The sequence below is a fragment of the Amborella trichopoda genome, chromosome 3, assembly GCF_054954075.1.
Source record: "Amborella trichopoda isolate Santa Cruz 75 chromosome 3, AtrichopodaSantaCruz75HAP2 v2.0, whole genome shotgun sequence".
NCBI lineage: Eukaryota > Viridiplantae > Streptophyta > Magnoliopsida > Amborellales > Amborellaceae > Amborella > Amborella trichopoda.
The window spans coordinates 49,892,933-49,965,021 of record NC_142338.1 but is presented as its reverse complement, the minus strand read 5'-3'; the positions used below and the strand labels follow the sequence as shown (position 1 = coordinate 49,965,021).

General features: G+C 35.3%; 4 protein-coding genes across 4 annotated transcripts; 2 read left to right on the top strand and 2 right to left on the bottom strand.

Annotated features, from left to right (window-relative positions):
- Positions 1–14,057: 14,057 nt before the first annotated feature.
- Positions 14,058–17,082, bottom strand: LOC18429121 (G-type lectin S-receptor-like serine/threonine-protein kinase LECRK1). The gene has a single exon (XM_006838413.4). The coding sequence runs from the start codon at positions 16,849–16,851 to the stop codon at positions 14,383–14,385; it is 2,469 nt and encodes an 822-aa protein (XP_006838476.3). The 5' UTR covers positions 16,852–17,082; the 3' UTR covers positions 14,058–14,382.
- A 21,020-nt stretch (positions 17,083–38,102) lies between these two features.
- LOC18429120 (large ribosomal subunit protein eL43z) lies at positions 38,103–53,601 on the top strand. The gene is made up of 5 exons (XM_006838412.4): positions 38,103–38,225; positions 52,665–52,704; positions 52,951–53,039; positions 53,123–53,205; positions 53,339–53,601. The coding sequence occupies exons 1-5, from the start codon at positions 38,223–38,225 to the stop codon at positions 53,400–53,402; spliced, it is 279 nt and encodes a 92-aa protein (XP_006838475.2). The 5' UTR covers positions 38,103–38,222; the 3' UTR covers positions 53,403–53,601.
- A 4,837-nt stretch (positions 53,602–58,438) lies between these two features.
- CT-BMY (chloroplast beta-amylase) lies at positions 58,439–66,576 on the top strand. Its single transcript, XM_011623185.3, has 4 exons — positions 58,439–59,094; positions 64,048–64,258; positions 64,481–64,591; positions 65,377–66,576. The coding sequence occupies exons 1-4, from the start codon at positions 58,550–58,552 to the stop codon at positions 66,166–66,168; spliced, it is 1,659 nt and encodes a 552-aa protein (XP_011621487.1). The 5' UTR covers positions 58,439–58,549; the 3' UTR covers positions 66,169–66,576.
- Positions 66,577–67,995: 1,419 nt separating this feature from the next.
- Positions 67,996–71,448, bottom strand: LOC18429118 (uncharacterized). Its single transcript, XM_006838410.4, has one exon. The coding sequence runs from the start codon at positions 71,423–71,425 to the stop codon at positions 68,558–68,560; it is 2,868 nt and encodes a 955-aa protein (XP_006838473.3). The 5' UTR covers positions 71,426–71,448; the 3' UTR covers positions 67,996–68,557.
- Positions 71,449–72,089: the final 641 nt, after the last annotated feature.

The window sequence follows — 72,089 nt, the reverse complement described above, 5'->3', positions numbered from 1 at the left end:
AAAAAAACAAAAAATTCAATCGTGGATTACAAAAAAAGAAAAAAGTAGTTCGATCATGGATTACAAAAAATTCAATCATGGATTACAAAAAACTCTATCATGGGTTACAAAAAAAGTAAAAAACAAAAAATTCAATCATGGATTAAAAAAAACAAACAAACATTTCGATCATGGATTACAAAAAAAAAACAAACATTTCAATCATATATTACAAAACATTCGATCATGGATTACAAAAAATTCTATCATGGGTTACAAAAAAAAAAAAAAAAACAAAAAAATCGATCATGGATTACAAGAAAAGAAAACAAACATTTCGATCATGGATTACAAAAAATTCTATTATGGGTTACAAAAAACCAAAAAATTCGATCATGGATTACAAAAAAATCTATCATGGATTACCAAAAAAAAAAAAATTCCGTACGGAATCGCCGATTCACTGTTCGGACTCGCCGATTCTGTACAGTGAATCGGCGATTCACTGTACAGAATCGTCCGGTTCTCTCTAGAACCGGACGATTTCCGATTTTTGGGCGATCCGGTTCCTTTTTCACTATTCCCGAGTCGAACCGGGCGAGTCCGGTTCGACTCGGCGTTTTTTAAAACGCTGGTTTGGATTCTATAATTTAAATATGTGTATCATTTAAGGAGAATCCTCAAAGAAATATTGTGCTACTTCAAAGGCATAAAGAAAGATAAATTTACACACATATCCCTCTATGTTCTCGTCATTTGAAATTTGTTTGAAATTCCTTTTTTACATTCTTAGCCTATTTTTTATTTTTTAACCAAATTGCTATTTATTTCAAACCCTCAAAGTATGAATTTTTTCTAAAGAATTAAAGTTGTTGCAAAAAATCAATTTTGAATATTCGCATGCTCTCACCCCTGTTAAAGATAACGAAGGTAAATGTTAGAGAAAGAAATTTGGAAGGAATATATCACGTAAAGAAATGAAGGGTTTTGAATGAGCATGTCTTTTTTATATTTTTTAAGGTTGAATCTTTGGATGTATTGAGATATGAAAACAAAAAATATATATTTCCTCTAAAAAATACTCAAATTGTCACTATATGGCGTTGGAAGGCCCAAATAAATAAGTTACTTTGGTAATTTTAGCCCCAAAGAGGCATCAATAAACAATGTTCGCAAAATCAAATCGAAACGGTTAACCGGACATAGGCTCGGAAGCGGTTTAACCGACCTAACCGAAAAATCTGCTGATTCAATCGTTCTAATCAAGCAAGTCTGGGCAGTCAAAAAATAGTTAAAAAATACAAAAAAACATTACTAAAATATGAAAAAGCATATAAATAATGATTAAAACAAAATACATTCAAATGAAGTTGAAAAATAATGAAAAAATGGATTTAACGAATCGATTATTGAATTAAAGTAAATGTTAATGACCTAAACAATTTTTAACCTTTACCATAATGTAAAGAATATTACAAAATGTATTACAAGACAAATTCTTTATCTTCGAGAATTTAAATACATTTTTTTAAAAAAAAAATTTACCGATTGATCACCAAAATCGCCCAAAGCCGGAACCAACCAGTGGCCGGTTCTGACCTAACCTGGCGGTTAGCAGTTAGATCGCCGTTTTTCCAACAGTGTTAATAGAACAACAAAAGTACACATGCTTGTTTCAAGGTCATAAATAATGAAATACTCGTTCAATGTTTTAAAATAAAAAGTTAATATGAGGTTGCCAAACTTAAACTTTACAATTAAGGTGCACTTCAAATATCCATCAAAAATAGTTGTTTTGATGTTGAAAAATCCTCTAATTATTCATCTTAACATCAAGATGTATAGGTATGAAAAATAAAAAGATATCAAGTCCCAAAAATAATATATCTTGTAATACACTATCTAGACCGTCTATTTTTTAGATTTTCATATGTTTAAAGATCCACTTTATTTGAACCATATTTGGAGCTTAAATATTTATAAGTTGAGATGGAAATAAATTTGCACGCCATCATAAGAATTTTGTATACTATAATTAAATGTTATGATAAGATTTAGAGGTGTGCTTTATTTTAATTGTTTAAGGTTGGAAGCTTATGCAACCCACACTATTTGAAATGATGAACGATAAGGGTATTTACGTTAATGCGGAAACAATTATACTTTTTTAAGGACCCCTATAGTTCGAAAGTGCCCCTAATTGGTCAATTTGAAGACTTTCTAAGGTTTCTTTTGAGGATGTACATGATTTAAATATAAATTTAAAATCACAATGCATGAATTGTGTGATGTTCATGTCATATAATAATACATGATACAAAGATTAAATCCACTTTCAACCTTTAAGGTCCATCAATGTCTAAAGTTGATTTGAGATAGATTTAGGTCGTAAAAGAAACAATTACAGGCTTTGAACCTTCGACATCGTACCTCCAAGATCTAAAGTATATTTATTGTAACAAAAACTTAAAAATTTCATACCTTCAACATCCGAAGTACGAGTAATTAGGTTTTTTTTTTAACAATTTAAGCTATGCGATATGGGAAAAACAAAACCACAACATAAAACCGCCATATTACTCAAATATACAACAAATTCTGACCAAAATATGTTATACTTTCTCAATAGTTGATGTCCATTTATTCCCTCTGGATAAATCCTACTTAGGATTAACTTTAGGCCTTCAAAATTTAGAAATATAAAATTGACCTTAATAAATATATATATATTAAAAAAAAAACTAATATCACCTTCTACGCACTTGAAAAAATTAGGCCACACATATTACACTTGATAATATTTCCCTTTTTACGTGAAAAAAGTTCCCTCGTGTAGTTAGGTGTCAGAATATTTTCAATCGTACCGCATCTTTTCACACCAATAGAGCATTAGTGTGAAAAGATACACTGTGACCAATTGGTTTGAAAATATTCTCACACCTAACTATAGGAAGGAATATTTTAATATTAAAATATTTTCTCGAAAATATTTTCACATGGGCCAAATGTACCCTTAATGTCTCAAGATTGGAGGGAGATCGTTGAATATTTAGAGAATGATATCTAGATATTAGAAAACTCAAATTTCAGTTTCTTTATTTAGAGAGTGATTGTTTAGTGATTCTCAAGTGGTTTTGAAATTTTTAAATTGAAAATATCCTCCAAATAATGCAAACTATGCGAGGCCTAAACTCTATACGGCGGTTCAACAAAAATACTAAAATAGTCAATGCTCATCATCTGTGGGTTTCCCTTAACAACGGGACAACTTCTGCACCTCACCAATTCCTGTGACTTTGCTGATTTATTTTGATCGAAGGTTAATGACATTTGATTGGATTAAATTGAAATTTCACATATACATGTTAACATTTTCTAACTCAGTGTTAACAAAATCGAATCGGAACGGTTAATCGGATATGGGCTCGAAAGCAGTTTAAACCGCTTAATTGGTAAACCGGTAAATTCAACCGTTCTAAGCGAGCAAGTTCTCGGCGGTCAAAAAAGTGTTAAAAAAATAAACAAGATACCAAAAAAATCTACTAAAATATGAAAAGCATTTAAAGAATGATTAAAACAAAACACATTAAAATGAAGTTAAAAATTAATAAAAAAAATCGATTTTAACAAATCGATTTTTGAATTAAAATGAGTGTTAATGACCAAAACATTTTTTAATCTTTACCATAATGTAAACAATATTAAAAAATGCAATACAAACTAAATTCCTTATTTTTGAGAATTATATACATTTTTTTTATTTTTTTTAAATATGGATCGATCACCAAAACCGGAACCAGCCAATGGCTAGTTCCGATCTAACCGAACGATTAGCCGTTAGGTCACCCGGTTTTTCCTACGGTATTCTAACTTGGCTATGTTCTTGCAAGAATATATTGTCTACTTATTCCCTCTAGTAAAAGGCAACACTTTACTGTCGCTTATAAGAGTAATTTCAACTAAAAAACACAAATTTTAAGTTTCCAAGGTTTGGTCACACCTCTCCATGCCAAAAAAACAAGGCACCAGATGAAAACAAATCTGAGAAATTCACACGTGCATTGACTTGTATATCATATATTCCAAGTAAATTTTGTGTGGGCTATGCATGTTTCATACTTTGATTTATTTGAATGGAAACAATTATTGAAGATCTAAAGCATCCAATCAGAGCTATATATGCTCTAAACCGGGCATGTCAATATCAATTGTTATTTGCAGTAATTCAAAAAACACCAGGTCGACACGAATAGCCTTGTCTGACCCGGAAATCAGTTTCCATGCTCTAGTTTTGTTTATATATATATAGGTGAGTCTAGAAGGGAATCGACGATACCGCACAGTAAAATGACAATTCTCTACAGTAAAACGACAATTTAGACTGCTGATTCATCGATCTGAACTGTTGATTCACCGATCTGGACTGTTGATTCATCGATATGGATCGGTTTTTTGCCAGTCCACTGCCTTTTCACGTGTTTTTTTGCCGGTTCACTGTTTTTTTTGTACAGTAAAATGATGACCTAGACCACCGATTCACCAATCCGAACTGGGTTTTTGAGTGCTCGATCTATGCTACCGATCTATTTTTTAAATCATTGGTTATTTGAAAATCTAAAATTCGAAACCTAAAAACAAAACAGGGCTAAATCTGGCCTTCATGCTCGATTATTCTTTTCAACTAATGTGGCATGAAGGCATTATTTTCAAGTGCACTAAGAGTTTATTTTCAAAATTTAATTGCTTCATCTTCATATTTTAAGTTTGCAACATGTGAAAACAAACCTCCTCAACCCCCTCCCATTGCTTCGTAAGTTCACATATAAGTGCTTCATAAGTCCACATGTAATTGCTTCGTAAGTCCACATTTAGCCAAATTTTTTCAAACCACATTATGACTCCCTTGAACCCCAATGTGTATCTTGGACTATTATGGCGAGGATGCTTGGCATTTTCTATGGTCCATAAAAGAACACAAAGTCCAACGTATTGGACCGACAATTATTCACCCAAATAAAGTAACAATTAGTATTAATCTCATGCAAACAAACGTTGATTCCATTAGTATTATGTTGTTTGGCTGGCGTCACAGGTGCGGATATCTTAACCCTCAATTAGACAAAGCCATCGCCTCCAAAGAATTTGCAAACGTATTTTGAGGTTCTTCCAATTACTATACGGGTGTGGTTGAATTTTAGTTGTTAACAAGCCAAGCTGGCTCGGCTAGGCTTGTAATGAGCCAAGTTCGACCAACAGTTTTTTTTTGGCTCGAGCAAGTCAAGCTGAGCATGATGGTTGTTTAGTAAGAAATGCTTAAGTGTGGCAATAGGCCAAGTGGCTCGGCCCGGACCTGAAAAATTAGGCCCTGGCCTACAAAATGTAGCCTGAGGGTCAGGTCGGTCGCGGCTGGGCCTGGGCTGGCCCGGTCCTGCCCTAATAGGGCCAGGGTCAGGCCTAGGCTAGGGCCCCCTTGGCTCGGATTGGGAGCAGAGCTGGGCCTGGCCAAGGCTGGCCCTACTCGTTGCCAGCCCAAAAGCTAAAACAACCTAGCTGGAGTTCTTCCTAAGCTTGTTTAACTGATGCATGCTTGATTATAATGTGGATCGTATATCATGACATCATTTGTTTTTGGAACAACAAGGTCACAATCACTTTTAACATTAAAAGATATCCTTTTTTTAAAGTTTTCTCTCAAGCTAGGTTGTAGTCTTCTCTCAAGCTAAGTTGTTCACACCAGGGTCAAGTGCAAGCCATATTTTAATATGGAATTCCAGCCGTACCACCTATGCTTGATCCTTCCCAAGCTCGAATTACTTGACCTATTGATAACCCTAAGTAAAAAGGAATGCATACAATGAGACCATTTACATTTGATACAAGGAGGTCACCATTACTTACAACCATCCGATGTGAAATTGATAACTTGAGTGTGTACACAGTTCAATAAAATTTCTTTTGAAATTTGAGCTTGGTCAATAGAAAAAATGCAGCCATCTAATTTCACGTCCAATGGTCAAGATCAAATTGTAACCACCTTGTACCAAAAATAAATAGTCTCAATGTATATTTTTCCTAAGTAAAAAGATAACTCTTTCATACATTATTAGAGGGCAAACTTTGGAAATGCCCCCAAGTACCTTCTAAGATGAAATCATCCCTAAAAAGTATATTTTATCAGAGTGTTCATATATGCCAAGCTTCTCCTTAAATGGCCTATTCATGTTGAGGATCTCTAAACATGAAAGGGAAATTAAAGAAACCCGGAACACTGAAATTATATCATTAGACTCCTTCAAAATCACTTTCTTTGTGGTTTGACTTGGTTTGGAGCTTTGGTTTGGAGCTCTAAATAATCTCCAAATGTCCCATATCCACCACCCCTCATAACATACCACCTATATTTAATTTTATGGTCAAAGTGAATTTGAGGCATTTTTTTAGCTCCAAATCCTCTTTTCATCTAGAGGAAACTATTATGGGGTTTGAGAGGAATGAACATTCTATCAAAGGTTGGGAATGTGTTTCAGGCCTGAATGTTTGGTGGGGGCAGGAGCCTCAATGTAACGTCTCACCCTCCATTCTCACTGTTAAATAATAAAAAAAAAAAAGATCTCCAAGGTTATGCATCATAATGGCTTTTAATCCATTTCAAAACTGGATCACATATAAAGGCTAATTTGGGAGGTTTTCGGCTTTATTTTGATGAGCAAGGGCTTCCCTTGTTTTGAATGCCATTAGGCTCTATTTAGCTGTTTATTATCTATTTTTGAACTAAAGAGACATTTAAAAAGTATTGCTTCATAGTTTACACTCACATAGCTAGGACTAATATACTACATAATTTAGGTTGTTACAGTTTGGAGCAAATATGGACTGTGGTTCCGAATCTTCCGACTCGTGCACGTGGGAGCATCATAAGATGAAAATGATAAAAATAAATGTTAGAATAATCAAAATTAGCATTCCACGTTCATGATTGACTATTTTGCTAATGCGGCATTGTTATGACCTGTAATTTATATGCATGTATTAAGAAGTACATGTGTCATAGTTTAGACTTTAAGAGTCGTCTGACTGGGAGTATTACATGTTTGGGATGAACGATACTGCCACTTGAAGAGACGGTCCTTGATAGCGACCATGAGAATTTCTCAATAGCTTCCTGCGAGATGGTAAAAACCACTTGAGTAGGCCCTCTTGATGATGCATGGACCTTTCCCATTTGATACCTGTCTAACGCACAGACTTGGTAGGCATTCAAATTCTATTAAGCTCGAAAACATTTCTTATCCGATGCTTGCAGCTCAATAGCCAAATGCAATCTCAATATTCTTTGCAGATTTTGTGATGAATAGCGACCTTGAGGAACAAGAGTTCCCATTCCGGAGGTCACTGTCTCCCTCTCCAACATGACCGAGTAGGGTGAGGCTTCAGTTGACGGCCAAAAGGTTATGCGGTAGGGCCATAAGCTCTCAAGCAATCTCTCATGCCAGTCTTTTTCAACTTATTAAGACTAAGTTCGAGGCTTGCATAAAATCTTAATGAAAGCCTTTGCTAATCCATTAGCCTATGGGCTCTACATAGATAGCTGCCTCCAATCTATGTGGAACTTCACTTGAAGCCTGTATGTGATATTATTCTCATAGGAGAAGCCATTATTTGATACTATTCTGTCAGGACCACCATATTTGCATATATATATATGGGTTTGGACAATGCCAGCTACAACTTTCTTGGTAACACTCAATAGACGTACTGTCTCGGCTCATTTGGAGAAATAGTTATTGGCAACCAAAAGAAGACTATAACCTCTTAAAGATGGTGGTCAGTAAGGGCCACTAATTTCCATTTCCCATTCTTCAAAAGGCAATGAGTGAGGCTATGTGGGATGTAACGGCTATGATGCTTAGCAAATGAAACCTCCATGTTATTTGCCATATGCAACATTGCCTTGCGTTGTTCATTTTGTTAAACACCATAGTTTTCCATTGATAGAAGACATGCTTAAACCTCATATGCAACACAGGTCCTGCTTGATGCATACGATGTATACCAGCATGGACTTTTTCCATGCCTTGTCCTGCTTTCTCATGACACCAGCATCAAAACAGGAATCCATCAAAATGCATCATATGTATCATTGAAGTATATATACCATTTACCTGCCTTCTGAAAGCACCTTTTTCCTTCTTATCATGTGATAGTTGGCATGTTAGACAAAATCAAATAATGGTTGATAGCAAACATGGATTGTCACTTCCACACAAGTGACAACATGAGTATATTCAGCATAAGTGTGGAGCAGGTTCTTCAAGGTGTTATTCCTTTATTGGCCTTTGCTCCAAAACTAGAGGTAGAACATGCATTTGTTGAACTAATATTTTCATTGCCTGATTTTGGTGGTAGTATCATAGATGCCCCCAATCTCGCCAACACATCGGTCTAATTGTTGAGTCATCGATGTATGTGATTCATTCTTACCTTGTGATACAGGGACATCTGATGCTTGGCCATGTTTACAAAGGGGATCAGTTCGATTTTTCTAACTTCATAATTCCCTAACAATTTTTTATTGCTAACATAGGTCACCAGTCAATGCAAAGGTAGCAATTTGCATTTCGATGGCCATCTCAAAGCTAATAATGAGGGCTTGATATTCTACTTCATTATTCAGCAATATCTTCTTGAGGGAAATTGGAACAAGGAAATTCCTTGGCTGGGAGCTACAAAAAGAACTACCATTCATGCTCCCTGACCATGGCAAGCTCCAATGAAGTACTTTTACAAATATATTGAGATTAGATGATATACCTTACCATCTAGGAGATCCTCATTCAGAGGAGCGCCTTCTGGTGGTGTGTATGCCATGAAGAAGTCAATAAGCCTTGTACCTTGGTTGTTTTTTACAAGATATGTGCCATGTCAAATTCCAAATAGACCCCCATTTCATGAGACTAGCTAATATATATATATATATACAGGGTGTGTCATGAGATACTTAATGGTTAAACCCTGTATATCAATTGTACTTGACATGCGAAGGGTAATAGCATAGGTATCAGATAAAAATTGAAAGCATCAGACACATTTCTCAATAGGCGAGTAACTGTGTTATGTACCCACCATAGGGGGGCTCAAATACAATAGTGACATTTCTCTGCCTCCTCTTATTTGTGTTGGTTCAACAATGCTCTGGATGATCTATATTTAGTGTTCAACATATAATACAAATGACTTCCTTTAATTGAAACAGATAAAATTGCAAGCTTAAAAAGATGGACCTCAATGCTAACAAAAGCACTTTGGCAGTCTCATCTCACTCGAGGGGCACCTCTTTTTTAGCTGGTCTTGAAAATAGTTATGAGGTTTGTTATAAATCTTCGAATATATGTAGCCATCATTTAGAGATACTTCAACTCTCATCAAATTTCTCAAGAGTGACATCTCTTACATTGCGTTGATCGTGATAGAATCCATCGCTACCATTTCAGATGATGAATCCTATGAATTTTCCCGATCTGATGCCAAAGATTCATCTCCATTAGTCGGCCAAAAGCTTCTGAAGACGGTGCTCTGATTCCTGATATGGTTTCTCCGAGCTTTTAATTTGACAACTAGATCATCTAGGTAACACTATGCCACATTGTGCAGGAGCTCATCAAAGATGATAGTTGTCTGGTATAAGGTATCGAAAAGTCCAAAAGCCAGCCCAAATCTGTCCATTCTTCTTCATAACCAGGACTGTTTTCAATCAACCGCAAAAGGTAAAAGGTACCACTGTTATGAATTCAACTTTTGTGAATTGTCACTATTGGCTTTTACCCGAGCCACCGGTTTTGGGCGATGCTACCGTTCACCTTGCTTAACTTGCTTGGTGTTCGAGTCCATTGCTAGCTTATGTGTTGGCACATCAATGTCAAATTCTGGCATCTCCCGATGTGCCCAACATAAATCATTCTCAATGAAAGATTTATATCACTCCCTCGTATAGGTTGCACTTGAAAATGTGGGTTTTTGAAATGGTTCTCATTGTTGAAGTTGATTTTTACCATCCCATTAACTATGTTTTACAGACATAGTTGGAAGTAGTGAAAAAATATATGGGAGTTATGGCTGAGGAGATGGCTCTTGATAGGAAAAATGGCAGATTACGATTCGTGTAGCCAACCCCAATTAGGTGGAAAAAAGTTTTGACGATGATGATTAAAGGGTCGTTTGGATCCTAAGGTAAACAAAACGTGGTTTTGTAAAACCATGTTATCACACAAAAAACATTGTTCGGCAAGTTTTTGGATACATAAATCATCGTTTATGTAACTAAGAAAGAGGGCCAAAATATGGGTATACAAAACTAAAAACAAAATTGAGTTATCTAAAACATTATTTTGTGTAAGCATGAAAGAAGGAATACAATTTGCGACAGTATTATTTTCATACACCAGAGCTGCTCACTTTATTAAATACGATTAATTATGCCAAAACATCCACATAAATTAGAGAGAGGAACCACCTCAAATTTTAAGTTTTAGAGAGAGAAAGTATCTTAAAAATTTTAAAAAGATAAACTATATCAAAAAAATTTGAGTGAGAAACTATTAAAAAAATTTAAAGAGAGAAATTATCTCATAAATTTTAGAGAGATAAACTATCTCAAATTTTAAGTTTTAGAGAGATAAAATGTCTTAAAATTTTAGAGAGAGAAACCATATCACATTTTAGAGAGATAAATTGAATAAAAAATTTAGAGAGAGAACCCTTCTAAAAAACTTTAGATAGAAAAATTATATCAGATTATAAATTTTAGATGAATAAAATATCTTAAAATTTTAGAGATACAAAATATATCAAATCCTAAATAGAGAAACTACTCCGATTTTTTTGAAAAATTTAAATTGTGTAAAATTCCCAAAAAAAATTGTATAAATTTGTAAAAAAAAAGTTTAAAATTGTGTCTATTATTATTTTTATATTGTCACATAAAATTAGCAAAAAATAAAATATATTATAGGCATAATTATGTTTCGAAAAAAAATTATATACTTGAAGCAATACTTTTTCAATGAACTAATAATTGAAGGAGATTACATAATATTACACAAGTTTGCTGCATGCCACTGAACTACCCAAGAGAAAAGAAAATGGATTGACCTATTTATTCAGCCAAAAAAAAAAGCAAGACAACTTCAAAACACCGGCCCCGCTTTGGTCGTATACTAGTAGAAATTGAATCTCAGATGGAGATACCAACAATTGAATTGATAAAATAAATCTAATAAAATTGATAAAATAAATCTAATAAAATGATTGACACAAGCTAAAATGTATGTCTTGGATATGAGAATATTATCATCATGCCTAGCTGTTAGACGAGTGATCGATAGGCTAAGGGCATGCCGTAATTTTAAAGGAACTTTTTGTTTTTTTTTTTTACTTTAAAGGTACGCCTTCTAGTCACCCAAATTTGCATGTAACCATACTTTACAAAAAGTATACACTTTTATTGTATACTTAAATAAAAAAAATGTTTATATAAGGGTGAGGCCCTAAACAATCAAACTAAGGTATAACTCAAAAGTTCACAAAAAAATGTTGTTTTGATGCTAAAAAATCTTCAAATCGATCATCTCGACCTCAAGATATATAAACATGAGAAAAATTGGATTTTTTGTCTCAGAAATAGTGCATCATGTAATGCATTTTTTGGATCATTAATTTCAATATTTTCAAGTGTTCATAGATCTGCTAGATCTACATTATTTTTCAGGCTTTAAATTTATTATTAAATATAAAAATAAATTTTCAGGCCATCACAAAGATTTCCGGTACTAAACCAGCTTCTTTAGACACTATTTGAAAGTATGTCTTACTTTGATTGTTTAGGACCTCAGCCTTATATAATCCACACCCCTTAAAACCCATAAAGAAAAAAGTTTATTTAAAGGTGAGGGCCTTAACAATTAAATTAAGGCACCTAAAACATCCAATGGAAAAGGTTATTTTTGATGCCTCAAAATCCTCAAATAGATCATTTCGATCTCAACATGTATAGACATGAGACAAAATGGATTCTAAGTCTTGAAAATAGTCAAGTAATGTACTTTTAGACCGTCAATTTTTAATATTTTTCAAGTGTTTATAAATTTTTCACTGTAACAGTGCACAAATTGGGCGATCTTTACAACAAATCGGCCGATTTGTGCCGATTAGTGCACTATATGAAATTTTCATATTCATAACCTTTGATATCGGGCCAACCCTTTAGTCGGTCAATTTTTAAAAACTCGGTCGATCGTTTGATCACTGGTTTTCACCACAATAAGCAAAAAAAAAAAACTTTTTTTTCTTGTATGCATAAATTAGACAAATTCACAAACCTTATCATAAATCTTGGAACCCTAAATTTCTCTAAAAATTTGAAAATTAGTGCCAAAAACACTAATAACATAACCACAATCAAGTACTCTGAACTGGCCAATGTTATTCATAATAAACCCCACTAATTGAAACCGTATCACGGATATCATAAAGAGCAATGATCCAAATGCATATGTTGTAGCATAGTCTAATGCAACGACAACTCTAGTAAACTATGTTTGTGGTATCTGTATGACCTCAAATTTTACACACACACTCTCTTCATCTCAATAATCAATCCCACCGAAAAAAAAAATTCAATTTGAAGCCTAGATATGGTCAAAATGAGTCCCTTCCATAAATGAATATAGACCATTCATTTTGTGAATTTCAATATCTTAGCCTTTATAAACTCAAAATCATTATTTTCTTTTTTAATATTGTTCATCTAATGATAATAAAGCCATAAAAAAATATTGGAAATGAAAAAATTCTTCTAAGTCCTAAATCTAAGCATCTCACCAAAATGAACGATCTATATTAATTGGGCTAAAAAAATACTTTCTAGATTGTGTTTTTAATTTTTTCTTTTTTTGTAATTGTTCATTAAAATGAAAATACTATACATTTCAAAATTTAGATCAAACAAATAGCAATAACATAGTCTTTTAACGTTATTGTGTCATATTACTATACAACGATTGTATGATGTTATTGCTCAATCAGAAAACCCATTAAATATTTCACATAAATCATAGGACCCATTGTAGAGGGAGAAAATAAAAGAAAGAGAGACTAACCGGGCGGGGCACAATATGGACTGGTTAATGGGTCGTCGTCTCTGAACACCAAATGGCTGATGGTTAATGGGTTGTCGTCTCTGAACACCAAATGGCTGAAACAAAGGCTTGGCAACCCAGAGGTACTAAACTACCAAGAGGCCATGAATTAATGAGGTCTTTACTCAAAACCACATATTGAACCAGTGTGCCTTTTTTTTCGATTTTAGATAGGTTTTTCTCCTCCTCCTTTGGTTTGATCGAATTCATGGCACTTATGGTGAAAACACTTGAAAATTTCTGTGGAGAACAATAGAAGATCACCTTTTTACGCCTGCAAATGGGGAGAGAATTACGGGAAAAAAAAGAAAAGAAATAACATTGGATTGAGGAAGAGAGACAGGAGGGTTTGGCATTTGGGATGAGAAGAGCAAATGAAGGTGTGGATCTAAATTAGACACAATCGGTCGGATCTGGATCGAGATTGACCCACACTGGATTTACAGCCTCGGATACTTTTTTAACCCCTAAAAAAAAAAAGGAGGGACTTTTGTGGGATTTACTAAGCCGGGATTTGCTGATCCTCTGCCATAAAAGTATTTATTACTTGTAATTATAATCGAAGTTAGAAGTGAATAATCAGGTGAAAGCCATGCCTTCCCTCATCTTTTTCTCCTTCCATTCCGAGCTTAAATAGCTAGGAGGTAGCATTAGAAGTCCTTGCCATATATTTATCCTCATACAAATTGATCACAACTTAAAAGAAATAGCTCAATACATTGAGTCGGAAAAGAGGTTGGGGTCGTGGTACCTCCACACCCTAATCACCACATTGTAGTTCTTAGATTTTCATTTCCAGTGGCTTTGCCCCACTAACACCTTAAGAAAAAACTAACTCCTAAACTATTTGAAAAAATGGGTAGAGACGTGTTTTTCCCACTGAACTATCCAAAAAAACAAAAATTCAATATATTGAGTAAAATACAAAGTAATCATTACATATCATTCTCTATCAAACCTCAACAATTAAGCCAGGATTTCTCAAAAACCATTAAGTGAAGTTTACAAAGAGACTACAGAATTCTAAGGAATTATACCATACGCCATTTTCTGGTATTACAAAATCCACCACAAGAGCATCTACCATCTATTCCAGTGACAAATGGTGGATATCAATAATATGGAATTCATGGGCTATTACAGCTGACCACAGTTGATCTCCACCATTCATTGGTAAAATTCACGAGGTCACAGATTGGGCTGAATGGGGTCAAGGGTGAGGAGGAACTTCCACCTCCACTGTGCCCTCTAACATCAAGACCACCGTCTTCATGGATGGCCTCAATGCGGGTTCTTCCTGAATACACCATACCCCCACCATGATCATCCTTTCCAGACTCTTCTTCTCCTCTCCAACCTGCAATTCGTTTGGAGCTATCAGTTTCTCCAAGCAACCATCTTGAAAGCATTTGTAAACCCAATCTGAAAGTATTAATTCATCCTCAGGGCCATCCACCATTAAGCCGTTTCTGCAACAAATGATCTCCAGTAGCATTGCACCATAGCTATACACGTCCACCTTAGCAGTGACGGGAACATTCCTGAACCATTCTGGTGCCACATACCCTCTAGTTCCTCGAGCACCCGTTGAGGTACTTGTTTGATCAGGCTCCAGAAGCTCTGCCAACTCAAAATTTGATATTTTAGCCGTTTGAAACTCATCCAAGAGTATATTTTGAGGCTTTATATCACAATGTATAATTTGGGTCACACACTCTTCGTGCAAGTATAGGAGTCCACGAGCGATGTCAAGAGCCATCTTTACTCTGCCCTCCCAATTGGGTCGCTTTTCTTCATTGAATAAGAGCTTTGCAAGAGATCCATTACTCATGAACTCATAGACTAAGAGCCTGTGAGAACCCTCGTCACAAAACCCAAATAATTGAACCAGGTTCTTGTGATGGGTTCGACCACTCACATTCATCTCGGTTCGAAACTCCTTCTCTCCTTCTTCTTCGAGTCTGTCCAGCTTCTTTACTGCAACTTCATCATCATTGCATAAACTCCCTTTGAATACTGTCCCAAATGTGCCTTTTTCTAGTGCTTCTGCAAAGCCCCTAGTGGCTTCATAAAGCTCGCCATAAGAAAAAGATCTCAAATTCACTTGTTTTTTCAGAGAACGGTTACTCGAAATCCTGTAGTACCTTCCCATTCTTGGTCGATAGGCAAGAAAACCAGAGAGTGCTAAAGAAAACACAAGACCACTTCCAAGTGCCAAGCTAATGGGGAACCACTTATTAAAAGGCCTATCTAGATCCCTCTCTTTAACTGAATCAGTTGAGTTTCCTGATAAGCAAGGAGGATGAGGAGGAGGATTTTCAGGCAAAATACTGGATGAACTATTAGTGGTCACCTTGTATGGAACCCTGAAGAAAGCCTTCACTGAATCAGAAGTTCTTTTTCCATATCTCAAAGGGGATTTCATTATAGCACACTTTTGAGAATCAAAGAGAGCAGCCATGCATGTGCAATTGTCAAGACAAGTCTCTTTGCAATCATCTTCAGTCACAATATCATTATGGTATTCAGGGCCTTCCCATATGATGTTTTCAATAGATTGGATGGTGAAATTATACTTTCCATTTTCACATTCCCCATCTGTGAAGCTCCTTGCACAATCGAGGAATGTTCTCTCAGGGCCAGGTGCACTAAAACCAGGAGCACATCTACAACTTGGGTATCTCAATTCCTTCAAAAAACAGTAGCTATTAACCCCACATATCCCCTTCACAGCACAAGACGCTTCAACAGCTGACCAAATGATAGATGAATTCAGGCTACCATTTTTTTCAAGGCCATGAGAATATAATTCAAGCTTTCCCTCAGAACTTAATGTCATCCTATACATCAAGCTTGAATCTTTGCTTTCTGAGATGTTTCTTGCAGAGTAACCAGAAGAATTCATGAGATATAAGTGGCCATCTGAGTCTAAATTCAGTGTTAAATTGTTACCTTGGCCATTGGTTCCAGTGGCCCAATAAGCATTATCAGCTGTATCATTGGTGTTTATCGGATAAAGCACCAGATTCCCATCTTTTTGCATTTTGAGCCTGAACTTACCAGAGGAGAAGATGGTATCAGAGTAAGAAGAGAGGAGCTCATAGCCATTTAATAGCCTTTGGCCACTCACGATAGTATCGGTCGGCATATCAAAGCTCTGCCATATAACTTGGGTGTGTCTGTAAAGAACAAAGTTGCCATTATCGAAAATTGCAGCTGAAGTTGCCGAAATTGAATTGTTTGTGATGGGTTTTTCTTGGATTCCTCTGTTTCTGAGTAAGAGTTGGCCACTGGTTAGAATGATGGAGGTTCCATTGCGACGAGGAGGATCATCTCGATTTGCAGTCCAAATCAGTGTTTTTTCAGGGGTTCTGGTCATCCAAACTCCTATCATGAAGTGTTGGGGATTACTGAGAGGGTAGAAACCAAAAGCAAAATTACCAGAAGGGGAGAGCCAGTAACTCTGATTGTTACCAGCTGGGGTTGTGGAGAGAGAAGAACCCAACCTAATTTTTCTGAATGGGTGAGTGGAAGGAGAAGGCATGCTTAGGATTTGAGTTGTTGAAGCCATGCCTGTACTTTGGAGAGAGGAGGATTGTGTTGAAGAGAGAGAAAGAATAAGCAACAATGAAAAAAGGAAAGAAAAAAGAAGAGGAAATGTGGCCATTGAGGAAACCATTAAAGACTCTGCAAATTTTTTGCAGTTGGTCTACTGGTTCGTTGGAGAAAGAAAGGGAGAGATGCGTTTAAAACGACAGATGAGTCCAGTACTATCGCAATTCTGGACGTCTTTTAGGGGGTAAAGGACTTTGGAAAGCACTTTCATGGAAAAAAACACAGGTCCAGCAAAACCGTGTGGAAAGGAAGAAAAGACCACAAAAAGGAAGTCGCTTGTTGTCGTAGAGTGGTGCAGCGCATTGACGAAGAATAAATTTTTCAATTTTCATTCCCACTCCCATTAAACTATTTGAAACAAGACCATTTGTTTTCCCACTGAATTACCTAAAAATAAAATAAAATCAAGAGATTATATTATATGATCATATAATAGCCACTGCTTAGAAATTATCTTGGAAGCATGTTTTAAATTTTAAAGTTGAATAGCTTTTGACCATATTTAGTTGATATAAATACCTAAATAATTTCTTAAACATGCATATTTCATATGATTTTTTTTACTACATGTATCTTACATATAAATATAAATAACATCGTAATATATTAGTAATATGGACATCTTGAGTTTTGTTGTTAATATCAACTCCCTTTGAAAGATTTAATAAATATTTCAGTTTTTTTTTTTTTAAGGTTATTTTAATTTTATAAATGAGGTCAGATTTTTTAAAATAATACAATTAGAATAATTTTATTTTAAAATAATAATTTTAATAAAATCTATTAATAATTTTTAAAAAATATTTCTAAGTATTTAATATAAATGTCAATATTTGTAATTTTTAAATAAAAGTTTGGCTTTCTGAAACACCCATAATTAAAATAATTTCATTGTGTGATCACAATTTAAAAGTCGGTTCTTTAATATTTGATTAATAATTCTAAACTACATTAAGATTATTATACTGTACATAAATTTTTAACCATCATTTGTAATTCACATAGAACCATATTTTAAATTAGAATTTAGCAAAGCTCATAATTAGAATTTTAAAAAATAGGTGCAAATAAATTATTAAAATAATTTTTTATCAATTTTTAGATTTGAAAATTCAAATTTTCACAAAATGGTGAGTGGATTAAAATATATAATAACTTATTGACAACATTTATAATTCCACCTTAATACAAAAATAGAGCTTGAAATTGTGAATTTAATTATATTAAAAAAATAATATTAAACTTCTTAAGGCCACTTAGAAACAAAAATTTATCTATTAAAATAACATTTGTAAAATCAACTTTGAGGGGTGATTCGATAAATTACATTTTAATTTATAATTATTTTTAGTTGAAGGAAATACATAGAATTATCCACATTTTTAATTATCCATCCATCACTTTGGGTGATAAAATAAAACGCGTTTTTTTTTTTGGGGGTAAATCAGTGAGGGAGAAGGCACTCTACCCCTTTTTCATTAATAAAGAAAAGTAGAAAAATTACATTGTACTATCTTACAGCCCTACAATAAGATAATTGCATCACATCATGAAGAAGATGAAGGTTAATAAAATCTAGAGGCCTAGAGTGCCAAATGGTGATTTCCGTAAAAATTGTAACATTTTTGGCAAGAGCATTAGCCACCATATTAGCCACACGGTAAACATGGCAAATGGACCATGAATGATTCTCAAGTCTAGACTTACAATTAGCATTTATGATATGAAGAACCCATGAAGCTTTACACCTGCCCTGTATGACCTGAACAAGTAAAGGATAATCACTCTCAATTTACAAGGGAAAGCATTCCATTTGAATAGCTAAATCAATACCGTCTTGTAAACCTCAAAATTTTGCATAATTATTGGAAGCAATTCCAAGAGGAACTGAGAAAACAGTATCAAAAGATCCATCATCCCGTCTCAAAAAAAAACGTGTTGTGTTAAACTATTTGATTTGTAAAATTACTTGATACAAATACATGATGCACTATAACTTGTATAATTCATGAATTATAATAAGTTTCCTAATTATCATATGATTTTGAACCCTCATGTCATCATTGACTGCATATATTTGACTATATTGATTTCCATTATTCTGACAAAATAAATTTTTCTTTATGCGTAAACTTTGGTATAAATTTAATTTTGTATGAATTAGTACTTTTATCAATTAAGTTACAACTATATCGGCATATGCACGTGCAAACTTGTGTATATCAAGATAAAGAGGGGAGGGAAATATAGATTTAAGGAGGGAAAACAAAAAGAACACGATTTCAGAGAGAGAATTGAAGTGCTCTTTTTAGAGAGAGAGAAAGTAAATATCTAAAATAGACATACCAGTGGGAATTTGGTAAGGGCTTTTCCATTCTTATATTTTTTTAGCATTATGATTTACTTGGCTTTAACACCATACGATAATAGTTTCTTATGTGTTATAATTTACTTGGCTTTTTCAAACTTATTCGATTCTTATAGTTTCTTGGCATTATAATTTACTTGGTTCTAACACTATACAACCGTATTTTAGAGTAGGTTACCATGTTTTATACATGTGGGATTCCCCTATCCGTAATATCAATTTGCGTGTATATTTATATATTATTTATTTAAAGAGTTATGCCATCATGAGACCCTCCTACACCTATGTGAGTAAAACTTCAAATGATCACCATTAAATTTTAACATAACTTTTTAGAAAAATTATTACATGGGTGTGGGACTTGGATAAATGGGTTTATTGATAACTTTTATAGAGATCAGTGTCAAAATTTAATAATAATCCTTTGGGGTCCTACTCATATGGGGGTGGGAGGATCTTATAGTATCATTACTCTTATTTAAATCATACTTTCTCAAAAAATTGTTGCCTTTAAACTCTATAATTAAACAATATATCTAGTTAAAATAAATTCTACACTCAAGTTAACTTCTTTGAATTAAATTTACACAAGTTTAGTGGATAGCAAAATATAGTGCCAATGCAAAAATGACACATTGCACTACTCTAATATTAATTAAAGGTAAATTTATAATTAGGGGTGGCAATGGACCTGGACTTGACCGGAGAACCGACGGGTATACCAAACACGGGTCCAGGTATGGATCCAACATTTTGACCCGTGGGTCAAGTCTGGGTCCAAAACCTGGACCCGACCACTATTCGGGTACGAGTCCGGGTCCTGTTGGACTGGACCCATATCTGACCTATACCCATAATTGTTGGAGATAAAATACTTCAAGCCCTATTTGTTTTGGTGTATTAAATATCATATAAAATTAGAATTAGTAGTCATCTTTAAGTATTAAATAACAAGTCAGATGAAATCTAATAGCAAGTGATTGTGACCTTGTTGCTAATAATATGGATATATGATAGTAAAGAAATGACAAAAAAAAAGAGCTCATAGTGATGGTGGCAATGGAACCAACCAGACTTGGGACCCAATGGGATAGACCCGAGAGCTGACGGGTACGGGTATGGGTCCAAGTTTTGGACTCGATAGGTTGGGTCTAAGTTTTGGAATACATTTGGGTCTGAGTTTGGGTCCGAGTCCAGCTGGACCCGACCCATTGCCACCCCTACTTACAATGCAGTCTAAAAAAGACCGCAATAAAGAAGTTTCTTTTTTCAACTTCTAATAAATCCAAACCACACATCCCTTTATACTCTATAATGAAACAACAAAACAAATTTAAATAAAATTTATCTACATTTATGTCAACTTCTTTAAATTGAGTTCCACACAAGTTGAGTGGGTAACACAACATAGTGCCACTGCGGCCATAAATAAAAATGATGCATTGTATTGCTTCAAGGAGTAATTTATTTAAGATTAATACTTCTTTACAAGAAATCAAGCATAAGTTATGCGGGTAATACAACATAGTTCTACTACAAAAAAGACACATTGCATTGTAGTTAAGATTAATATAAAAACACACATTTTAATAAAAATTAAAGCAAGTATATTAGCTATATACTATTGGGTGACTACTTCATGGATGTTGAAAGGTCATAAGTTACTTTAAAGGATTTTTTTGGTAATTTAATTTAAAGGATTTGAAACAATCCTCATGCATTTGTATGTATAAAAATGGATATTTAATAACATGGCCAATCCACAAAACATAGAATATGGTTACAGATAAAAAAAAACATGTTTACAAAGAGAAAAATAGATACGATGATATTGCAGTTGGAAAAAATGGATGTCATTATAGAGAGAGGAGTTAGACACAAAAAGGGTGTGGTTAGATATTAGGGACTTAGATAAATGACAAAGTCAAGATATTGTTAGAGAGAAAATACATGGTTACATAGTTGTTCAAGGTAGATTGAATTCAAATCACGTGCAAAGCACGAGCACTCTACTAGTGATGATAGAGTGACTCAGAAACAGAAGCCCCTATATAGACTAGTGTTATGCACGTAATCTGATTTAGTTATAATGGAATAAATTTTCATTTTGAAATAACATTTTCAAAAAGGCATTATTTGATTATTAAGTTGTTTTAATTGAAAAATAAAAATTAATTATATTCATGATAATTATTTTTGACAAATACTATTAATTAATATAAAATATAAAAGTTTCATTATTTATCACTAAATTGATATATTTATCACTATAGGATCAAAACATAATAAGTACTATTTAATTCATATACTGATAATTAATTGATAATGCTAAGTAATTATTTACCTGAAATTTCCCCTGCAAATCATAGAGAAAGAGGACATGAGAAAAAAAAAGCAAGATAGTGTGGACAGAGAGATAGAGAGAAAAAAATAGATATATAAAACACAATCTTCAGCTTCCGTGAGGGAAAGAGAGAGAGAGAGAGAGAATGGGAGACAACAAAAAATGGGAGGAGAGATTTAAAGAAAGAGAGAGATAACTAAAGCTATTTTTAATTATAAATATATATTATTACAAAATTAGATAATATGAGAATACATAAATATGTCATACGATAATATAATAAACTCATAATAAAAATACTCAACACTAAAGAAGAGAAAGCATGTATGTACTTACTTGTTCCTCTTGAAAGCTTTAGGAACCAATTTGTATCAGAAAATATTCAATATAAAGTAAATTTATGTAAACCAAATGAATATCCCAGTTCAAGTTAATATGAAACAATACATGCCTGATATATTCAGTCAGATCATCTAGTAAGCAGATAAAAGGAACCCAACCCATATATTATCAAATATCAAAAGCCAAACCAAACGAAAATCCAAGTTCAAGTTAATATGAAGTAGTACATGCTTGATATATATATGATTGAATCGTCTAGTAAGTTGATAAAAGAAACCCCGACCATATATGATTAAATACTAAAAGCGAAATCAACAATCAATGTCAAAAGAAACCAAATATTTCCACATAAGATCTAAAAATCTCTAATGACACATAACAGCACCATATCTCTACTTATATGGAAAAAATAAAGAATAAACATGCACTAATATATTTAAACTTAGAATAACCAACATTAAAGAACAAAATAAAAATAACAAATGATAACCAAATGGAACTAACATCTTCTAATGCTCCAAAGTTACATATAGAGAGGAAAGATAAATTACAAGGATGATATAAATAAAAGGTAACAAGAGAACAGAGAAATTATGACGATGATATAAAAAGAGGGAGAGAGTGGGTGAAACATTTTAGGAATGAGACAGATTTTAGAAAAGAGGGAGAGAGATATGGAGTGTTTGTTGGAGAGGAAAATACTTCCAAATTTTATGAGAGATTTAAGAAAATAGATGATAAAAAAAGAGGACGTGAGATAAATAATGTGTAGAGAGGGACGTGGGTGAGATAAAGAGAGAGAAAGAGAGATAGTGACAAAAAATGAAACTTCTTATCTCCCTCTCTAACACACCTCTCCTCCCTATGCAACTTTCTAACTTTCTATCTATCTTTTGCTCTTTATGAGTAATGAATAGATAAAGATATAATTTTCTAAAAAATCTCTTTAAATGATAAGCTATCTAATGCCTTCTATATTGCCCTAGAAAGATGGCATGTGATAGAAAGAGAGAACATGATATAATGTGAAGAGAGGGACATGAGAGAGTGTGAAGAGAGGGACATGAAAGAGAGAGTTAAAGAGATAAAAAGATATATATAAATTATAATATTCACCTTTTATATCTATCAAGAGGAAAAGAGAGAAAGAGGGGTATATATATATAGGGGAAAGAGGGAGAGACCAATATAGAGAGAGTTTATTGGAGAGGAAAATACTCACAAATATTGTTGGAGATGGAGAGAGAGAGAGGATGTGAGAGAGATAGAGAAGATAGTGTGGAGAGAGGGACGTGACAGATAAGAGGGAGAAAGAAAGTGTGGAGAGAGAGATAGTGAGATAAATGATTTTTATATTTTGAGGGAGATATTTAAGAAAATAAGAGAGTGAGAGAGAAATATGGTGATGGGAAGAGGGAGAGAGAATGGAGAGTGAGAGAGGGTATAGAGAGAGAAAAAGCGATATTTTAATAGATCCATCTTCACATAATATGAAGAGAGAATAAGACCAAATTTATAGGTATTTTTTTGATAGAAACAACTGTGAAATAGTTACTGAATATACAAAAATATAAAGATGTCAGTCTTTCTCATGATGTAAGGCATTCTATTGTTGTATAATTGAGATTTTTTAGTCTGAACTAAAGCCAAAATACTTCATTATTTATTCCATTGCTTATCTTTCATATTTTTAATATCATTCACTGAATTATTTTTACTTGTATTAGTAAATCTATTATTTACTTATAAGTAGTGCAAAAAAAGAAAACAATAAAGGAATTATTGTTTTTTTTAGTATTATTATAAAAGATAAAAATAAAGACAAAAAAGAAAAAACATAAAAAATAAGATAAACAATGAAGGAATTATCTTTTTCTTTTTTTGTAGTTACCAATATAAGTCTTAACTTTGTACCGTTTTTTTTATAGTAAAATATTATTAACTTATATAATTCTCATATTTTGTTGATTGTTTTAACCTATATAATAATTGTTTTATTAACCTATATAATTCACATTTTTTCTTAATAAATTTTTTTTTTTTTTTTAAGCATTTGATTTCTATTATTTTATGACCTACTCGAAATTCTTTTTAATTGTCTCGGTACTATATTATAAAACATTATTATTTTAAAAAAGTACGAATAATAAAAATGCTTAAACATGTCTCATACACCATAAAACATGATTATTATTCCATTTATAACTAGCATTTATGGTCAATAATTATTTGTATCTATGTATAAAGAGTACAATGAGAAAGCATATTAAGAGAAAAATCCAAAATCTAAAAAATAGAAAGCATCTAAGATTGATCAAGACTTCGTAAAAATAGTGAGACAATTCTAAAAAATATGGAAGCATTTAAGATAGAAAGTTAGATGGAGTGTATATGGAAATCGGGAGAAACATATATATAAAAATATGGAAGCATTTAAGATAGAAAGTTAGATGGAGTGTATATGGAAATCGAGAGAAACATATATATATATATATATATATATATATATATATATATATATATATATATATATATATATATATATGGTCAATGATTTCATGCAACCATTGTATAGCAATACGTGCAATAACCTTAAAAAACCTTCTTATGACCATTTGTTTGATCAAAAATTTGAAATATAGACTCTTTTCATTCTAATGAACAATCACAAAAAAAATGAAAACACAACGTAGAAAGTCTTTTTTTTGCTCAATTAACATAGACCGTTCATTTTGGTGAGATGCTTAAATCTAGATCTTAGAAGGATTTTTTCATTTCTAATATTTGAGGATGGCTTTATTATCATTAGATGAATAATGTTAAAAAATAAAAATAAAGATGATTTTGAGTTTATCAAGGCCAAGATCTTGAAATTGGTCTAGATTCATTTATGGAGGGGACTCATTTTGACCATCTAAGGTTCAAATTGAACTTTTTTTTTGGATTGATTGTTGAGATGAAAAGAGCGTGTGTACAATATTTAGGGTCATACAAATACCACAAACAATGTTTTCTAGAAGTGTCATTGCATTATACTATAATACAACCGTTGTATTGGATCATTGCTATATATACATATATATAGGAAAAGATGGGGATTAGCCCACTAGCTTGTATGAACATATGAGCCCAACATGCCAGATTGATTCTAGGCCGATCTGACAATCACATATGTCCGGTAGTATTTGAATTTTAGTTTTTTTTCTACAAATCCAAATCACTTAAAATGTTAGATGTGTATTCGTAAAAAATAGGTGAATATTTATAAAATATCGAACAAATATTTTATATGAAATAAATTGACCAAAATACCCTCAAAAAGATTTGGTGGTATTTTGGTTATTTTATTTTTCACGAATATTTTTTTTTTTTGTCAGATGCGCCTTAATAAGAAGAACATACATCTATAATTTCAAGTGATTTGGGTTTGTAGAAAAAAAAATTAAAATTCAAAAACTACATGACATCCATGATCGTCATATCAGCCCATATTGAATCTGAGCCTTTAGGCTCATATGTTCATTTGAGCTAGTGAGTTAATCTCATCTTTTTCATATATATATATATATATATATATAAGTTTGTTTAGAGTTAACAACCCCTCAAAATACAAAGGTTCAAGTTAGAAAGGGTTGTGATAGGTATATTTATCAAAACAATCATTATTTTTTTATTAAAAAATTATTTAAATAAGTAACTTTACCATTAAGCAAGAGCAAATTTGAAATTTTCATAAAAGTACAATGGCATTTTGGAAGTTAATTTTGTAACTTTATTTATAGAGTGCCCTTATCCTTTGGTTAAAAATTCAATTTTACCCCTTATGGAGATGACAAAAGTACCATTTGTCTTGCGGTAATATTTACAAAAGGGGTTGGTTTTAATAAGGTTGCAACCTTAAATAATCAAATTAAGGCGCACGTCCAAATTTTATTATAACATGTAATTTTGGTGTAAATTTTTTTTAGGATTATCTAAAAACATATTTTTATATCTAATTATAAAATTTTAAACTAAAAAAATAGTTAAAATCATGTAGATCTATAAACATGTGAAAATCTTGAAAACTGACGGTCTAGATAATGTGTTGCAAGATGCACTATATTTGGGACTCAAAATCTTTTTTTTTACCCATTCATACATCTAGATGCCGAGATAATCAATAATAAGGTCTTTCAACATTAAAACAACTTTTTCTGATGGATTTTTTAGATGCATCTGTAGTTCTACATTTTAAGGTTGGAACCTTATATCAACTTTTCCCTTTACAAAATTACCCCACAAACGTAATTTTTTTAAAAAATAGACTACAAAATTAATAAATCCACCCTTCATAACTTTATCTATCTTGAACCTTTGTAATTTGAAGGGTTGTAAAGTTTAGAATATCCTTATATATATATATATATATATATATATATATATATATATAATAATCTAATGCAACGATTATATAGTAGTATAATGCAACCACACCTCTAGAAAACCATATTTTTGGCATTTGTATGACCCCAAATTTTGCACACATATTCTCTTCATCCTCATAATCAATCCTACGAAGAAAAAAAATTCAATTTGCACCCTAGATATGGTAAAAATTAGTACCCATCCAACAATGAATCTCAACCATATATTTGGTGAATTTCAAGATCTAGTCCTTAACAAATTCAAAATCACTTTTTCTTTTTTAAAATTATTAATCTAATGATGATAACACTATACGAAAAACTTGGGAATAAAAAAATCCTTCTAAGGCCTATATCTAACAATTTCAATAAAATGGATGGCTTATATTAATTGGGCTGGAATGAAATCTTTCTAGAGTATTTTTTCAAAATTTTCCTTTTTGTGATTGTTCTTCAAAATGGAAAAACTGTACATTTAAAATTTGTGTCAAACAAATGTCTCTAACATGGTTTTTGAAGATGGTTGCATTATACTACTATACAACTGTTGCATGAAATCATTCCCCTATCTATATATATATATATATGTATACCCTTCCACACCTATGTGAGCATATCTCTAGAAAAACTACCAATAAACACATTCACCTAAGTCCATAACTTTTATAAAGACTTGTGTCAAAATTTAATGGTGATCCTTTGGGGTCCTATTCACATGGGTGTGGGAGGGTCTTATATATATATATATATATATATATATATATATATAATCTGAAAAAGTCCTCCCAACGCTTATAGGTGAGAATGAACAGTGAATTCGCCTACTCTCATTACTATCTAAAATTCATCGCACGATCACGATTGTTCGGTAGTATTTTATTTTTAATTTTTTTTTATATGAATCGGAATAACCTGAAAATTGGAACGTGTGTACATCTCAGTGAGGCGCACCTATTAAAAATATCAAAACAAATAATTCATGAAAAATATTTGACCAAAATATCCCTAAATATTTTTGGGGTTATTTTGGTCAATTTTTTCATGTAAAATATTGTTTTGATATTTTTTATAGATTTTTCTATTTTTGGCAAATACACGTTCCAAATTTCAGGTCATTCCAATTTTTAGAAAAAAAAATAAAAAATAAAATACTACTAGACAATCGTGAGCGTACGATGAACTTTTGACGGTGATGAGGGTAGGCAAAATTACTGTTCATTTTCGCCTATAAGTGTTTTGTAGTATCTTATATATATATATATATATATATATATATATATATATATATATATATATATATATATATATATATATATATATATATCGAGAGAGAGAGAGAGAGAGAGAGAGAGAGAGAGAGAGAGAGAGAATGTTATGAAAGAAAATAAAAAAACTGAAAAATAAAAAGCATTTAATAAGATAGAAAGATATAAATTAAGGCATTTTTACATATATTCATAATTATATTATTTATTTATAGTAAGTACTAAAAGAAAAACTAAGAAATAATTATCTTTTGTTTTTTTCTTTTTTATAAAAACAGGAAATTTATTCTAGATACCAAATTGAATACAAAACAAATTTTTAATTAAAAATTAGATAGAAGCCATTGGTTTCAATGTGGATATCCTCCATATATAATGAACATAAACAAATAATACTAATTATGGTTCTCCAGAAAATCAATTTGTAGAAAATAGCTAAAGAAATGAAATGGGGACTCACCATTTCCAGTCACATATAGTGGTGGTCTACCATATTTATCGGGCATATATTTGAGAGATCTTTTAATGCCCCAAGGAACCATGCAAAGCCACATAGGTGCATCCTGCAAAAATATAGAAAATTTTTAACGATATGCAAGCTTAATAACATGCTCAGAATGCATGCACGACCATGTATACACATCAAGATGGGAGAGAGAGAGATTTACCCTCTCTCTAATTGCATCTTCATCCCACTTAGCTACAAAGACAATCACATTGTAGACACCACATTTTAAATCTGACAAATTCTATGATTTTTTGAATCATTAGGACCACATTATCTTAGTAAACCCAATTTAATTACCCCAAAACTATCAAAATCCTATCCCAATTTGAAGTAGAGCCCAAGAGCTTTCCAAAAGTCAAAAAATCGTCTGAATCGGACCAAAGGATCGAAAGATATAACAAATAACAATTTAGTCCCTGTGAGACCTAACTGTCAGGACACGGTCCTGGCTGTAACGGGCCCGACAGGCTCAGACGCAGGCTGATGATGCAATAAATGCATCTGATGATGCAGTAAAAGCGCTTTCTTTAATTATATAAGGCTAAAACTTCAAGATTAATCCAAAAAATTCGGAAAGAACTCCAAAAAAATTAAGAAAAGTCACCAATTGAATCTTATAAATACCCCATCTCCATAACCGAAAAGGAGAGAGAAAAAAGAGACCAAAAAAATCTTAGAAATTCTCAAAATTAGGAAAATTATCCAAAATACCAAACACAGAAAAAACCCTTAGAAAATTCTTAAAAATTTATAAGACAAATCCCAAAAAAATTGCAACAACTTAGAGAAAATATCAGAATTCATATTCAACCTCTAAAGATCACAAAACCCGTAGAAAACTAAGAAACTTCTCCTCCAGACCTCGAGAAAGACTGACAGCTTTAGAAAAATATTTAGATTGAAAACCTTAAAGAAGATAGAAACTCTAGCCTCCTGAAGTCCTAACCCTCAAAACTGAAAAAACCTAGACCTAGGACACAAAAACCCTATATCAAAACTAGAATTAGAGCACAACAACCCTAGATCTAACCCTTTACACAAGAGATCTGCTGGTCAACATCCGAATCAGAGAGGCAAATAGGACTGGTTCTGATACGGACGAGCCCTCGAAGGCTCGGGAATGTCGGGCCATCCGGCCCAATTTAAAACTATGTTTTCCTCTATCTTTTTTTTTTTTTTTTTATTGTTTTGCTTCTTTTTATTTTTTTTTTATCTGTTAGCTTGTCTTAAAAATTGTATGTTAATGCTCTGGATCATGCTGGCTCTACAGATTTGAGAGTAGATCTGCTCGTTTTCGGGCAAATCTACATCAGATCTGAATTTGATCTATTCCACTTTGTCTACCACTTTATTTACATCTTTTTAATTAGTTTAAGGTGTTAAAATTCGAGGGATCTTCATCAGACGATCAGTCAGATTTTCATCGTAAACAGTTTAGTGCCCACCATGGGGTTATTTCAAGCTTGATCTATGCTGCAAAATATGATTTTTATTCACTGTTTTCAGTCACAAAAGGTCCCAAAAGTCGGCTGTGACCAGAATCTAAACCCTGCTTTTTCTGAGCGACACTCCTAGTGTCACCCAAATTCAAAGGTCTCAGAAACCTCTAGAACTTTGTGGATCTGTTCTAGGGACTCTTTTGTAACTGCACAAAAACATTCAGATAAAAAAAATATATTTAAAAGTACAAAAAAAATATTTTTCAATTCAATTTGGGCTTTTTTATTTTACTTTATTTTAATTTATTTCATCATAAATATTTTTATTTCCTGCTTCTTCCAAGTTTAGAGTAGTTTTATTTCATCAAGATTAACAAAATAAAAATATAAAAAAAATTAAAATAAATAAAATTTTGGGCAACACCAGCCGTGTTGCCCACCCTGCAAGGGCGACACCACTAGTGCTGCCTATGCGACACCACTCGTGTCGCCTAACTCTAAGTGTCCCAGAAAAATTCTGGGACCCCACATGACCATTCCAGAGACTTTTGGCTATATGTTGACCAATGGTTTACTTAAAATAAAGTTTTTAAAAAATATAAAAAAATATTTTGATATATCTGTTATGTTTCTACCCTTTTGATTTTATTTTAGTTTGTTAATTTTGACTGAAATCATATTTTCCCTACTTTCACCATGGTTAGTTTAACTGTGTTTCATCAAAATTAAAAGATAAAAAAAAAATACATTAAGATTGCTTACCCCTCCAAACCTAGACCCACTATTGGTCCAAGCCGAGACTCGTGCACCATCTAGTCTAGATTTTAGTCTAGGTTCTATCATAGGTCTAAACTTAAGAGCTGCCTCTAGAGCTAAATTAGGCTTACCCTAGTTTAGGGTCTTAACCAATATCCATTAGTCTAGTAAGTTTAGGTTCTAGTCTAGTCTTTGCCTGGGTATTAGCAAAGGTTTTTGCCCCTAGTGCCAGGCTAGGTTTTTGCCCCTAGTGCCAGGTTAGGTTTGCCTAAGTCTAGATTTTAGAACCCAACCAAAAGCAATCACCATGTCAGTTACTCAAGGCGACCATGATGACTGCTCCACGACCGACTCTAAGCCTAACCTGCCCAAACCTAGGGACCAGTATGCTGCAATCCCTTGGAGTTAACGATAGACCTCAGGACAATTCATTATCCAATGCCCAAGTCTTCAATTAAAGGCAGAGTCTCAAGCATCCACTCCTAATCTAGAGATCTGTGAGGCCCGAAAAGCCGGCTCCTCCTGGAAAACTTTGAATAGTCAGGGAGTTCGACCATATGTCGTCTTAAAGGGGATTTTAGGCAACCAAAGTAAAAGTCGAGTGAGGGAAGAAATTCATACAACATCTAAAGTCAATCCCCGTAATTCGAACCAAGATAACTCTAAGGTGCAGTGATCTCAAAACCAAGACCCACCTAGGTCAAGGGGATCTAACCTAACCTGGAGCCACCATAGCACAGCTCATGATGAACACTGTATGAAGCAGAGGTGTCGACTCAAACCGACCCTTAGGCGAGATAGGCATCGAAGCTGCCCTCAAAAGTCTAGTTGACCTAATTTACACTATTCATGCCCCATCTTACGGGTCGATCCCAAACCAAGTTACTGGTCTAGGTCAACCCTTAGCACAGCTGAGTCAGTCGATTTTTCAATCGGTCCCTCTGGTTCATCTGGTGCAACAAACCGTGTAATTTTCGCAACAGGTGGCGACACCTATAGGTCAGTACCCCCCGCAGGCACCAATGAATCAATCCGCTCATGTGACTGCGGCTCATCAGTCTCAGGCCCATGCAGGCCAACATATACGCCAAGTTCCAACTTATCAGTCTACGCTTGGGATCCCACCAACCAATGGGCCTGCCATGCCAAATACTCAATAAGAAGACACAGTAAAAGCAATGCAGGGTATGTTTCTAAGAATGCGCTTGCATGATATTCTACCCCTAAAGGCCTATGTCCATGAGACCCTTTGAGGCATGGAAGACCTTCCCCTAGGATTTGTCGTCCCATAATTTAGAAACAAGTTCAATGGGAAGAGCGATCCAGATACTCATGTCAATGCGTACCTCCTCTCCATACGAGCTTTGCGAGACATGCCTAACCAACTGAAGGCCATCTTTTTACAAACATTGACCAGTGAGGCCTTGAACTGGCATCGGAGAACAATGTCCGTTAGACCACACATCACTCCAAACGAAATGTTCAACCTATTCGTCTCTCACTACCGCGGGTTGATACAAAGACTTCTCTCTCTGGGCGAACTCAGTGCAATAAAACAAAACCCAGGAAAATCCTTTGAGGATTTCATCAGTCGATCCCGCTAAGCAGCAATGCGGGTCATAGAATGTCCACTTACAAACCCAGCCAAGATCTCCATAGTCTTAGAGAATGTTGCTCCCGAGTACATGACCTTCTTCAGCCAAGGTCTTATCCCCCACTCTTTCGACTCCATGATCGAGCAGGTAGCGCGACATGAAAGGGCCAGAGGGACACCCTCCAGCACCAAGCCTGACAACAAGCTGATAACAACTCCTCAAAATAAGAACAGAAACAAGGGGAATGCTTATGGTTAGGTTAATGAGATCGTCGATAACATATCGACCCAAGGTTCAGCTGATCAACGCAACAATCAAAATCAAACCTAAAGGGATCAGCTTAGAGCCAACTCTCAAAATAATAACCAAATGCGAGAGGATAATTTCACCCCTCTCAAAGACCCATTAGAGAAAATGTTGGAATTACTCTTGGTTAGGAATATGGTTTATCTCTCGCCATCATCTGAACCACCATTCCAAGTCACAGATAAGAGTAGGTGGTGCAAATGGCATCAAAACCATACTCATGATACTCAAAACTACATATATTTGAAACGAGTGATTCGAAGGCTAATCAGTAGGGGGGACATTACTGTCGCACTTAGAAATCAACTTATCAAAAGATGAGGTATCTTCACAAATCCTCTCCCTAAAAATATGGTCACAACGACCGAAAAGTTGGGAGCTCAATATAACTCGAAAGAGAACGTTGTCATTCACATGATTGAGTGTGGAGACGAAGAAGAAGATCCCAGTCAATTCATATTGGCTTGTGATCATCACTTTCAAGAACCCGAATAAGATCTTTTGAGTCTCCTAAGAGGAAGCCCTTCATCTCCAAATCTCGATAACCTTCCCAAATAGAACCGATATGACGAAGATGACACACTAAAGATTGATATGATCAGGACCAATGAAAAGACGTTATCTTCCAAATAAGGGGCCACACCCCAAAGTCTCGCATTACTCTTGCTAGGGCTGACCCTATCGAGTTTTAGGCTGGCGAGGTCGACTCCTTAACCTGAAGAGGCCGAGTGTTCAAACCCATTCCATTGATGGGTAATACTCTCGATGAAAAAATAAAAAATACCTCAAAAACCAAACAACCAACGGGGGTCGTAGATCACAAATCTGCAACCACCTACGATCTACCAGCTCATCTCGGGAAGATCTAGGCTCAAATCTCCATCTTGGAGCTACTCGTTAATTCACCAGCACATAGAGCCCAGATTGAGAAGGTCCTTGCCAAAACACACATTCCGCGCAACACACAACCAGATGAGTTGTGTGGAATGATCAATCAGCTAATGACACCAACACCAATCGTGCTCACAGACGATGACATCCCAGCCAGCTTCAACTGATTTCACGTCCAACCTCTGCACATCATCATCTTCATGCAAGGATATGAGATATGAAGAGTGATTGTTGATAATGGGGCATCCTTAAACATATGCCCTATGAAAGCAATGAAGCAGATAGGCAAAAGCCCCGATAACTTCGAGTCATGCCAACTAATTATCGCTGCATACGACGGAACCAAAAGACAAGCTGAAGACATACTGCCTATCACACTCAATATTGGCCCTACCGTCCAAGTGATAAAGTTGTATGTCTTGGACATAAAACCTTATTTCAACATGCTGTTAGGAAGACCATGGTTGCATGAAAACCTCATGGTCGCCTCTACACTCCATCAATGCCTCAAATTTCCAATTGAAAACAGCGTCGCAAAGGTATGTGCTGAACCCCCTGGTTTCCTCAATCTTAATATACATAACAGGAAGCTAGTTGTAGGAGTCGAGCTCGAAGAAATCTCGCTCGCTTCCTTCGAGCAAGTCAATTGTGTCACCTTACACCTAGAGGCCGGAGATATGAGTATGTGTAATCCCATGTCTACCGCAATAGACAAAAAGAAGAAGCTTAGTACTAAAATATGTCATACCAAAGACATGGATATAAGAGCCATAGAAAGAGTGTCATACAAGAGCGTAGTTGGGTCCCTTATGTACGTCATGACGAAAACAAGGGCTGACTTGTGACGAAAACAAGGCCTAACTTGTCCTTCGTCATGAGTCTGGTGAGCTGTTTTCTAAAGCAATCTAGGAGAGGAGCATTGGAAATTAGTAAAAATAATTCTCAGATATTTAAAAGTGACCATGAACTATGCACTCACATATAAGGGGGAAACTGAAATAGCAATAGAGGGATATTCAGATGCAAACTATCTCGCGGATTCAGATGCTGTGAAATCTATGTTTAGGTATGTGTTTATGCTTGGAGGGGGTGCGGTTTCTTGGAAGTCAAAGAAACAAGAGATTGTCGCTTTGTCTACCATAGAATCCGAGTATGTGACTAGTTGTCCAGCAGCCAAGGAGGCCGTGTGGATTAATAAGTTTCTTAATCAACTTAATTTTCATCTTGTACGTTGTGAGGCAGTGCTAATTTTCTGCGACAACCTGGCAGCTATTTGTGTCTCTAAGGAGCCACAGATTCATAAGAATTCTAAGCATATTAAATCATACTTTTATCACTTGAGAAATGAGGTAAGACGGAAAGAGATCGAGATCAGCTATATATCTACACATTTGATGGTTGCAGATCTTCTGACTAAGGGAGTTGTCCCTAATGTTTTTTGTAAGACATGTGAGAGATATGGGGATCACTGAAAGTGAGAAAGAGATGATGTAAGGCCTTCAAATGACAAGTGGAAGATGTTGGGTTTATGTGGCCTTTAAAAACCTTATGAGTATGTAATGAAAAAACATTTATTAGACTGAAACATAAACTCAGTGGGAGTATGATCCCTCGAGGACCATACTAAGCAAATAATGTTTGCTGATACCGGACTGTGCTTGACGATCTAGGCCAATCGGTTGGAAAACTCAAGGTACCTAGGCATAAAAAATAAATCTAGAAGGGTTTTGGATTAGCCCTTGATGAGGTCAGAGCTTATGCCTGGATGAGTAAGCCAAGGGACTGTATTACCCTTGTGTATGATGGTAGGCCTACAGATACGAGAGACCTCATCCATGTTCCATCACACGACATGCATATCGATAAATTGTTCGGGAAAGCTAGTTATCCACCTTTTGGGTGGGTGAAGCGTATGCATGTGCGAGAGATACCCCTATGCATATTAGAGACGTGGTCGCATCAAGTCATGGTGACCTGGACTCGTCTCTAGGGGAGGATCTTTGAAAAATATAAAAAAAATATTTTGCATGAAATAAATTAACCAAAATACCCCCCGAATTTTTTTTTTTGGGGGGGGGGGGGGGGGGGGGGGGGAATTTTGGTCATTTTTTGGTGAATAAATTTTTTTATACTTTTATTAGATGCTCCTTGATGAGAATAACACATACTTAAAATTTCCAGTGATTTGGATTTGTAGAAAAATAAATAAAATTCAAATACTACCAGACATCCATGATCGTTAGATCGGCCCAGATTGTTGAGCTTATATGTTTGTATGACCAAGTGGGCTAATCTCAGTTTTTTCCTATATATACATATATTGAGAGAAAGACCTATGTGATCCTTTATCGGGGAATACATTTTTTTTTTCTTCACCCCTTTCTTTTGGCAAAAGATCACTTATACGTGGTCTCCATTATAATAAAATAAATTTCAAAATAAAATCAACATAACAATAAAACCAAGATCTTAACAACATGATGCGATTGAAACAACTATGCACTATGCTCAAGAATAAAAGATAAGATTGCAGTAAACAAAATGAATAATATTAGATATTACCTCAATCTGGCTTATTACACCCCACACCGAATCACCATCATCCGATGGCGCGAGGTTAACAGTCTAGCTTTAATCTTGAACCGATAATCAAATTTTGGCCAAGCCACATTAATGAAACATGAACCCCTTTGATCACAAACTCAAACCCTAAGTGAATTCTATTAGCAACCTAGTTTGAGAGAGATGAATTGTCTTTTTGCTAAACCCTAAAACCCTTAGCCATAAATCTACATTTGAGAGATAGGAGAGAGAAGAACTCCATAACCTAAACCTTTAGGTTCTTTCACAATGTTGGAGAGAGAGATCAAATATGAGAGAGATAAACTTTCTTAAAAGAGAGATAAAAAGATAAGGTGTAGATATTTTGGGTAGTGACAATCCAATTTTTTTATAGGCCCGAACAAGATTAGGGTTTCTTAAGGTTTTCCTTGGCTTGCCTATTTTTGTGAGATTGAACATGAACCGTCGATCAAGGGTGACTTGTGGGGTGAGAGATATGAGCCATCTGTTATATAGATGGACCATCAATATTATGGAAGGTTCCCCCTTTTCTTAACCATTTTTTCATCAATAGAAATTAGATAAATTAAATCTAATTAAAATATTATGCATTCCATAATCTTTCACAAAATATTCCAAAGATATATCAAGTCAATATACACTTTCAATATTTGGTCAATATATGGTCAAAATATTCCATATCTTATTTGACCACGGGCCACAACATATTATTACCAAAACATGAAATAACTTAAACTCCAAGAAAAAATCCAATGGGTGGGGAGTGCCACCCATGTGCGGCACATGTGGGCCCCACCCACTTGACACATGGTGGGCCCATGTGTATTATGGGCCCCTCCATGATATTTTATATAATTTTAAATTATCAAAAAAAGTTGTAAAATATTATTTGAGTTTTATAATATTGTAAAATCAATATCTTCATTTTTATAAGTCCAAATAAAATTATAAATAAAATATCAAGTGACTCATAAAAATCAAATAATAATTCTAAAATAATTTATATTATAAAACAAACATAATTAAATTAACTTGATGATAAATGAATCCATATGGTTAAGGAATTTAATCTCCAATCATGAAGCACTCCACCTTCAATTGTGAACTACAGATCACACTTGCCTTATCGACTGAGTGTTTCCCATGACCCACAGTCCAAGCAGAGGCTCATTAGCAGATCACTAAAGTCTGACGGATGAGCCAAGGGTTGCAATCCCAGTATGTGGATTACATGTCATCCATTAGAGACAAGTCAAGATCACCAATACCTTATGCGACTACAGCTCTATGGCCTATAGGGGTATCTCTCGCACGTGCATACGCTTCACCCTAAAAGGTAGATTTCTGGCTTTTTCGAACGATCTATCGATATGCATGCCGTGTGATGGTACATGAATGAGGTTTTGGCCCCTGTCTCTGTAGGCCACCATCACACGCAAGGGTACACAGTCATTCGGCTCACTCATCTAGGCATGTTCTCCGATCTCATCAAGGGCTAACTCATAAACCCTCATCGGTTTGTTCTTTGTGCGCAGGTAATATAGGTTTTACGCAACCGACTAGCCTAGATCGTTAAGCACAGATCGGTATCAGCAAACCATCGTTTGCTTAGTATGGTCTACGCGGGACCACACTCCCATTGAGTTTATGTTCTACGATATCATTTCATTTTATAAACACTCATAAAGCCTTTAAAGGCCACATAAACCCAACACACACACATGCGCACACACACACACACACATATATATATATATCAGCTTTCTAAGTCCTAGAAAAATAATTTTGATTTGTCTAATTAGAAAGACATATTATGTTAAAATTCCTTATCTCTTGGACATGTACATTTTTATTTTTTTTATTTTTTTTTGACACATGTCCACCTTTAGCTCTAATTTAATAATGTAGTGCAGCAGAGAGAAAATTATTTTGGAAAAAATAATTGGATGAGATAGTCTAAATGTTTTATAACTATTTTGGTCAGATTATTTTTTGTAAATTCATTTTATATGCTTTCGAGTGCACTTCAGCGTGACACAAATACCTTCAAAATTTCACCTCGTACAAAAATTAAGTATTATTGGTCCGCAGCATGGTCGGGCCCTAAAAACAAGTAAGGCCTGGGCTCCAAGATGCTGCCTAAAAGCCGAGCTTTGTCTAGGCGATCTGGGTCAGGTTTGGTTTGGATCCTTCTTTTTTTACTTTTTTAATCATTTTTTTTTTAATTGTATTGTATTTCGACTAGCTCGGTCCTATCAAGAGTAGTTGCAGCCTTGGCCAACGTACAATGACCGGGACAATCCTATGGGTCTAGGGCCGGGCCACTGCCAAGGCTGCCCCAGGTGGCTTTTTGCCAGCCCTAGATCCGATGAGGCCCTACAGTTGCCTCGCTCACTGTGAATACTCATCTTAACCTAACTTATCAACTATCAACGGTCAAGATGACATAAAGCTTTTTGTTTACGAAATACATGAATCACTATGAATAATTTTCGCGGCATGTAAGCATCGTTGCGACTTTCGAGCCAGGGGCTAAGTACCAAAAGAGGCGAATTAGGTTTTTTAGGGTTTCTCCTTTTCTCAGGCCGGGAAAAGAAATACTCTCTTCGCTTCCTCTCTAGGTTAATTAACAATGGTGAGCAACCTCCTGCTTCCTTTTTCTGATGCGTCATATATTATTGTCCATACATTTTAATATTGCAGTTCTGCTTCCATTTCTACTACCATAGCTGTTCATAGAAGCTGTGCTTTTTCACTCAGAAATGTTTTCGGCTGAGCACAAGTTCTGTGTTCTGATATGTAAAAAAATATTGTTGCTTGAAGATTTTTGAGTGTTTTCGTTGATTAATTGAATCTGTCCATGCCTTTGTCGAAACAATCATCTTTGGTTCTCTTATCATTTCAATTTATTGATGTTACACTGTAGCTTATGTGATATTGTGTCACATAGAAAACGAAATTTGTGCTGTTTTGTTATTTTCTATGGTTTTGAATATTACAAGTGGGTTGAGAAGTTGATTTCATAATTATAAATCGTAATTTGTTGAATTTTTGGGAGAATTTATTGCTCGGGCGGGCACGATCATTTTTTTGCTGAAAGATCCATTACCTCTGACTTTTGCAATATGTCTATTTCTTTGTTATTGGTAGCCCACTACTTTGTTATTGATTTATTTTTCCTTTCCGATAAATTACTACATCGTTATTGGTTGTCTAATGGATCTAACGTTGGGGGGTTTACTTATTATTCCCATTCCAATAACACTGATTCATCTATTTAACAGCACAATTCATGCTTCTTATACGATTCTCAAGATCAAAAGTAATTTAATTCAGATCACGTTATTGTTACTATCCACAAGTTTATAGATAATTTGTCATGTTAAGGATGCATGGGAATATTGATTGGAAGTGTTCTATCAGACCTTTCAGTATTTAAGGAGTTATAACCGAATACCATTGGGCTTATTTGGGATGGGATTTTTAATACACATCCGGGAGGGGTTTAAATAATGTGGTATAATGAAGGAATTTGCAAATTTTAGTCCAAGAGAACGTGTTTATATCTCTGACTGCAAGCATAAGATCATTGTCTATCAACTCCAATGTGGAGTCATGTTACTCCATTGGGGCCTACACTCCACCAGCACTGGCACTTTCACCTCGACTGACTTCTGGGGCCTTTGTGCTTAACTGTCTCCTGTCTTTCTTTTGCTAACAACATTGTGTCTGGCATATATTTTTATTCCTGAAATGTATGCTTTCTGACCCTTTCTGCCACCTCTAGATCTGCCCCCTATCCACCATCATTGCATTCTTGAGCAATGCCCTTCGATAATCTGTCTATTTTTTTGTTTTACAGTCTTTCAAGCTAGCTATTGTAGCTGCCATCTCATTATTTATTACCTTATTTATTACCCCAATTACTTTATCACATGATCACACCGAAGTAAACTGCTTCCCATCTGCTTTGTATCATCTTTTGATTCTATTTTTCAAACATCCCTTAGCCCATAGTTCTATAATTGCTATATTCAGTTTTGATCTGAAGAACATAGTTGGATGGTGTTTTTGTTGATTAGATAAATGCTCAAAGCAAGGGAAGAGATGTGTTTTTGGCAAGTTAAGCATTAAAGAAGAAATGAAGTCCTAGTCGAGGATAATTCCTTGTGTGGTTCTGAGAAACAAGTGATATAATCATACTTGGTCTCTTGACAAGATGTTTATATTGAGTTTTATGTAAGGCTCATCCTTTTTCAGTACTGATTGAGTGATGACCCTTACATAAAAAACGTACGAAGTTGAAAATGCTGCTATGGTATGTTATTGTGTTTCATTGCATGAGATGCATATGATGACAAAAAGTTTGTGAATTTTGAGGAATATGAATATCAATACTCTCAAAGGGGCAAGAAATCAACAAAATCAATCAGGGAAACTTTTAGAGGGACCTTAAAGCAAACAATTGAAGTTCTAAATTCCAAGGGAATTGCTTTTCAAGAAGGAAGCTTTTCTAAAGGATCATTGCAAGCAAGAAAAGGATGAGATTACGTAACTTACAATGCATTGCTCCCTAATCTAGGTCCAACAATACTTGGATTTATAGAAGCATTGTGGAAGGGTACACAATACCTAAGATGCTAAGATTAGGAATCAAGGAAGATGTACTTGTTATATTCTACCAATCAAAAGGTTGTTATTGAAGATGCACCAAGGAAGAACTCTTGCATGGGAAGCAAGACAGTCTTGCATTTGTTCATTGATTTTGGCGTGACTTGAAATTTTCTTGAGAAATCCATCATATATATATATATACACTATGACATGAAGTGTAGGTTGGTACTTAAGATGATATTCATCTTCTATGTTGAAGATGGAAGTGTGGAATGCTCTCCTTTAGATGGTGTAACATTGCCTTTTACCTTTTTATTTATTATAAAGTGAAGAATTTTGTGCTTGGTGTTTCATTTATTATAAAGAGAAGAATTTTGTGCTTGGTGGACCTTACTTAGGGTTTAAAATTTCATTCTTATATTTTGGTTTCAACCTAGACAACAATTGAATTACACCCAACCAATAGAGAGTCTTGACTGCTATGATTGCATCTTCTTGGTGGATATCATGGGGAGATTTATTCCTTAGAGTTATTTATTATAGTTTATTAACCATTGGAAAGGCTTCTTTGCAAAAATATTTATTGTTTGAGGTGGCAGATCCTGGATATGATGTCTATGGAGTATGTTCGTTGAATGTAATTATAAATATTGTTTTCCTCTTTCCCTAACTTAGAGTTTGGAAGCACAACTAGTTTAATAGATTTTAGCATCATTCAAGAACTTCAAACCAGTGTTATTAGGACTGGCCCGGTCGTCAAACCGATGAGGGCGTTGGTCCAGTCCAAACTGGTCAGATTGGCCAGTTCACCAGTTAGACTAGGCTGAAAAATATGAATAAAAAGAGAAGAAAAGTTATATAAGGTGTTAACCTTATACTATAGAAGTAAGCACACTTCGAAAATCCATCGGAAAAGGTTGTTTCGATGCTGCAAAGCCCTTCAATTGATCATCTGGACCTTAAGATGTATGGATATGAACAAAGAAGGATTTGAAGTCCTGAAAATAGTGCACCTCGTGACGTATTATGTGGACTGTCCATTTTTTAGATTTTCAAGTATTTACAGATCAGTTCGATCTACATCATTTTTGGAGTGTTAAATTTCATGATTAGCGGTGAATATATATTTCTAGGCTATAGACAACTTTCGACACAATTTATAGGTGTGCCTTAATTTGATTGTTTAAGTTTAGCAACTTGTACAAATCACATAGTTTGTATAATTGCTGTTAAAACCTATCTGAGCTGACCGATCTACACTGGTTTGATTGGTCTAAACTAGCTGGTTTAGACTTGTTTTGACTGGCTTTTGATCGGTTAAATGCTCCCCGCGATTTGGGATCCCTAACTGACTTGTTGCGGCACTTATTCACTGGTTCCCAATCCAAATTGGCTGATTTGGTCTAGTCTTGATAAGACCCGTTCTGCCCCTAACCAATATAATTCATATTTTTACGAAGTTAACAACCAATATAATTCATTATCATTGAAGAATCCTATCATTCTATTCCCAGTGATTTGTGGGCTCTGCAATTGTATATTATTACACCAATTAATGAAATGCTGTAGTAAGGGAAATTATGCTATCGATTCCATATTTGGATATTAAAAATTGGTCTCAAAATAGTTCATTTTTACAAAGAGATTCCTTTTTTTGACCTATTTATTGATGAAATTGCTCCTAGTTCAACCCTTGAAATGTCAAGCTACTATAAATTCATGATGGCTGTAGAGTGGTTATAAAAAATTAGTTTGACCCTTCGGGGTTCAAACTAGAATGTTCTTTTTAAAGCTTACCCGGTAGTTTGACCCTTGAAGGGTCCAATTACAATGTTTTTTTGTTTTTTTAAAACACCACCAAGTAGTTCGACCCTTCGAGGGTGGAGCTACACTTCGTCTTTTCTTTTTTTGTTATTTCACCTAGTACTTTTGCCCTTGAAGGCACGAACTCATTTGTTCTTCAATAAAACTTTAAATGAAACCTAAAGTTTGTTTTATAATCATTTAAAACGAAACTTTAAGTTTTGATTTTAAAGGGGAAGGGGTGTGTTATAGCCAAACCCTCTTCGAACTCCAAACTCTTCTCTCTCTCTCTCTCTCTCTCTCTCTTTCTCTATCTCTATCTCTCTCTCCCCCCTCCATGTCCTTGGGATCGAGTCGAACTAGAGACTAAGAAATGAATGGGAGAACAATGCTCGTGCGCATGTTATGGCACAAAATGAGGTCTGCAAGACCTGACAATGACCCCATGCCTTGAGGCACCGATCTCGTCAACTGGTTAAAGCTGAGTTCAAGGGTTCGGAGGCTCTGTAAACAATTGAGAATTTTTTTTGCTTATATCGAAAGCCATTAGTTCTCTGCAATCACCTAGACTCTCAGGAATTGACCCAGTTATTCGACCCGGCACAACAGTGAGCTCCTGAAGTGACGAGAGGTGGCTTATCGAGCCGCGCGGTTGACCCATGAGCCTGGGTTACTAGCCTTAGCACTGCCAAGGTTCAGTGCCACCGCAATGTTGGGCTTGACCTCCATGTTATAAAGCACCTTAGGAAAGTTGTAGGAGTCAAAGGTGAAGTCCCATGAAGCCAACAAAGATGAACCAAGCTTGCCTTCCTTGCTTTTTGAGTGGGTGAAGTATAGGAAGCACCCCCAAATAGAAATGCACCAAGATTAATACACCCAATACTAGCCTCAACCCCATAATCTCTTCGTTTTCTCTCTCTACCTCTACTCTTTCTCCATTTTCTCTATCTGCCTCTACTCGTTCTCTATTTTCTATCAGTACCTTTACTTAATATCTCTAGTTTCTCTCTCTACGTCTGTTTTTTGTGATTAGAGCTCTATCGGGTTGTACATATAAACGACAGAGAAGTTCTTAAAGCTCGGTGGATCACGGGTGAGGCTTTGAGGATCTTTGCTTTCTTCTTAGCTTTATAATGGAGTTGCTCTTGCAAAATGGCATGATGGGTTTTTTTTCTCATGTACTAACTAAACAAGTAGTAGATGAAGAAAGAGAAAAATGGAATACAGATGCATGAGAGAGAGAGAGAGTGGGGAAGAAAAGATGAAGAGGTTTAGCTGCAATTGGTTTCTTGGGGGAGAGAGAGAGAGAGAGAGAGAGAGAGAGAGAGAGAGAGAGAGATTTAAAGTGGGGAACAAAAGATGAAGAGGTTTAGCTGCAGTTAGTTTCTTGGAAGCCAAGCTCTCTCTCCTCTTTCTCCCCCTCACTATTTTAGCTCCTCCCTGAAGCCGTAATCACCCATCATCCCTAACCAATGGGTTTTTCTCAAGCTTGTATTTTTGCCCCTTTGTTTTTGGCCGTTGTTATTTTTTTGGGAAAATAACGTATATACGCGTTATATTTACCGTTATTACATGATTATCTCCAAGCTTTCGTTATTACACCTATACCCATTTTTCACCATCCTAACATTTTTTTTAAAAAAGATAGAAATGCCCATTTTTCGGTTTTTCAAAAACCGAAATGGGATTGAATTCGATTTTTCAAAAACTTCTGTTTCTTTCTTTAAACCTTTTTTAAACTCCTTTTCCCCTGCGTCTCTCTCATCAGCTGGACGTTTGGCTCTCCTCTCTGCAATTTTTCCTCGTGTCTCTCTCTCTTTTCCCATAGTTGTTTTGCCCCTTCCATTGCATATGCAAATATGCTATCAACATAACAAGAATTGCATAAGAACCAATTCCACCAGAATATACCTCATTAAGTTTGCGTTGTTGTAGGAGGATCTTCAATATCATACACAAAGGCTTAAGAGGAGGTATTTTAGCCACAATATCTATCATGGATTTTGCACCCTCAGGCCTGATGATAACATCAAAATTGATATCAAAAGGAATGCCACTTTGCTTTTCCACAAACTTAATGATTGGCACACGAGTTTTTGCAATTACCTAAAAGAAAATGATCTTTTCTTCGATAGAGCTTTTGCAAGAGCTTGCAACCCAATTTGAGGTGTTCTATCCTTAGACTCAAATATTACAACATCAACATCACTTGTAGTGAGATAGAGTCTGGTCTTAAGTGATCCAGACACCTCCACTTTGGCAAGTGGCCATATATATCTGATAACCATCGAAACAAAATTTACTGTAGCCGAGTGTGATTCTTGTTCCTAAGGTGTTGGAGAAATGAGTTCACAAAAATCACTTATCTCCATGCAACTGAAGCATGGGACTTTTGATATGATTCCAGCTTGAGAGACACCTTTTTCGAAAGAACGTCACTTCAAAGACAAATCTGCCTTAGAAGTAGGCTGAATCGAGAGGGGATTTGGTACTACAACCTTAGACAGAGAGAAGTTGTCGAGCTCTCCACAGAAGACTCCAAGCTCTGTGCAACTATCTGGTTTTGAAGCAATGTATACGAAGAAGGAAGATCTTCATGATGAGACTCTTCACTCAGAGGTTGTAGGGTTTCGCAAAAAAATTCCACGGTTTTTGCAGATGATGCTGTGATAGTGAGATCCTCTCCAGGTATAGGGCGATGGCCTTGCTCCACCTCCATGACGGAACCCTATAGAGGGTTTGAGAGTAGGTAAAAGCTTTGGAATGGAATTTCTTGTGAGAGGTAAAAGAAAGAGAGGCATGGGGAAAAATTGCAGTGAGGAGAGAGAGAAGAGCTAAACCTTCAGTCAATGAGAGAGAAGCAGGGGAAAAGGCAGAAATTTGGTTTTTGAAAAATTGAATTTAGTCCCATTTCGATTTTTGAAAAATAAAAAATGGGCATTTTTATCTTTTTTAATAATTGTTAGGATGTTGAAAAAATCGGTATAGCTGTAATAACGGAAGCTTGGAGGTAATTTTGTAATAACGGTAAATATGAAAGATACATATGTTATTTTCCCTGTTTTTTTACTGAGCACTTTCTTTGTTGAGGTTCGAGTGAGTTTGAAGAGGGGCCGGATATGACACCCCGACTTAAATTTTTTTTTAGGTAGTTCAGTGAGGATTGGTTCCCCTACCCGGGGTAGCCATGGAACTCATGACGTCATGCTATGGCATTCCACCACCCTGACTACCTAGTCTTAAGCCCATTTCTAAAATAACCTGATCCCTCTCTCTTAAAGTTTCATTTAAAGTTTACTCTAGACCAAGTGAGTTCGACCCTGCAATGGTCAAACTTCTTGGTGACTTATTAGAAAACACCAAGTGTAGTTCCACCCTTGAATGGTCGAACTACTTGGTGTTCTTTTTTTTTTCTTAAAAAGAACATTGTAGTTCCACACTTCAAGAGTTGAACGACATGGTAAGCTTAAAAAGAGAAACTTCTAGTTCAACCCTTGAAGGGTTGAACTAACTTTTGAGAATCACTCTATAGCCATAGTGAATCATTAGTTTGACCCTTCAAATTTGTCAATGAAAAATGGTGAAAAAGGGACCTCTTTGTAAAATTACTCTCTTGGGACCATTGTTTTATATCGAGAAAAAGGGAACCCATGCGATAATTTCCCAAAAGGAATATGGCATCCATGAGAGACTTATCTTGTAAGTCATTTGCTCATGTAGAAACTTGGTGTAGTCTTTAGAAGTTGGAGGTTAGCCAGACTCATAGACAAATGGTTAAAACCTTTTACTGCCATCAAACTATCAACTAACCTAGCTTCTCATAATGGAGAACCAGTGATCAAAACTTTAGAGTCAGCTGCCTAGATACCTAGGGCCCAAACATAAGTGAAGTGGGTTTAGGCCCTCTTAAGGTTCTCATAGAGCGAAACCTCCTCAATGAAAATATTGGCACTATATATATTGCGCCGCCTAGATGCCTAGGTCCCAAACATAAGTGAAGGGGGTATAGGCCCTTTAAGGTGCTCATAGAGGCAGTTGATGAATGTTGAAATATATATATATATATATATATATAGGGAAAAGTTTATATAGAGCCTAGGCTCTAAACAATCCAATTAGAGCCTACCTCAAAACTTTCACTAGAAGAGGTTGTTTGATGTCCAAATATCCTTAAATTGATCATGTAGACATCAAGATGCATGGCCATGATAAAAAAATGGATTTCAAGTGTTGGAAATAGTGCATCTTGTAAGGCATTTTTGGATCGTCAATTTTCAAGATTTTGAAGTTTTCATAGATTTGCTCGATCTACACTATTTTGAAGCTTTAAATTTTATAAATGAAGATGGCAATATAATTTGAGGCTATCACAAAACTTTCCAGTATTGAAACCATATTTCTCAACACTATTTGAAGGTGGGCTCTAATTTGATTGTTTAGAGCCTTGGCTCTATACAAACCGCACCCATATATATATATATATATAAGTCCAATGACTTAGATTGAATCTAGGCCAATGTAATAGGCAAAATTGTATCTTATCTTTGGATTTTAATTTGCTTTTCTACAAATCCAAATCACTTGAAATTTGGAGCACTTAAATTTTTTTGGAGTATTTTAGTCAACTTATTTTTTAATATTTTTATTAGGTGCGCCTTAATGAGAAGGGTGAACACTCCAAATTTCATGTGATTTGGATTTGTAGAAAGAAGATTAAAATTCAAATATGAAATGCATGATTGTCAAATCGGCTCAAATTCATTCTGGACCGTTTGGCGATCACTGTAGGTGTAAGCTAGGGGGTGCACCTCAAGGGTATATATAGGGTGAGGCTTGTATAAGGCACCCTCCTTGTATTGTACAACTAAGGTTCACCTCTAAAATTTGCATGGGGACGTAGTTTCAGTGTCAGAAACCTTATGATGGCTTGAAAATGTATTTTTATCCCTAATTATAAAATTTCAATTTCAAAAAGTTGTACAGATCAAGCTGATCAAGAAACACTTGAAAATCTCGAAAATAGACAATGCAGATAACTCATAAGAAGATGCACAAGTTTTAGGACTCGAATTCTTTTTTTATTTATTCATATCCATACATCTTGAGGTCGAGATGATCTATTGGGAGGGTTCTCCAATGTCAGAACACTCTCTTTTAGAGGATTTTTTAGGTGCACATTACTTGAACAATATAAGCACCTTATATAAACTTTTCCCTTATATATTTATATATTCACACGTACATCTAGGGAGTGATTTCATGCAACGGTTATATAGTAGTATAATGAAAAATACCTTAAAGAATCATGTTTTGTTTGACCCAAATTTTTAAATATACACGATTGTCATTCTAATGAACATCATCATCATCATTAGAAGAGCCTTTTCCCAACTAGTTGGGAATGACTACATGAATTTTGGTCCATCATGCTCCTCTATCAAGGGCCATACTCTCAGTGGGGTCACAAGTCCCCATATATTTTTTCAACACTTTCAACCATGTCCTTTTGGGCCTACCCTTTTCCCTTTTTGATCATTTCACTTGAACTAACTTGTACCTCCTAACAAGTGTTATCTTGGATCTGTACTATATATGATCAGCCCACCTAAGTCTAATTTATCTCATCGTATTGCCTATTCGTGCCACACCTAAGTTCTGAATGTGTTCATTTCGAATTCTATCCCTAATTGTCTTGTCACTCATCCATCTCAACATCCTCATCTCAGCTACAGTCATTCTATGGGTATGTTATTTTTTGACCACCCAACATTACTCCTCATAAAGCAAAGCAGGTTTCACTGTTGTCCTATAGGACTTTCCCTTCAGCTTCTTTAGTATGTGGGATCACATAAACTTCGATTGCACATCTCAATGTCACCCACCCAATTCTAATTCTATGTGCAACATCTTCTTGAATGTCTAATTTTCCTAGATTATCGACCCAAGATATCGAAAGTGCGTCCATTTTAGTGAGATGCTTAGATCCAGGCGTTAGTAATACTTTTTTCCATTCCAAAATTTTTAGATAATTTTATTATCTTTAGATTAACAATGTTAAAAGGGAAAAATTTATATTGAATTTGTGCTTAGGTCTTGAAATTCACAAAATGGATGATCTAGGTTCATTGTTGGAGGGGACACATTTCGACAATATCTAGGGTGCAATTGAATTTTATTTTTCTAAGGCTTGATTATTGCAACCATCTAATTTCACATCCAATGGCCAAGATTAATTGTGGCCACCTTGTACTAAAGATATATGGTCTCATTGTATAGTTTTCTATATATATATATATATATATATATGTATATACACACACACATATAGAAGCAATGATCCAATGCAACAGTTGTATCATATTATAATGCAACGACACTTCTAGAAAACCATGTTTGTGGTATTTGTATGACCTCAAGATTAATTGTGGCCACCTTGTACTAAAGATAAATGGTCTCATTGTATACTTTTATATATATATATATATATATATATATATATATATATATATATATATATATATATATATATATATATGCACCTATAGGAGCAATGATCCAATGCAACAGTTGTATCATAGTATAAATGCAACGACACTTCGCACATATAGAAGCAATGATCCAATGCAATAGTTGTATCATAGTATAAATGCAACGACACTTCTGGAAAACCATGTTTGTGGTATTTGTATGACCTCAAATTTCGCACACACTCTTTTCATCTCGATAATCAATCCCCCAAAAAAAAAAAAGTTCAATTTGAACCCTAGATATGGTCAAAATGAGTCCCCTCCAAAAACGAATCTAGACCATTCATTTTGTGAATTTCAAGATCTTAGCCTGTATAAACTCAAAATCATTTTTTTCTTTTTCAACATTTTCATCTAATGATAATAAAGCTATCCAAAAAAATTGAAAATGAAAATTCCTTTTAAGGCTTAGATCTAAGCATCTCACCAAAATGAACGGCCTATGTTAATTGGGCTAAAAAAATTCTTTCTAAATCGTGTTTTCAATTTTTCTTTTTTTGCGATTGTTCATTAGAATAAAAAGAGTATATATTTCGAAATTTGGATGAAACAAATGGCCAAAAGATGGTTTTTTAAGGTTGTTACATCATATTACTATACAACGGTTGCATGAAATCATTGCCCTATATATATATATATATATATATATATATATATATTAGTTTGCAGGGCATGTATATGTTATTCTGTTGTGCTATTCCAAGTTTTACATGAATTGGATTGAAACTGGAATTTGAAATGCCAAAACTTTATAAGCTTGGAAGTTGCTCCAAATCCATAAAAACTTGCATTTCGTTACTCTTCAAATGCCAATGTGCCATAGGTCCATAAACAGTAATCACATCAACATTAGACCCTAGCATTGCAAAGTCAATACATCAATCACATGTCCCTACTTACAAAAAAGTCAAAATGCATAAACCAACGGAAAAAAAAGTCAAATTGGTTTCAAAACTTAAAATACATAAACCAACAAGACTCAAAGCATGATGTCACATCTGAATATGGAAAAAGAAGGGGAGAATATTCCTAAGCCAAACTAGTCAAAGTATCCCAAAGACAAAAGACATGGGAAAGAAAAACAAATCATAATCCATTTTACACAAAATATCATGAAACCTTAATTTAAATATAATAATATGCTTAGCCTTTTTAAAATTAAATCGATATAGGCTGATTGGTGACATTTGGTTGTAAAAAATCCTCTTTTGCAATTACTCCAATCCTCAAAGAGTATTTGGTAGAATAACTTTCAATTATGTAAGAAATCAAAAACTTCAAAAAAAATTTCGATCTTGAGGAAAATCTCAAAAGCACAAGTTTTAAAAATTTCTCTTTCTCAATAAGGCACAAAAAAGGTTTTGGGGGCCGCAATGCCTTGTTAGGGGAAAATGACATTTTTGCCCTTGGCCAAGGGTCTTCTTCCACCCACCCTTGGCGAAGTGCATCGTGCTCCTAGCAGCACGTCTGCATAGTCCACCTGCCTAGGGCTATGCTATGTGTTTTTTGCTTATCACTTAGGCAGCCAGGCTGGCTAATTTTTGAGCACTGTGGAGAACTACTTTTTTTCTCTTTCTCATGGGTTTTCATTATATGAACATAATTCTTTGTACTATTCAGTGTTTCAAAAAGCGTTAGGCGGCACCTAGGTAGCTGTGGGGGTCCAGGCTGCCCAGCGCCTAGGCGGTCGTCTAGAACTTGGGCGGCCCAATTGAAAAAGAAAGAAAGAAGTCGAGAAGAGAATTTTGATAATCCATAATCCATTTTTTCATACAATGCTATATCAGTAAAGCCATACAAGCATACACTGATAGTCTGATACACTGTAGACTGTACACACGAAAGTTAGATAGTAGAAACTAAAAATAAGAAAAAGAAAATATACTGAAATTCAAAAAATATACAATCTAGGTCACGATAGTCAACACTCAACACCAAGAGTCAAGTACTCAAGCGTCTTCAACTCTTCATTCTTCAGTCGTCATCATCATCATCATCATCAGAAGGAATAGGGTAAGCCTCATCATATGCATCAAATTCGAGGCCATCATCATCAAAGTCATCTCCCATTTCAATATAATGCTCGTGTTTCTCTATTGCTTTTGAATCTGCATCTTCCTCCTCCTCTTCCTCCTTTTTTTCTACCTCCCTCTTACTAGTATGTGCAGATGAGGCGCTAGGAGTCTTAATTGTTCTACCATTTTCTATCTTTTTGTGTTTCCCTGAACTCATATATTGTATAATCTCCTCCCTGGTAGCCTCATGAACATTTTTATATGGGGCAACATCTTCCTTAATATCGACCCTATTAGTATCATTTCCACAATAATTACATTTAATACGATTTTTGCCATTCGGATTCGGGTTATAACTATACTTCCAACCCGGATCGCCACTTCTAGAAGAACCTGGAGAAGATATTTCTATAGAACAAGGCTCATTTATCCTTTTCTGGTTCTTTTAAATTCAGAAATTGTCTAATCTCATCCCGAATAGCTTCAGGAACCTTTTTACAAGAAGCAACATTCTCTTTAATACCGATAAGGTGTTTCTTGAATTGGTTAATACCTCCATTGGTATCTTTTTCACAAAAATTACACCTTATACAATTTTTATCATTTGGTTTTGGGTTATAACCATATTTTCAACCCGGTTCACTTCTTCTAGAAGAACCAGAAATAGATCTATTCAAATGACAAGGATTTTGTTTCTGTTTTTGTTTTACGAACTCATGTATTGCTTAATCTCCTCTCTGATAGTTTCAAGAACATTTTTACAAGGGGCAACATCCCCCTTAATATTGGCAAGATGTTTCTTAAACCGGTTTATGCCCCATTTTATATCTTTTTCACAATAATTGCATTTAATGCAATTTTTGTCATTTAGATTCGGGTTATATCCATATTTTCAACCCGGATCTCCACTTTGACTAGATCCTGAAGAAGACATCTCAAAATAAAATAAGCAATCTAAAAAATAAAGTTTTGCATTTACTATGATTGCTTGAACTCCAAATTCCCACTTCTTAGATGTTTTCTGGTGCTGAAATAATAAAAAACACTATTTAATAGGATTGAAAAACTCTAAAACTAAATCTAATAGGCCTGGGTGATGCTGGGATCCATTTTCTGTAATTTTGAGAAATACTTTGATTCAATGAAAATCACAAAATTTAGTTTTTTTTAGGTTTCTGTCTTTCTAATGTGGGTTCTTGTGGGTTTAGATTTCAAATGAACGTAAAACCGCCCAGGCCTTTGGACCGCTTAGGTGCTCGGTGGTCCGTTTTTTTGAACAATGGTACTATTTAGAAGTTTATGTGAAGGTTGCGCTTTTTGAACATCTGGTATGCTTATGGTTTTCATTTAGTTTGCCATTGATCTGTATAAGTACTTATTTAAATTGAGACCTTCAAACTACTCAAATGGGAGAAAATAGATGAGGACGAGATTGATCTGTTGATGTAGATCCTTTTATTTTTTTGGACAATTTTTACTCAATGCTTTTGCCCACAAGCGAAATACTTAATGTGACCTATGTATCTTAATTTAATTTGAAATGGTTCGAATTCAATATGTTTGATAAATGATGTGAAATAAACAATACTTATAAGCTCATGTATGGTAATTCTGATGACCGGTACACAATGAGCAAGACTTTTGATACTAGAACTCTTGATATCCTTTGATATTAGTTTGACACCATGTTACTGAAGGATGAAGTGTAAAATTAATTAATGGAGTACAATACTTAAGACGGGAGAAAATGTCTAAGCATCCTTGATGAGAAAAGAGGAATTGACAGTAGTACCTTTGGGTCATATAAACATGCTAGGAATACAAATATAATGCATTTACTGATGCTTATGAAAGTACTGTGGAGTATTATTGCACTTTGCTTTCCTGACTGTTTCTCTGTTGTTTTCAATGGTTTGCATTTCTGTTTTTTGTGGTTCATGTACATTAGATTGGGCTCCTGGTTAGTTGGTTCGCCTCAAATGTGAGGAAGGCCTCATGGGTGTCTGTTTATGTGCAAATGCATTTGATGTGATCAAGAAATAGTGGTGACTGTTGCTGCTATGTATTATGTATTCATAAGATAACCTTTAACAACTTCACGTGTTTTGTCTTTAGACGAAGCGCACCAAGAAGGCTGGAATTGTTGGAAAATATGGTATGTGGATCTGTAATTTATAACTCTAGAATGACCACTTGAATGAAGGAAAAAAAGTTAAAAATAAGAGAGAGAGAGAGAGAGAGAGAGAGAGAGAGAGAGAGAGAGAAACTTAAGCCCTAAAATGAGGAAAGAAACCCATGGTCTATCATTATTTAAAAGAGAGAAAATCTTTAGCCTGTATGAGCGCTGTAATTGTGTGCTCTTAGTGCATTTATGTTTGAAAAACTTGAATGTGCATTTTAGGCACAAGGTATGGTGCAAGTCTGAGGAAACAGATTAAGAAGATGGAAGTGAGCCAGCATGCGAAGTATTTCTGCGAGTTTTGTGGCAAGGTACCCCATCAATTGGTTGTTTTATATAGAGATAAGGGAAAATGGGAGACACTGCTTATATTGATGTTTGTTTGGCTCTGCAGTATGCCGTGAAGAGGAAAGCTGTTGGAATCTGGGGTTGCAAGGATTGTGGTAAAGTCAAAGCTGGTGGTGCTTACACATTGAAGTGAGGCTCTCTCTCTCTCTATATATATATCTATCTGATTGTGTTTGCATGTCTTACCGTACTACCAAGTGCTCTCTCTCTCGCTCTCTACCACTAAGTTGTAAGTTTTCAATGGGTGTTATGTGTCTTACAGCACTGCCAGTGCAGTCACTGTTAGGAGCACCATTCGAAGATTAAGGGAGCAGACAGAAGGGTGAAAGTTTATTTTCACTTGAATCTCAGTTTTGTTATTGTAGTGTTGTTGATGACTTCCTGTGTTAAACTTGCCACTCAGGAGGCAGAATTCTAGGAGGTTTCCTTTTTCGGTTTTGGTAGACAATTTTTTTGAGTTTATGGTAAAGACCAGATGACATGTCAAACGGTGTGTTGCAAAGGGCTTTGTGCTCATTCTCATTCCCTTCTTGTGTGTATGTATGAGAGAGAGAGAGCTTAAAATTATGGTAGAGATGGCGTTGCTTCATGTTTTGGGGCCCTGATGGCCACAATATTACTTCCAGGCCTAGGAATCCCTGCTTAAAATAAAAAACACCCGGAACAAAAACAAAGATTTGAATGTTTAGATTCTGACTCTATTTATGTTCTTAGGTATTGTTTCATAGCTCTCCTAAATATTTGGATGGGCCAAATTGGCATGTAAGAAGACTTAATCATACGCAAACGTGTATTTTAATCATACGCATACGTGTATTTTAATCATACGCATACGTGTATTTTAATTGAGTTGAGTTTACATTAGTAACTCCCATTAGATACTCATCTCCCAAGAAAACACTTGGTGACAGCAGGCTAAAATATGTTCTAAATTCATAATGTTTATTGTTAATTTCTAGAAGGTGTGAGTTAGTTCAAGTGAAGGTTTAAAAAGTCACAAGGACATAGTTGGAAGTAGTGGAGGCAAGATAGGAAGATTTATGGCCGCAGTGAGAGTAGGGAGTCTAAATCAATATGCCAATTGTTGCTACAAAAAACCACCAGGTCGATGTCTAAAATCAATATGCCATTTGATGGTTGCTGCTACAACAAATCAAAGGAAACACGATGTATATTATTAATTTTTTTGTCTTTTTTTTTGGACTCACTCGCGTAACTCAGTTTAGCCGAGGGTCGGCACTTTGACTGAGTCGATTTTTTGAATCATGCACAAATGAGCTTTTTGAGAGAAACTCCTGGTGTGTTTACCAACAAGCAGGTTTAAATCCTTGGCTTCCCCAAGGGATCATTTATGTGTCATGTGTATTCATCTTTGCATCTGCATAATTGCGAGATACGTGTGTGCATATTTCTTTGATGCTGTGGCCCCAATTTAGCTTAAGCAAATTATGCTTCTTTCTTACGAGTAGACCTTCCTTGTACTGCGAACTGAAAATTATTAACGATCATGGGTGGTTAATGCGATTAGCTACGCAATGAAAGATATCCCACGAGGGTTGAATTTGTATCAACAATATGCTTCAATACATGACTTATGTGACATATTTTAGTCAGGATTGTATAAGATCGATAATTACCATTCACACACAAACAAAAAAAATCAAGCCATTCAAACATAAAATGGGACTTTTGAAGTGTCATTTCTTTGTAGATGTCTAAAAAAAACTCTCAAATTTTGATCGCAATCAGTGGTGCATTCACGCAACCCAATTTCACATTTGGTGCTTAGGGGTTGTCATGGCTTTTCTGTAACAAAAGTCATTTGGTGCTTGGGGATTGTCATGGTTTTTCTGTAACAAAAGTAAAGTATGGTCATATACATCTATTCTAGTCTGTTTTGGAGTAGTTTAGTGGGGAAATGGATGAAACTCAAGATGTTATATTGTAGCACTCATCAACCTAGCTATCATTTACTTTTAATCTGGTACATAATATAAGCTATTTTATACACAGGCCTATACAAGGCACTAGTTGATATTAATTTATAAGCTATTTTATATAATTAGGCTTGTACAATGCACTCACTAGTTGATATCAATTTAAAAAAATCGGCACGCGCGCACATGCACAAATTTATATTAGAAAAAAAAAAAAAAAAAAGAGTATAAAAGCCTGTGGATGTGGAGGAAACACATCTAACCAAGAAAAGAAACAAACAGAAAATGCTAGTGTCATCTATAGTGGACAAACACAAGTGGCAGTAATCTGTGATGTCGAAACAAGGGATGAAAAACATATTCCACTTGCATAAAAACCTGTTAATGGTTTGAAATGAGGTTGGACCTCACACATCCGTGTGCATTGCCTCAAAGGAGACAAAAGGAAAGAGATAAGCTTCCCCTGGCACCACACATTGTGTTTTGAGAACCATAAAACCTTTGTTTTCCTCGGAAATTCTCACCAACAAGTGACCAGATGGTTGGCGGCAGGTGTGCCACGATTGGCTACCATTTCCGTGAATATCGCAATCTCGACCTATAGTAACCGACCTCGCTACTGCATTAGGGTCTCCATTTGCAGAAAACCTAACCCTAAAAGCATATGACTTGTTCGAAAAATGTTAAAAGTTATTTGAAAGGGATAGGGTACTGAGGTAGCTGTAGCATGGAAAATAAGATGCTGCATGTATCCTCTTTTTATTGGATTGCTGTATGTATCCTCAGATAGGCAGGCAATGGTTCATTAAAAAGAAACGTAGCACACTTTTAATATGCGATATCTATCATAGCATAAAAGTGTTTTCATAACTGAGATTGAAGATATAGGGCATTAAAACAACTGGTATGGTCCGTTGCCGTTGCTTTTGAAAGTTTGATTCGGATGGACGGCTTGGATTGAAAGGACACGGGCCTATCATGGAAGTATTGATCATTCATACGACACACCTGGTGACACGTCGGAGTTTTGTATTTTAGGCAAAAAGTGCTTGGATTTTTGTATGGAGAAAGAAACAAGAGAGGAGCAAAAATAGGTCTGCAACCAAAAGGTTTGAATTCATATGGCTTTTCTTTGGGGACCGTTGAGAGGCTGACAATGAAACAAGATAAGGAGCAAGCGTGTTAACAGAAGGATCTTATCTTTAGTTCCAAAAAAAAAAAAAAATATCATTTATTTAGATAATAATGATTTTTTTGTCCGATGGCTTTTGAAGAAAAAAAATCTAGTTTTCCTACTTGCATCGAGTTTCAATTACCTTAAAGCCCTCAAAGTATCTCATCATCATTATCCAAGTTTTTTTCTAATTAATTGGGGTTAGCTACATGAATCTTTATCCGTCATTATCCTATATTAAAGGCTAAATCCTCAGTGAGACCATAAATCTTTGTATCTTTTCTCATTACTGCCGTATCATAAGCAGATAACTTATATTCCATACTTAGTTTCATCAAATATATATTTCATCAAATGGGGTTAAGTATAAAGGACTTAGTTTCATGCAAAATCATCAGTAGTCTCGAATATCTAAATTAATGGAGGGCTGAGTACCAAGGGCTTGGTATTTATGCAACTTCGACATAACTCTCTCTCTCGTGTGAGATGGAAGTTTGTCTTCCTCTCACATATACTTGGATTAGTGTATAACTAACTTTATTCTAATAATAGTTCCTACTTGAATGCAATCATTCATCATTTTTCTCACAGCAAATTACAGAGTTGCCTTTTAATTTGTGTAGTTCCTTCACTATTTGTTGGCTTTTATACTTCCCCCGCAGCATAGAAGATATATGATTCTCCTACCATCCAACCATCCAATTTTGATCAAGAGAGCCACTTGCCGTTTGATCTTAGATCCGACGTCTCAAAGTATTTTATTTTTAGTTTTTTTTTTATACAATTTGTATGAATATGAAAATTGGTTCGTGTCATATTCTCATTGGGGCACACCTTTAAAAAATATTAAAAATATTTTTTCGATAAAATATAATGACTAAAATACCCCTTGAATCTTTCAAAGGTATTTTGGTCATTTTTATTATTAAAATATTGTTTTTATATTTTTAGTTTAATAGAGGATCGGACGTACAAAATTTGGTGTTAAAATAGTTTGTAGAAAAAAATTAAAAATAAAATAATATAGAGACGTAACATTGTGATTGGGGCAATCCTAGCCCTCCATTCAGAATGAACGGTTGGATAACGAAAAATATATAAGTTTTATGTTGTAGGAGAAGCATAAAAAGCTTGTCCTATTCTTAAATCCAGTTCCTCCAAAAACCAGCCATTATAATTTTGTATGAAGACCAATGGTACTGGATTCTGTCTAAAAACTATCTGTGGTGACTTTTAAAAATATGATAGAAGACCTAAGTACCTCCCTCCCTCTCTCTCTCTCTCTCTCTCTCTCTCTCTTTCTCTCTCAATTTAATAACAGTCTTTGTCTTCAAAGGCTGCTCCATTTAATGTTTGGTGCACATGAGGAAACAATGATGGACCTTTCATTATATTAGTTTATAGTTGTCTTTCATTCCTCAAATGAAAGGACGGTCATGCCACTTTTAAATGTGTTAAACCGGCATTTTAAAGTCAAAAGGGATCCTCCATTTGGGATTGTGTAGGAAGATTGTGCCCTCTTATTGGCTTGGCTGTAATGTTGGACTTTTAAAACCATTACTCAGTCTAATTAGGAAACTCCTAAAATGAACCATCCATCTACAAGGAAAAATTTTCTCAAGTTTCAAAACCACTGCAACCATGACCAAAGTATCCTCTACCAAAAGAATTTGATTTGGCTGGCTAAAGGAGAAGCAAAAACATCTGAATCGATGTAAATTCATTTTAAGGGCTGAAGATGTTGATATTGCTTTAATGGATTTCCTGTGCCATTCTTGTTATTGCCTTGGATTGAGAAGTTAGGCTTGAGTTTTAGGGTTTTGGTTGTGTAAATTCAGACAAACATATCGGGCCTTGTTCGTGGAACTCAATCTTTGCTCCTTCTAGTCTCAATCACAGCCTAAACCCAATTCCAAAGCCCATGTTGTCTAGTGGCTTATGCTTCAAAGTTCAAAATCTCCATCACTAATATCTAATGTTCAAATATTAGGTTACCAAAGAAATAAACAAAAAGAAGCCCAAAAAGTGATGAAAGGGCAAATTGGTCATTCTTGAAAATGAAGATGACATCTTGCAAGGTCAAGCATGAGATTGAGGATCAGGACCAGAGCCCTTTTACCCAGTTTGTAGGTGTCCTAAGAAAGTGGTCCCCATGGCCAAAAAAGTGAGCTGTATGGGCCCGGCCCTGGCCCTACTTTTGGACTTTTCATGGCTGACCGACCACAAATTAGACCTTGTTTTCTCCTTCTGCATTTTTCCTTATATATAATGATGCCTTCCCATAGACCATCTCCCTTCATAATTCTCACTTCTCCCTTTTCCCTTCATTCAGTTCCCCCTTTCTATTCCTTCCTTGTTAGCCATGGCTTTAGGTCTGCGTTCCTCCACCCTAAACACCAACTTTTTCCGACCATCAATAGAAGGCGAAATCCCAAGAATTCACTCTTTAGACAATCTCTCAGGCTCCTCAGGCCTGCTGAAGTATGTCTCTAGCAAAGCCTTCCCATCCATTCGAGCGAAGAGTTCGTGCAACAGATCGCTTCTTACCCATGAAACTCCAGCTATGACTCACAGGATTCCGATCGGTGAGCACAAGCTCCATGGCCTCCAGAGCTCTAGAGTAAAGGGAGTGCCAGTCTTTGTTATGCTGCCTCTTGATACTGTGAACTTTGAAGGGGCACTTAGTCGGCCTCGAGCACTGAATGCTAGTCTTATGGCACTCAAGGCCGCTGGGGTGGCTGGAGTGATGGTGGATGCATGGTGGGGGTTGGCCGAGAAGGACGCGCCTCGACAGTATAACTGGAGAGGTTATTTGGAGCTTGTTCGTATGGTCGAGAAGCATGGTTTGAAGCTCCAGGTTGTTATGTCTTTCCATCGGTGTGGAGGAAATGTTGGCGACAATTGCAAGTAAGTCCTGAAAATTTTCATTTTTTTTTTGGGGTAATTATCGATGAAATTCATCATCCTCAAAGCTTTTTCCCAACTATTTAAGGTCGGAATTTTGGAATAAAAATTTTAAGGACTCAAATTAGTTAGTTATATATGAAATGCTTCTCTATCTTTTTCTTTTTGGGAGGCTGTGCTGTGATTGCAACCATGGGCAGTAGAGATGAGCAGGGTTTCCTTTTGCTACGAATTCCCTCAAGCACATGGGAATTTATCAAAATACATCTTATTTACCAACTATTCAAAGTTTTAGCCATTTTAATCTATTTTCAAGGGAATGAATAGAAGTTTATCAAAATACATGCAACAGATTAACTATTTAACAATTTACCATACAGTTTGAAAGCTGATAAGAAAGAATTACTATTTATCAGTCTAACGTAGAAGCCTGATTGCATAAGTAGCGTACGAAACTTATGTACCTGCGCCAAAATGATAGCATGCAATCCACATCAAAAAGAAAATAAAGAAAAAGATAAACAAAACTCAATAAAGAAGGGTGTGGTTTGTATAGGGCTGACGCCCTAAACAAAAATAGTGTCGGAATATGTTTTTTTGGTACCGAAAATCTTTCTAATGGTTTGAAACTTTATTTTCATATCTACTTATAAAATTTAAAACAACTTAAAAAATGGTATAGATCGAGAAGATCTATGAACACTTGAAATATCTTAAAAATTGATGGTCTAGAAATACATTACAAGATGAACTTTTTACAAGATTTGAAATTCATGTTTTCTCATGTCCATACATCTTGAGGTCAAGATGATCGATTTGGGGATATTTTTGGGCATCGAAATAACCTTTTCTAGTGAATTTTTTAGGTACACCTTAATTTAATTGTTTAGGGCCTTCATAAAATAATAAAGTTTTTTTTAAAAAAAGAAAATAAAATATGAGTAGTTAGATTAAGGGAAAGTGTCCAATTGGATTCCAAATAATAGATTACGCGTCCCGTTTTATCTCATACTTTGTGGAATCTTAGATGGATCCAATCACGAGTTTGACAATTTGCATAATAAAAAATTGAAATTTTTTTATATAAGGTTGTAACTTGTAACCATATAAATATTGAAGTAAGGTGCACCTAAAAAATGCTACAAAAGAGAGTGTTCTAGCATTGGAGAAGCCTCTAATTGATTATCTCGACTTCAAGGTATACAACCATAACAAACAAGAAATTTTGAGTCCAAAAAATAGTGCATGCATCTTGTAATAAGTGATTAACAATGTCTATTTTCAAGTGTTTCTTGATATGCATGGTCAATACCATTTTTAAAATTTTAAAATTTTAAATTTCATAACTAAAGATAAAAATAGACTTTAATGTTATCATATGGTTTTGAATACTAGAACATCTCTAAGCAAATTTTAAAGTTATACCTTACTTCTACAGTATAAAGCGACAACCTTATACAAACCTCACGTAAAGAAATTTGCACGGCTCACAACTAAATGGTTCATGCTTTTCCATATACAACTTGTCGATAAGATGCTTTTCATATGAAACATTCAAAGAAAAAGAAAAATGCTTTTCATATGGATAATTTGGATGAATTCTTTTCTTTTAAAAAATTAAAATAAAAGGTTGACCTTTCATTCACTTCAATAGAAGGTTTCCAAAGGTATATTTGTCATTCAAATTAGCAGGATCAGGGGCTATTATGATCCACACCTCTCCTCCGATCAGGTACATTGGAGAGGCATCTTGATCATGGCCAATTTAGAGCCCAAACGGTCTGGAAATGAATTAAGATTGTCTAAACATGCACAATTATAGCAATTAGGAAGTTTATAAAAATGTACTTCATAAATGAATTATTTAGTGTCTTATTTATTTCTTTTGATCTAATCTCATAAAGCACATCAAACTGGGAATGAGGTTGAGGTCATGGTGGTAGCACTGCCTAAGCCTCAACTATCAGTCTAGGTTTCCATTCTCGACGCATTTGAAAAAAAATGCATCAAACTACACATGATCATAAATTGGAGTAGTTGAAAAGAGGTGCAATGTTAAATAGCCGATAAATTAGTTATATTTGATAAATTTCTCTCATATTGTCTTTCATTTTGTTAGTCACATCATCATAGCATTTTTCCAATTAATTGAGATCGGCTCTTTCATCATGTTAACTTGTTGTTTGGAAATAGTACTATTTTATTTTTGGAGCATGCTTCTCATTTTTTATTTTTTATTTTTAATCATAGAAATTGTTAGGTAGAAAATTTTGATATGGGTCCTGTCATGCTAGGAGGCTACAACCGTTGGATCGTTATCCTATATCTAGATGTGGATAGGTATCAAATGCAAATTAGCATAAATATCCTCAACATCTCAAGTTGGATAAGATGCAATTCCATTGAACTCATTACATGGAACGTGTGAAGAATTTTCCTAGGACGTTATTTCCCTTTTTCATAAATATCTTTCTTTTTCTGTTGTGTGAAAAGGGCAAAAGGAATGAGAAAAGAGTGAATACAAATGATACGTAAAAGTGCCGGGAAAGATTACTGTACTTCTCTTATTGTATTTATTGTATTGAAGTTATATAATTCCCTCCATCTGACCGTTCAATATAGATCAAGTGAGTCATTGATGGTTGATCTAGATCCAACTTCTTAAAATATTTTATTTTAATTTCTTCCTACAAGTCATATAAATATGAAATTTGGTACGTCCTATTATCTCAATAAGGCGCACGTATAAATATTAAAAAAAATATTTCTGATAAAATAAAATGACCAAAATGCACCTAAAGTTTTCAGAGATATTTTGATCATTTTATTTTATCAATTTTTTTTTTTTTATATATTCTTTACAGGTGCGAGAGGAGTGGATGCTCAAAATTTGGTGTTAACATTTTTGTAGAAAAACTTTAAAATAGAATAATGTGGAGGCATAATATTGTGTTTGGATGCATTTCATTTGTCCATTCAGATTAGACGACTGGATATGGAGAAGTGTATAACTTCTTTATAAGGGAAGTATAGAAAATTTCCCCCAAAGTGCTACTTATATATAGGGAAAAATTTAATCGAAGCGTTATGCAAATGCAGCCTCCTTCCAAAGAAAAACATAAAAATTCCCGAGTATGGATTTAGGTTTTAAAATACATTCGAAGTAACTCTGTACGCATTTATGCTTGGATACAGGACTATGAAACTAAAAAAATAATGCAACTATGGTGATCCACGAAGAATTAAATGAACAATAACAAAACAAAAGTCCAAAGTATTAAAACACTATCCTATGTGTAGACTCCTAGGGTGTCACCCGAGGACAATATGATCCCACGGGAACTTATGATGTTATGGCTAAAACCATAGGTTAAGGTATAGAGAACATTTATTTTTGGAAAATTGTTTGATAGGGCTGCACCCCTATTAAAGTAAATAAAGCCTCACCTCATAACTCACCAAAAATTGAAATTCAAACATCGTAAAGCCTCTATATCAATCATCTCAACTTGAACATTATGGTTCTGAAAAAAAATTAAGATTTCAAGCTTTAAAAATAGCATATAATGTAACAAATTATCTAGATTGTCTATCTTGCCCTGAACGTAAGTGCTCATAGATCTACCAGATCTGTGTATTTTTTTGGTTCCAAATTTTATTGTCGGTGTTGGAAATTCATTTTGGAGCCATCATGGAGATTTCCTTTGCCAAAAGCCTAAGCCTTATAGAAACTTCATTCTTTACTTTTATTACAACGAGGTCATAATCATTCTTGTTCATCAGATTTCAAATCAAATGGTTGTGAGTGTGTTATTGATTATACTCAGAGTTCAAATTTTTTTTTTCGAACTTTGTGATGCACTCCAAGCCATCCAAAAAGACATCAAATGGCTAATACCAATTGTGACCTCTATGTAACAAAGATAAATAGCTTTATTGTATGAAAAAGTTTGTATAAGGTTGCAACTTTAAAATGTAGAATTAAAGATATACCTCAAAAATCTATCATAAGAGGTTGTTTGGATGTTGGAAAACCGTATGATTGATCATCTTGACAACGAGATGTATGAATATGAAAAAAAAAAAAAAAAATTAAGTTTGCAAAATAATGTATCTTGCAATACATTATTTGGACAGTCCATTTTCAATATTTGAACTATTTTTAGAGTTTAAAATTTTATCACTAGAGATAGAAATAAATTTTTAAGCCATCTTAAAAAAAAAAAATATCAAAATTACATTTATGATAAAATTTAAAGGTACATGTTAATTGGATTGTTTAAGGTTGCAACCTTATGCAAACCACACCCTTATTGTATATAATCCCAAAACATCAGCCAAGCTCATGACATATCACTCTTATTGTATATAATCCCAAAACATCAGCCAAGCTCATGACATATCATGTGACAAACCTTCGAGAGAAACTATCTCCGTACACCCTCTTATTAAGTTTCATCTCCTCAATAGAAGGTTTTAAAACATATCTTTCGATATAGAGATCCCATGTATCATATTTTCTAACCCTTAAACTAACTTTATCCCAAACAAAAGTTCAAAAGACATCGTTTTTTGTATTCTTTTTTAAACCCTATCCTCAAACCTCTCCTCCTTTTTTTTAAAATATTGGAAAAAAAATATCTTTTAAAAAATATCATTTTTTAATATTGAAAAACAAAGAAAGAAGTTTGAAGATAAACACCTGAATAGAGGGAAAAGGGGTTTAAAAAAGAATTGAAAAAAAGATATCTTTAAAACTTTTGTTTGGGCTAAAAGCAATGGGTAAAGTGAGCCTACTGAATTAGAAGATATAATAAATGAGATTTCTATGTTGCAAGATATGTTTTGAAACATGGTTTTGATGATAAATGAAACTTAAAAAGAGCCTCAATCAAGGCATACTAGACGTCTTCCCGACTTTATAGACCTTCACTTAACATTAAATTTTTTTTGCAGTATCCCTTTACCACCATGGGTGTTGGAGGAAGTAAGCAAAAATCCAGACTTGGTGTACACAGACCGAAGCGGCAGAAGAAACCCTGAATACATCTCCCTAGGTTGTGACTCCCTCCCAGTCCTCAGAGGAAGAACACCCATTCAGGTCTATGCTGATTACATGAGAAGCTTTAGGGATACCTTTAAGAATTACCTCGGAGAAGTCATCGTGGTGAGTTCAAATCCACAATGCACATAATGTGTCGAGATCGAGAGAGATTTCTAACCATTGAATGGATCAATAGAACAATTCATCTGCATCATCTGTCTTGAGAACAGAGCTGAGGGATGGCATACTCTCTGATCTTTTATGTGCACTATACTCTCTAATCTTTTATAGACATGCATATTATGATCATGTGGGTTAACTAATTGTGACTGGATGATAATGCAGGAAATACAAGTGGGGATGGGTCCTTGTGGGGAGCTCCGATATCCCTCCTACCCTGAGAGCAATGGCACATGGCGTTTCCCAGGGATTGGAGAGTTTCAATGCTATGACAAGGTAAATATGAAAGACTAACCAAACGAACCCAGGCTCATGGAAGCAAACCCAGTTTTATGAAAACAACAAAGACAGCCCTGCACACTCACACTCACACGCGCACACACACACACAGATAAATAAGATTGTTTCTCTTATAAAAACCAAACTAACAACAATATTTATGGAATGTAAAAGCATGCACACATTCTGTGTATGTGATAGTGCAGTACAATCCAAACTGGGTGAGGTCCTTGCCCAGTTTTCGCTGAGAACTGTCTGACTGGTCCAATCAGTTGAGTTCAGAAAACAATAATCTTTCCTAGTCCATAGGTACAATTTGATATGCCAATTCAAATCAAACTAGCCAGTCTGGTATCCTTCAACAACATTGACCAACAATACTTCTAAAAACCCACGTCCAAAAGTAGGGATACATCATCTAATCCAGCCACAAAAATTGCATGAACCCAAAACTTGGGTACATAGAACTTCGAACCCAAAACCATAGTGCAACATTCATTCCCTAACCATTGAGCCAAGAAACCAAAAATGCATTGGTCTAAATACCATCCAGAAAATTCTTCATTCAACTCAACCCAGTTAGCCGAAATTCACAAAGTTTCTTTCTCCTTTTGTTGCTCAAAAGAAATATTTCTTTGCACCAAATTTTGTTTCCAAACTAGGCCTCAAAATCTTAGTATGGGCACCTTTTTTATCTTTCTAAGGAACTCTACTAACAATCAAATTACCTCACTTCACATGCTCTGTGACCTCACAAAATCCATGGTTGACAAATATTGCAGTACATGCAAGCCTCCTTACAAGCATCAGCCATAGCAATTGGGAAAGAAGAGTGGGGAAGAGGTGGGCCCCATGACTCTGGTCAATACAACCAATTCCCTGAGGAAACTGGATTCTTCCGCCGAGACGGAACCTGGAACTCCGATTATGGGAACTTCTTTCTTCAATGGTACTCAAACATGCTCCTAAACCATGGTGACCGCATTCTACAAGCTTCCGGGGCCATCTTCGCTGGAACAGGGGCCAAACTTTCAGGAAAGGTTGCCGGGATACACTGGCACTACCAAAGCAGGTCCCATCCCGCAGAGCTAACAGCTGGCTACTATAATACGAGAAATACAGATGGCTATAGTCCAATTGCCCGATTATTTGCCCGAAGAGACACAATATTGAACTTCACATGCATGGAAATGAGGGACTCTGAGCAACCAGGCCACGCTGGGTGCGGGCCAGAGGGCCTCGTCCGCCAAGTGGCCTCAGCAGCTCAATACGCTGGAATCCACCTTGCAGGGGAGAATGCGCTAGAAAGGTACGATGATGCTGCATTAGAGAAGGTGGCAGCCAGTTGTTTTCTTCAAGAAAATGGCCAAAAACTGGCAGCATTCACTTATTTGAGGATGAACAAGAGGTTGTTTGAAAGTGAGAACTGGAGGAGGTTTGTGGGGTTTGTCAGGAGTCTGTCAGAGGAAGGGTGCTATGGGAAGTTGTCTAGGGAGGATTCAGGACGATCAGATCTAAGTGTCAGTTGGTTGGGTGACAGGAATCTTAGGACTGAGGCTGCCGCCCTCATGTGATTTTGCCGGAATATGGTGGGTGGTGCCAGAATCCAGCCACTGGAAACATGTAAGTAAACAGGGTTTTGGATGAGAGGAATCTTGAGGACGGAGACCAATTCCCTATTGTAAGGGGGCAGAGATCTGAGGATCCACTGCTGCCATTGTGTAAGTATGCCGGAGACTGCGTTACGGTGGATGGAGTAACTGTATCCATGTATACTTTTTTTCTTTTTGGGTGGATTAGCTTGGTTTATATGGATCACGTGATTTGAACTCTTGGATCTCATCAAAACTGAGTGTTCCACCAATGGATCAAAGGACACAGGACAATATATATTGTCTCATAGTTGTCAAATATATCGAAAAATTCCCTAGATGTGGGAGATAATGACATAAAAATATAACTCATGATTGCTGAGTTTAGCATATTCTTTCCCTAAATTGTGCATTCAAAGCAAGCATTCCCATAAAGTCATCTTACAGGTGGTTTGCACGTCATGACGAGAAGATGAAATAACATCAAGGAAGTGCCAATAAACTATAAATAAAGTATCTAGGAGAACTCAAACTATCATTATAGACCAACACATACCACTTTGCTTCCTTTCAAGGTGGAAATTTGTTCGAGGGATCTTTGAATCCAAGTAAGAAGTATGTTTAAGGGTATGAATAAAACCGTGAAACAATGGGTTAATCTTTGTCAGGTCAGAATGAACACGAGCCCACTAACGGAGATAAATGAGTACTGAGTCACCAAACTAAGAAAACATGAATTTGCCTTGAAACCAAGAAAAAGATCCGTCAAGCCCTGATGTCCAAAAAGATACTTGGAAAAAGGTTATCTTGATATACCAAATTTTCTTTGACAAGAAGCTTAATGTGACAGTCCATGCAGAAATTGAAGATATACCTTGACGCAAGAATTCATTCAACTTAAGAAAACAATGCATAGCTTGGGAACACAATTGAGTCAGGAATCACCTAAACAATCTTCATAACAAGAAATGGGTGCATGGAGATACCCTAACAATATAAAAACTAATATGGATGAAGACAATGAAGAATAGCACGAGCACTTCAATAAAGCCACAATTTCACAAGAATAAGAAGTGTAAGCGCATTGAATAAGTCCTACGAATCCAAAGAGCTCAATAAAATCCTGCTTTACTTTCATAAATCCCCATATGTGGCACATTGACCATATATGAAGGTGCATCGCCAACAATTATGCACCCAGATGACTGTTTGTGAGAGCAGAAAAATGCCCACAACAATTTTTGGTTAAACCAAACAAACCCCCCTCCCAAAACACCCACCCATCCCCCAAAAAAGAACCAAACCAAAAAAAAAACAAACCTCTCTCTCCTCTAAACCAAGAAAAAAATGCAGGCATCTGCTTGTGGACAGTGCGACCCACCAGATCTGAACATGATGACGATCGTGGGTCCCACTTTCTTCATTGTTCTACAACATTAGAGAGTGATGACCCATAAGGACCGGGGTTTTCTGTAACCCATTAGATTATGGCATACCTTTCCATAAAATTATGCAAAATAGTACTTAGACATCAAATGTTGTTGCCCCATGAGATGTGAGGCATGTTGTGAGGATCCAACTTCCCTTTCATCAATATCTTTAAAATACTATGAGAGCCAATTATCGTTTTCTCGTTAATAATTATTCAAAAAAAGTACAAAGGCCATCGATCATAACATGCTTTCACATGTTTCATTCATCTCATGGCCCTAGTTGGCAAGCTTGTCTGCCAACTGTTAGGTTATGGGATATACATAGCTCGCATTTATACCAACCAAGAAATCGAGTGTTTCCTTAAGAGAGAAGCAAGAACAAACAAAATCTTTCTTCTATAATCAGTGAGCTGATAACCCTATGAGTTGACATCAATTGTAATAAAAAAATTAAAACAAAAAAAGGCATCCTCAGCTATATGTTACAAACATGATTATATGAGAAAACTCACCTCAGGGATAACTGTCCCAGCATCTTGTCCTATTCCTATACAGAGCTGGATAAATGCCTTGTACACTTGAACCCCCTACACTACTTCACAGAGGGCCATAAAAAACTTACACTCTCTTTAATCCTAAAGAGATTGAGGCACGGCCTCTAAGGATCACAGATTGCCACATGCATCATGTAATCGTTTCAACTCATTCTACCTTGATTAGAAGCTTAAAAATCTGTGCAGATAATTCATATGGACAAACTCTATCAAGTATCTAAGGGTCAGCCATTGCCATGTCCATCACATATCCATCGAAGCAAAGAGTTTCACTCATCTCTGTCATTTCAAAGCTTAAAAATTAGATCAGAGAGCCCATGTAGCTTAGTATAAATGAGAAACCCCCCTTAACTTAGGATCACTCATTTCTATATGCATCACAAGTCATTGCAGAGAAAATCTCAACTCACCTCCATGGCCTCCAAGCTTAAAAATTAAATCAGAAAAATCATGTGGCTTAATCTTATCAAGATCCCACTTTCGCTCACCTGTTATCCTTTGTCGACACATGGTCTCAAAGGTGAGATGCATTAGAAAATCCAAAAACACACATTTCTCAGCCCTTTCATCTGAAATCTTGGCATCCTCACAGAAGTCAAAATGAGCTCTCTCTAGTATGTTACGCGTAGCATCATCCAAACTAAAGGAAGCCCTCCTAAATCTATCAGCCCACATCAAGGCCCTATCAGGCATCCCTTGCTTGCAAAAGTGAGTGAGCAACACATTAACAGTAACCACATTAGGTAAAAAGTTCATCTTAAGAAGTTTACCCAAGAGAATTGTGGCCCGGTCAAGCACATCATAACATAAACCATCAAGCAAGGTGTTGTATGTGATTGTGCTAGGACCAAATCCCATCATGACAAGCTCATCAAGCATCTTGAGAGCATGACCCATCATATGATTAATGCAAAGACCATGGATCCATATGTTATATGTTATACAATCAGGGGGACAATCATCTATTGCCATTTTGTTCACATAGTCAGCAGCACTAACCATATCGAAGGCCTTGCAATAAGCGTCAATGAGAGTATTATATGTAACACTGTTAGGGGCCAAGCCACTACTATTCAAAATGTGCAAATATATATTGTTTGCCATCTTAAATCTTCCTTGTCTACAAAGCCCATTGATTATAGTATTGCTAGTAAAAAGATCGGGCACAATCCCTCTTTCTCTCATCTCACTTTCCAATTTGAATGCTTGGACCAAGTCACCATCCTTACAGTGCCCATCAATCAAAGAATTATATGTGAAGTTATTGGGTACGACTCCTCTCCTTGACATCTCCCTAAAATACTCACAAGCCTCATCAGTGAGATTTGACTTGCAAAGGCCGTTTATAAAGGCAGAGTAAGCGACAACATCAGGTGAGATCCCTTTGCCTTCCATATCATTCCAAAGACCCAAAGCAAGAGAAATCTCACCATTCCTGAAATACCCATCAATCAGTATGGTGAATGCAACTCTATTAGGAGGAAAACCTCTTAAAAGCATCTCATCCATGAGCCTTTCAGCTTCTAGCATTCTCCCTTCTCTGCACAAACCCACGAGAAGTGAGCAATATGTCACAATGGAAGGAGCCAATCCAAAATTTTCCATTAATTTGTAGAGAGAAAAAGCCTCATCTACGAGTCCAAGCCTACTATGACCAGCAATGATCGTGTTGAATGTGAACAAGCCTGGAGACACCCTCTTCTCAATCATCTCTCTAAAGAGCTCTGTGGCCTCATCTAACTGGCCTGCCCAACAATGCCTAGCAATGAGTATATTGAATGTACATGTATCAGGCACAAGACCCATTCCTAACATATCCCTTAAAAGTCTCTCTACTTCTTCCTCTCTCGCAAACTTACAATATGCGGAGAGAAGAGTATTGAGAGTGAAACTATCAGCCATAAAACCTCTCTCTACCATTTCTCGATAAATAAGGTTTGCTGAATCAATATCTCCACACTTGAAATACCCATGAATCAAAGTGTTATATGTTACATTGTTGGGTGATACTCTTTGTTCTCCCATTCTTTTGAAAATTCTCTTCGCTTCCTCCATGTCTCCAGTCTTGCAGGCCCCACTGATGAGTGTGTTATAAGTTACATTATTGGGGTGACAACCCCTTTGAAGCATTAGATCAAACAAAACCAGAGCATAGGAGAAATGGCCATAAATACAGTGAGAATTGATGAGAATGTTATAGGTGAAAACATCAGGAACACACCCATATCGATTCATAACTTCCATTAAACTCTTCCCTCTCCCTAAATCTCCTCTTCTGCAAAACCCAAGTATCAAATTATTGAAAGTTCGAACATTGGGTCGAGGCCCATCATCCAACAACTCTCTAAAAAGTTGCAGAATAATGGAAACCTCACCAAACCCAAATAACAAATCGAAAAGAATGTTCAAAGCTGAAATACTCGGTAAAATTTTCTCAGTCCTCATTCTACCCAATATCACAATTGCATCGCAAACCAACTTTGCATTGAGACAAGCTCTAAATAGTAAATCAAACACACATGAATCGGACCCATATAGACCACGAATACCCCAGAGCGTATCAAATACAGCTGAGCGGGAGAAATCTCTAGTACTCATTACCAGATGAAAGAGAACATCTTCAGCTAAACTTCGCGATCCTTGAGCAACTAGGTGGTGCACCATGATCAAACAAGAGAGAGAAAAACACGGTGAGTCCTCCGGGATCACAGAAATGAAGAGGGAGAAAGCGGCATCGCGATTTCTGAGCCGCTTCATGAGCTTGGCAATGGATGAATGGGTTTTCAGAGAGAGAAAGTAATTGAGAAGTGAACATTGTCGAGTCTTTGAAGCTTTGGAGAGGGTAATGGCGAGGACTCGGAGGTCTAACGGGTTCGGTGGGCTTTTAGAGCAGCAAGGAGGAGGGGCTATGAATTGTTGGAGAAAGGAGGTGGTTGTGTGGGGTGAAGAGAGGGAAAACGTTTTTGTAGAGAGATGGACGAGGTGGGGTAGCAAGAAGAGAGGGAAGGTGATGCGTGGGGAGAGACGCGGAGGCTTTAGTGCGCTTCTCATCTTCGGTGGGGGGCTCAAACCCTCCTTTTTGTATTTCCAGCTCTGCCTCCATTGCCAACATAGAGAAGGGGAGAGAGAACCTGTTTCTGTATGGATTTTCCATTTATGCGATTTGGATTTGGATTTGTATTTTGATTTTGATTTTGATTTTGATTTTGATCTTTTAGGGTACCTTACTCCTAGGGAAATATACCGGAGCATTATATAAACGTTTCCCCACAAATTGCTTTCGATGACAATAATAGAATCGATTACAATAATAGAAAGGACTTAGAATAGATTTAGGTTGATGTGTTCCGTCTTATTCATTTTAGTTGAATGATATAAATTTGATATATGTTTTAAAATAATATTAATAAGTGATATGTTTAATCTAGTGTTCAAATAAAATAGGTGACGTACAACTTTACTTTTTACAATTGGACACTGTCTCTATGAGTTAATGACTCATGGTAGAAATACAGGCCTTTAATAATTTATTTTTAAAATAAAATTTAATCCTATATAATTTTTAACATGTAAATTAGTAATCTTTACAAGTAAATAATTTTAAAAACTAAAAATTATATTTTTTGAAAAAAATATTTGAATTGTTGATTTTATTTTTTCTTTAAAGGGCGGTAGATCTATATTTTTTTTGGTGAATAGTATAGACCTCCAAGCCTGCATAGTAATAGGTGTGGGGTGGAACGCACCAAACAATTCTCCTTTTCAAATAGGGTTGCATCCTTACTTTTTTTTTGTTTTTTTTTTGGGGAAAAGTTTATATAAGGTTGTAACCTTAAAATGTAGAACTGCGGATGCACCTAAAAAATCCATCGGTAAAGCCTGTTTTAATGTTGAAAAATCCTCTAATTGATCATCT

Excerpts from the sequence above, each read along its gene's own strand:
- CT-BMY (XM_011623185.3), top strand. The coding sequence starts at position 58,550 with ATGGCTTTAGGTCTGCGTTCCTCCACCCTAAACACCAACTTTTTCCGA. Across the intron at positions 59,095-64,047 it reads AATGTTGGCGACAATTGCAA|TATCCCTTTACCACCATGGG; the intron begins GTAAGTCCTGAA and ends TTTTTTTTGCAG. Across the intron at positions 64,259-64,480 it reads ACCTCGGAGAAGTCATCGTG|GAAATACAAGTGGGGATGGG; the intron begins GTGAGTTCAAAT and ends ATGATAATGCAG.
- LOC18429118 (XM_006838410.4), bottom strand. The coding sequence starts at position 71,425 with ATGCTCCGGTATATTTCCCTAGGAGTAAGGTACCCTAAAAGATCAAAA.
- LOC18429121 (XM_006838413.4), bottom strand. The coding sequence starts at position 16,851 with ATGGTTTCCTCAATGGCCACATTTCCTCTTCTTTTTTCTTTCCTTTTT.
- LOC18429120 (XM_006838412.4), top strand. Across the intron at positions 52,705-52,950 it reads TGGAATTGTTGGAAAATATG|GCACAAGGTATGGTGCAAGT; the intron begins GTATGTGGATCT and ends TGTGCATTTTAG. Across the intron at positions 53,040-53,122 it reads TCTGCGAGTTTTGTGGCAAG|TATGCCGTGAAGAGGAAAGC; the intron begins GTACCCCATCAA and ends TTGGCTCTGCAG.